Source organism: Hippopotamus amphibius, chromosome 8, assembly GCF_030028045.1.
Source record: "Hippopotamus amphibius kiboko isolate mHipAmp2 chromosome 8, mHipAmp2.hap2, whole genome shotgun sequence".
Classification (NCBI taxonomy): Eukaryota; Metazoa; Chordata; class Mammalia; order Artiodactyla; family Hippopotamidae; genus Hippopotamus; species Hippopotamus amphibius.
The window spans coordinates 97,442,633-97,502,974 of NC_080193.1; the positions used below are offsets into that span (position 1 = coordinate 97,442,633).

The window sequence follows — 60,342 nt, forward strand, 5'->3', positions numbered from 1 at the left end:
TCACTGGAGTGGTTAGGGCAGCTGAAGTCTCAAATAAGATTAGTCAAGGAACACTGAGTAAAGAGAGGAGTTTTAAGGGGAATTCCCAAAGTAGAGACGATCAAGTCCGCACAATGAGGTCATCTAGTAGAAGTGTTAAATTAAGAGTTAAAGGGCCTGACCTGGTGTACCCCCCCCCCAAAAAAAAAAAAAAAAGAGTTAAAGGGCCTGAGTCATTATCCTGCCTTTGCTACTTACTAATAGAATACCCCTCAGCCTCAGGTAAACCAGGGTGGTTGCTTACTTCACTTCCTAGTTTATCTCTTTGAGCAAGTCACTTATCCTCTCTGTGCCTAAATTGCCTTATTGAAAACTACAGGTGATAATAAATTTCTGCCTCATGAATTTCCAGTGATGAAAAGATGGGGAAAGACTGTGAAAACACTTTATCTTTAAAATATAACAAATTGTATGTACAAATATAAATGTAAGAAATTAATGTATTCTTAGTTTCCCTAAAATTCAACAGTACAATATAATCATCTTTAGTTTGGACTGCAGTATGAACTTTCATCAAGATTCAATTATGGAAGGCTCAACTATGCAGAGTGAAGTAAGAATATTTGTCATCCTGCATACCTCTGGGATTTCTTTCCACTTTAGTAGAGCTGCTTTCCCAGAATGCTATTTCCTTTTACAAATTTACATAAGCAAAAATAGTGCTCTGTCCCAGTTAAGTTCTTCATAGAAGTTGAGAAGCTGATTTTAAAATGCATATGGAATTGCAAGGGACCCAGAATAGCCAAAACAATCTTGAGAAATAAGAACAAGGTAGGAGTACTCACACTACTCAATTTCAAAACTTACCATGAAGCAACAGTAATCAACAGAGCTGGGTATTCAAAATGGATTAAAGACCTAAACGTAAGGCCAGACACTATAAAACTCTTAGAGGAAAACATAGGAAAAACACTCTTTGACATAAATCACAGCAAGATCTTTTTTGACCCACCTCCTAGAGTAATGGAAATAAAAACAAAAATAAGGAAGTGGGACCTAATGAAAGTCAAAAGCTTTTGCACAGCAAAGGAAACTATAAGCAAGACGAAAAGACAACCCTCAGAATGGGAGAAAATATTTGCAAACCAATCAACAGACAAAGGATTAATCTCCAAAATATATAAACAGTTCATGCAGCTCAATAACAAAAAAGCAAACAACACAATAAAAAAATGGGCAGAAGACCTAAATGGACATTTCTCCGAAGAAGACATACAGATGGCCAAGAGGCACATGAAAAGCTGCTCAACATCACTAATTATTAGAGAAATGCAAATCAAAACTACAATAGAGGGCTTCCCTGGTGGCACAGTGGTTAAGAATCTGCCTGCCAATGCAGAGGACATGGGTTCAAGCCCTGGTCCGGGAAGATCCCACATGCTGTGGAGCAACTGAGCCCATGCACCACAACTGCTGAGCCTGTGCTCTAGAGCCTGCGAGCCACAAATATTGAGCCCACATGCCACAATTACTGAAGCCGATGCACCAAAAGCCCGTGCTCTGCAACAAGAGAAGCCACTGCAATGAGAGGCTTGTGCAGTGCAATGAAGAGTAGCCCCACTCACCACAACTAGAGAAAGCCTGTGCACAGCAATGAAGACCTAACACAGCCAATAAAATACATAAATTAAAAAAAAAAAACTACAATGGATATCACTTCACACCGGTTAGAATGGGCATCATCAGAAAATCTACAAACAGTAAATGCTTGAGAGTGTGTGGAGAAAAGGGAACCCTCTTGCCCTGTTGGTGGGAATGTAAATTGATATAGCTACTATGGAGAACAATATGGAGGTTCCTTGAAAAACTAAAAATAGAATTACCATATGACCCAGCAATCCCACTCCTGGGCATATACCCAGAGAACACCATAATTCAAAAAGACACATGCACTCCAATGTTCATTGCAGCACTATTTACAATAGCCAGGTCATGGAAGCAACCTCAATGTCCATCAACAGATGAATGGATAAAGAAGATGTGGTACATATATACAATGGAATATTAGCCGTAAAAAGGAACGAAATTGGGACATTTGTAGAGACATGGATGGACCTAGAGACTGTCATACAGAGTGAAGTGAGTCAGAAAGAGAAAAACAAATATCGTATATTAACACATATATGCAGAATATAGAAAAATGGTACAGATGAACTGGTTTGCAAGGCAGAAATAGAGACACAGATGTGGAGAACAAACATATGGACACCAAGTGGGGAAAGCAGAGGCGGTTGGCGTGGGATGAACTGGGAGATTGGGATTGCCACATATACATTACTAATAAGAAAAAAAATATCAAATTGTACACTTTAAATATATGCAGTTTATTTTATGTCAATTATATCTCAATAAAAGTTCTTAAAAAGAGATAGCAGGGTATTGGCACAGGGTAGACACAGAGATGAATGGAATAGACTTGAGAGTCCAGAAATAAACCCATGTGTCTATGTTCAATTGATTTTTGACAAGGGTGCTAAGACAATTCAATGGGGAAAGAATAGCTTTTCAACAAATGGTGCTGGAACTACTGGATATCCAAATGCAAAAGAATAAAGTTAGACCCCTCATGTCATACCACATACAAAAATTAACTCAAAATAAATCAAAGAACTCAAACTATAAAGCTCTTAGAAGAAAACAGAGACATACATCTTTGTGATCTTTTATTAGGCAATGACATCTTAAATATGACACCAAAAGCACAAGCAACAACAATAGAAATAATAAACTGAACTTCATCAAAATTAAAACCTTTTATGAATCAAAGGATACTATCAAGAAAGTGAAAAGACAGCCCACTGAATGGGAGAAAATATTTACAAACTTTTTATCTGATAAGAGTCTAGTATCGAGAATATATAAAAACTCTTAAACCAACAACAAAAAGATAAACAATACAATTTAAAAATGGGCAAAGGACTTGAATATACATCTTGATGAAGAAGATATACAAATGGCCAAGAAGCTACTGAAAAGATGCTCAGTATTATTAGTCATTAGGGAAATTCAAATCAAACCACAGTGGGATAGCACTTAATACCCACTAGGATGGTTATAATCATTCTAGGGGAGAAAAAAAAACAGAAAATAGCAAATGTTGGTGATGCTGTGGAGAGATTGGAGCTCTCATAAATCACTGGTAGGAATGGAAAATGATGCAACACTGCAGAAAACAGTTTGGTATTTCCTCAATTTGAGAGTTATATGAGAGTTAAATAGAGTTATATGACTCAGCAATTCCACTCTGACAAATACACTCTAAAGAATTGGAAAGGAGTGTTCAAACCAAAATGTATACATGAATGCTCACAGCAGCACTACTCACGATAGCCAAGAGGTGAAAACAACCCAAAAGTCTATCAGTGAGTGATTGGATAAGTGAAATGTGATATATCCAAACAACGGAATATTATTTGGCCATTAAAAGGAATGAGGTACTGACACATGCTACAACATGGATGAACCTTGAAAGCATTATGCTAAGTGAAAAAAGCCAGTCACATAAGACCACATATTATAGGATTCATTTATATGAAACAACAAGAATAGGCAAATCTAGAGACAGTAAATAGATTCATGGTTGCTCGGGGGTGGGAGATGGGTGGAAAAAGGAATGATAACTAAAGAGTACGGGGCTTCTCACTGTGGGATGAGCATGTTCTAAAACTGACTGTGGCACATAATGGTGAATATACTAAAACCACTGAATTATACACTTTAAATGGGTAAACTATATGGTATGTCAATTATATCTCAATGAAGCTGTTTAAAAATAATAATGCCGGGACTTCCTAGGTGGTGCAGTGGTTGGGAATCTGCCTGCCAATGCAGGGGACACGGGTTTGAGCCCTGTTCTGGGAAGATCCCACATGCCGCGGAGCAACTAAGCCTGTGCACCACAACTATTGAGCTTGCGTTCTAGAGCCCATGAGCCACAACTATTGAGCCCATGTGCTGCAACGACTGAAGCCCACGCACCTAGAGCCCGTGCTCTACAGCAAGAGAAGCCACAGCAATGCGAAGCCCACGCACCACAATGAAGAGTAGCCCCTGCTCACAACTAGAGAAAGCCAAAAGCTTGTGCACAGCAACGAAGAACCCCAACACAGCTAATAACAAATTAAGTAAATAAATAAATAAATAAATAATGCACAGAACCTTAAGTAATGAACAATCTTTTAGAGTAAGATTCCTTCTTGGTGAAGGAACATATGGTATAAATTATAAATACGAAGATACACATATTATGAAACTGCTGTGGCTCTTACCAATACCAAAGATGCAGAAAGATTTGTGGTTTTGCTGCTGGCTTAGTTAAACCATAGTGTGTTGTCCTCTGTTGGGTGACTAATGAAATATGAGCTCTGTTTTCTTTTTAAAAAGTAAAACCCAAGTGACATGTCTCACTGAAAATAATTTTAACCTGAGGTTTTGTTTTGTTTTAATCTGGTGAACTCAAGGGTTTAGAAAACAGCATTCTATCTAAAAAAACTTCGATATGCCACAAGTTTTCTTCTCTATAAAATAAGGGGTGTGGACAAGAGGAGCTCCTTGTTTCCTTCCAGCTCTGATTCTTTAAGACTTCAATAGATTTCAAGGTGGAGCATCTCAATGGTTACCAATGCAGGCCTTGCGGTCCATGGACATGGTTTCTGGCTTGACCACGTAATGGCTGTGTGACCTTGAGTGAGTTACCTATCCTCCCTAAGGCTCAGTTTTCCCACTCACATGTTCTTATGAGGAATAAATGAGATGCCTCCTGCAAAGAAGCTCAATAAATAGTAGTCATCATGCCATCAGTTTTACCTTGTACTGTATACATGGACTTCATTTAAAAAACAGGGGGCGGGGGTGGGCAAAGTAAATTAGCTATTTTCTTAAAAAAAATTCTCTAATTCAAGGAAATATGAACATCCTCAACGTCCTTTTAATAGCCACCCATTACTGCTGTCTTAGAAGGCTAGACACATATCAAAGGAGCCCTTTGCAGTCAGTTAATGCTGAGATCGTAGAGCCAGGCTGAAGAAATCAGCCTGGCAGCAATCAGTCAATTGAAGAATCCTGTTAAAGCCAAAGAGTCTCAAGGTTGGTAGGGATAAAACAGGCTACTCTGGTGCTAGGCCCTTTACAAACAAACAAACAAATGGAAAAAAAGGGATGACATTGAACTTACTTACTGTGAGAAGCGTATAATTTAGGGAAAATATGAGATATACACATCTAGAAAGAGAGCCTCTAAAACAAGTCATTGTTATAGGCAGAAACAATTAGTCTAGGCCTTCAAGGCTGACAGACCTGAGTTCAATTCCCAGTTCCTCTACTTACTAGCTATGTGTACCTTTTTGGATTTTTTGTTTCTCATGGTGATCCGTATGTGATTAGACTTGGTCAAGAGGGGACCCCAGCCTGGAATGGGTGTTCAGAGAGCCTCCTCTGGCCTCCTCCAGCTGCAGTCTTCCCCACAGGACAGGAATGAGTGGAACAACAGGGACATGTCCACACTCCTTCTAGACCGCACTCCTTATACCTGGAGCTCCAGAATTCCCTCCGTTTACACCCTTGCTTCCAAAATCTAAGAGTCTTCACTCACCCACCCAAAGACACTGGTACTCAAAGGGCAGCTGTTTAGGGGGTGCGGTTGGGGGTGGGGGGTGGAGCAGGCAGATGGAGCTTGGACAGGGGAGGAAGTGAGAAGGGAGGAGGGCAGTCCATGGACTGGTGGGGGAGGGGGGGTCTCTATTTATGCTTTTGCTCTGGATCTCCCACATATTTAGGGAAGTCCTGATAATAATTGTGCTGTGTGAGCTACAAGAAGCATTCCTGGTACAATATCTGGAACACGCTAAACACTCTTCATACAGTAGGTTTTCCTTATTGACCGTTAGTTTCAGCATCATGAGCCAGACGAGTGCTGTAAAGTTTGCTGCAGGTTCAACTCTACCTGCTGAAGGGAGAAAGATGTGGCTTCCTTCAGCAGGGTCATGTCAGTGATGTGCCGATGAACTCGAGAGGTTTCACCTGGGAGACACACACGTGGTTACCAGAGGAAGAAGTTCTGCAAGTGCTTCAAGAAAACCCAGCTGACAAACTAAAACATTCGTATGGGGGAAGGGAGGCAGGGAGGGTAATGAAGCCCCGGAGGCTTCTAAGAGGCATCAGGTAACTTTAGTGGCTCTTAAATGAACTATTTTGTTTTTGGAGGAAACCAAGGTTATATGAGATCCATGCAAATATTTTGATATGCAAGTCTATGTATTTTGATATACGAGTTTGTTTAACCATGAGTTCCTAAAGAACTTTAAATGGTTTTGTAATTTTTTTTTCTGATTTAAATAAGACCTGCCTTTTTTTAAAACAAGATTTGCAGTTCTTTTTAAAGGAAAAACAAAAAAATTGTATATAACTTTAAACTCGATATTCAAATATTTGTGCGAAAAGGCTCATTGGCTCAGTCCCTTAATCTCCCGCATATTTTAGACTGGGGTGTTGGCTGATATTACAAAGATATAACAAAGCATGTTTTGCAGCATCCAGGACCCAGTGTCTCATTCCACTGACCCATCCATCTTCTAAAATGAAAGGAAGTGCCTGGGAATCTCATTACTTTTCCTCACAAAAATGTTGCTTATCATCTTTTCTTTCATTTTTGGCCTCTTTTTCAGGCCATTTCTCCTGTCTCGCTCCTTTAGCCGTTAAAGGTAAGTTCTGAGACCTTAGTGGGAGAGCTCTGGTGGTGCTCTAATACCTCCTCTCCACCCAGGAAGGCTTCCCTGCTGCCGGCCTACACCAGCCTGCCCAATTTCTGAGCCATTTTTACCTCCCTTAAAGTTTTCCCAGGTCACCAAGGACCAGACAGGAGTGGAAGCTATCAGAACCAGGGGACATGGTAGAGGACTGAGTGGGAGAGAATGATGTCTGTGTCTCCAAACATCCACATAGGTGACCTTATGTAAAGAGTCATTGTTTTCCAAAATAAAATCGCAATCATTTGCAATAAAGTCAGAATCACTTGCTTAACTGTTTTTCATGTTTCCAGGGCTTTATTTATCCATATAATTAATTAGTAAGTAATTTGGGGGATAGAGAAGCGTGACATGGCCCTTACCCTTAAGCTTATAACTTTATTGAAGACACTAAACCAGGAAAAGAAGACATTATATGAGAAAGGCAATGTTTAAGTGCTAAGCTGGGTGGTAATGAAATGGTTGTAGATGTTCAGAGAAGGGAGAGACAAGTAAAAGCTGGTTGTAAGAGGAGATATCCTGCGAAGAGTGACATGAAGATTGGATGGAATTTGATAAGCTTCCAAGAAGGGAAGGTTTCCAGTATTAGGAACAGCTTCCTTCCATAGGCCCAGATCTTCAGACATCTTGAATTTAGAGGCAAGACAGGAAAAAAATAAAATCTCCTTTCTGCACTGCCAAGATTTAAAACACATTTCAGTGTGAATTGTGTCTATGCTTACTGTTTCTCTACTTAACCATAAGAGGGTTCAATAAAATAATGTGAGGACCCTTCTTCTGACTTGTTCTTTTTTTTTTTTAGTAAATTTATTTATTTATTTATTGGCTGTGTTGGTTCTTTGTTGCACATGGGCTTTCTCTAGTTGTGATGAGCAGGGGCTACTCTTCATTGTGGTGCACGGACTCCTCATTGTGGTGGCTTCTCTTGTTGCAGAGCACAGGTTCTAGGTGCGTGGGCTTCGGTAGTTGTGGCACATGGGCTCAACAGTTGTGGCTCATGGGCTCTAGAGTGCAGGCTCAATAGTTGTGGCACATGGGCTTAGTTGCTCCGTGACATGTGGTATCTTCCTGGGGCGAGGGCTCAAACCCGTGTCCCCTGCATTGGCAAGCGGATTCTTAACCAGTGTGCCACCTAGGAAGTCCCTGACTTGTTCTTTATATATCGACTTTCCCTTTCCATACTACTACCAAAGTACTTTAAGAGAAAGGATATAGTTATAATGCAATGAAGGCTAAGCGTTAAACACAAAAAATCCTCACTGGTGATACAGAAATGAGAAAAGGGGGGAAATTCTGCTGTTAGCCAAATTAGGCCTAAATCACTTGCTAGATCTGAAATGTATACACATACATACACCCCAGCACATATACCCCCAAGCCTCTGTTACAGATAATGACACCCCTGGCTTCTGCACCCGCAGTCCACCAACCACAGTGAAGTGGGTTTACAACGGGGGCTGGTCGATGAATTCATGATAAGGTGTTCTGAAGAGGATTTCCCTCACTGTCGGCATGTCCCACTGCAGATTCCTTCCTGTGAGTGCAGCAGCCATCACTTCTACCTGCAGTCCTGCTTCAGCCACAGCAATTTAGTGCATGCAGGTGGGCAACAAGAGCTGGCTGCTCTGGGCTGGTTCGTCCCCCACCAGCGGTGGTGGGCTTCAACAACCCCATCTGCTCTGACTGCACAATCGTCACATATGCTAAGTCCTCCTCTTAGCATCTTGCTTCAGATCACACATAAATGACAGTCATCATTTAACTGTGAAATCAAAATTTTCAAAGGATCTTTGCTAAATTTGACCAGTGTTCCAATGTATGAAATCATCAATTGATCACCCTTAGTCTGCATACCATAAGCAAAAGCAAAGACTGTGACATCGAAGCCCAGAAACACATTTATTATTTTTGATTAATGTACCAAGGAATGTTATTATCAACTTTAGCGTTTTTTTAATTGCAAGCACTGATTATTAACTTCTTTTTTGTGTTTGGGTTTTTTTCCCAGTTTCATTGACATATGATTGACATACAGCACTGTCTAAGTTTAAGGTGTAAAACATAATGATTCGACTTGCAGACATCATGAAATGACATCCACAATAGGGTCAGTGGACACTCTTCATCTCATACAGACACAACATTAAAGAAACAGAAAAAAAAAAAAAAAGAAACAGAAAAATAATATTTTTATTTGTGATGAGAACTCAGGATTTACTCAGTAAATTTCGTATGTAATTACAGCGGTGTTAATTATTTATTTGTACATCCCTAGTACTTATTTATTTTATAACTGGAAGTTTGTACCATTTGACTGCCTCCACCAACCCCCACTTCCCCCCTCTGGCAATCATAAATCGCATCTCTTTTTTTCTGTGAGTTTGTTTTTGAAGTATAATTGACCTATAGCACTATGTTTGTTCCTGTACACAGTATAGCGATTCAATGTTTCTATACATTTCAGAATGATCACCAAGATAAGCCTAGGTGTCATCTGTCACCATACAAAGATATTATATAATTATATTCCCCACACTGTACATTTCATCATACCTAAGACGCATTTATTTTGTGACCAAAAATTTATACCTCCTAATCTCCCTCAACTATTTCTCTGGCCCTGGACTTTTATTTGTTGGGAGTTTTAAAAAAGTATTGATTCAATTTCATTGCTGGTAATTGGTCTGTTCATATTTTCTGTTTCTTCCCGATTCAGCCTTGGGCATCTTTAGCATTTATTAAAATATGAATGATGTAATATTTTTTAACCACTGGTATTACTTTGCAATTTACCACGTGCTTTCAAGTCCGTTATCTCCTTTGATAGTCACTGTCATTCCAATTTTACAAATGGGGAAACTGGGGCTTGGGGAAGGTAAGTGGCTTTCCAAAGATTACACAAGCAGTAACTGCTGGAGGATGGATGGGTGGATGCAGCCACTGGTTCCCTGAGTGTGTTTTCCAGAAATAGTGCCTATTCAAGAATTTCACAGTGCTTGTATGTACGGTGGGGTAAAAAACGAACAAACAAAAAGCTTTAGAAGAGGCGGTGGGAATGCACGGTGTGGGCTAGACAGGCAGGCGGTCACAGGCAGAGTTGTTTGCAAGCGCTTGCTCCTCCACCAGGCAATGATGCAGGCCCCGAAAGCACCGCTCACCTCCCTGCCTGACCCGGTCCAGGTCCCTGATACTCTAACATCAGAAGCTGACGATGCAGCTGAAAAGGCTTGCGTGTAGGCCTCTGACTCAATCTTTCCTGTGACTTTGGAGTCAGCAGATAAGGCTAACTCTCTTACCAACCCCTTGAGCCAGTACAGTTGGCCCTCTGTGTCCATGAGTTCTGCATCTATGGATTCAACCAACCACAGATCTAAAGTGTTTGAAAAAATATTCCAGAAATTTTCAAAAAACAAAACTTGAATTTGCCACTCACTAGAAACCATTTGCATATCATTTACATTGTATTTACAACTATCGACACAGCATTTACATTGTAGGAGATATTATAAGTAATCTAGAGATGATTTAAAGTATATGGGAGGATTGCATAGGTTATATGCACATACTGCACCATATTATATAAGGGACGTGAGCATCTACAGATTTTGGTATCCATGGGGGTTTTGAAACCAATCCTCCACGGATACTGAGGGACGCCTGTGCTTTATTTCTAGGTATTTTATTTGATTCCTAAAATGTGTTAATATAATTGTTTGCCTCAAGGCTCTGTTAGTGCTGCCATCAGTTTTGCAAGAAGTCAGGATGAATTCTACAATGTCATATGACACAGGCTACACAGTAGACTGGAGCCAGCCTATAACCACCTGTACTCTTCATCATCCCGTGGAAGGTCACGCCAGGGCCTGGGTATCTGCTGGATACTGTGTTGATTCTGTTCTAATAGAGGGACCCCTACTCACTGTGGGTTTCTCTTTTTATAGGAAGAGCCTTAGGTAGTAAACCTATAACATGATAACATAGATAATATATTTTATGAATAATAACCACAACTTCCGAAGCAAAAACAAGACTGGAATTGCTTTACATATAAGAGTGAAAAGGGCAAATAACATCTTGGTATTGTTATGAAAACTGTTCTGACCATATGAACCCCTTGAAAGTGTCTTGGGGACTTTAGGGGTCCCCATATAACACTGTGAAATCCATACTATCGAGATGCTCTGTTGTCTGGCCTGGTATCAAGATGCTCCATCGTCTGGACTGGATGCTGCCTAGCATCTCAAAAGTGTGAGGAAGTAGGGGATGTGGTACCTTGAGGGTTTCTACGTTAATCCTGACTAACTCAAATCACCCTTATCAGGTGAGCAAGAGTTTATCATGGTGAAGAGGAGAGAGAGATCTTAGGACATTTGAAAGAGGTCAGGGACCCCAAAGAGTGAGCAAGTCTCTGGGCAGCTACCAGCAGAAGGAAGGATGTAGGCTCCCAGGCAGAGGTGAGAAAGGGAGGAAGGCTACAACCATCTGCTTTCTTTCAGGTCCAGGTGAAGGACTGAAGACCTACAATGTGCCCAGCCTCTGCTCTAGGGCTCAGGGGCAGAAAGGAACAAGAGATAATTCCTGGCTTCAGGGAGCCCACCCATTTCCAGTCAAGTATCAATTTTACTCAAGATAGGCCCCCAAACAACAACACTGATGATCACAGAATCTTGAATTTGAACTAAGCTTTATGCTTTTCAAAGCATTTTCACAGATTACTTGATTCCCTCTTCCTTAAGATTGCTTATTATTTAAATTCTGGTTTTCAAGAAGTATTTTTGTTTTGTTTTGTTTTGTTTTGTTTTTAAACACCAGACCCTGATCTAAACACACTATTTAGTTTAATTACCTTTAAGGAGTCAATTAAGCAGAGTAGGCTGTAAAATAAAAGCATGGGGATAGAATTTCACTCATCCTTCTAAAGAGTAAAGACTCTTTTCATTTTGGTGGCAACAACAGCTTTTGTGAATTAGAACAACTCGAACCTACCAGAAAGAATGAGAGTAAACATTCAGCTAACTCCAATGACCAGGGGGAGGGGGAGCGGAGAGCTTGCAAATCCCCTTACTCACCGAAATGGGCCCCTTTTGTGTGAGTTCCTGCGGAGGCAGCAGTCAGGGCTGCTATATATACAGCGGCCCTCCCCCTAGTCCCACACAGCACCCAGCGAACACCTCCTGCTCCCTCTCTCCAAAATGGGAAAGGTAAGTGCTGGGTAGGTGATGCTCAACCTTTGCTCCATCGCGGCATCTTCAGCGGGGGTGCAAATCGCTTCATGTTCCCACATCTTCCATTTTACAGATCACTTTCTACGAGGACCGGGGCTTCCAGGGCCGCTGCTACGAGTGCAGCAGCGACTGCCCCAACCTGCAGCCCTACTTCAGCCGCTGCAACTCCATCCGGGTGGACAGCGGCTGCTGGATGCTGTACGAGCGCCCCAACTACCAGGGCCACCAGTACTTCCTGCGGCGCGGCGACTACCCCGACTACCAGCAGTGGATGGGCTTCAACGACTCCATCCGCTCCTGCCGCCTCATCCCCCAAGTAAGCGGGGCTCTTTCTCTTCCGTCTCTTTGGAAATCAAAGCCCTTAAAAAAATGGCATTCTTCATGCAGATGCAGAGAATGGACTGGAGGACACGGGGTTGGGGGGGGGGGGGCGGGGGGCGAAGGGAAAGCTGGGACGAAGTGAGAGAGCAGCATAGACGTATATACACTACCAACTGTAAAATAGATAGCCAGTGGGAAGTTGCTGTATAACAAAGGGAGATCAACTCGATGATGGGTGATGCCTTAGAGGGCCAGGACAGGGAGAGCAGGGAGGGAGTCGCCAGAGGGATATGGGGATATATGTATAAATACAGCTGATTCACTTTGGTGTACCTCAAAAGCTGGTACAAGAGTGTAAAGCAATTATATTCCAACAACGAGCTTAAAAAAAATGTCATCCTTCAATCAAATCGTTCCAACTAGAGAACAGAAAGGGGGAGTGAGCCCAGTGCCCATGCAGTCTGGTCTAGAAGGGTGTCTGATGAGAAACCATTCTTCATGAACTCTGCGGCAGTTTTTTTTAAATCACATATCTATTCAAGATATAATTTCTTTTTTTATTGAAGTATAGTTGGTTTATAATGTTGTGTTAATTTCTGCTGTACAGCAAAGTGATTCAGTTACACATATATACATTCTTGTTTTTCATATTCTTTTCCATTATGGTTTATCACAGGATATTGAATATAGTTCCCTGTGCTCTACAGTAGGACCTTGTTCATCCATCCTATATATAATAGTTTGCATCTGCTAACCCCAAACTCCCACTCCAAGATATAATTTCTTAAAGTGGTCATTCCAAGCCATATCAACTCAGAACTCTAGTATATCACAACTTATAAATACAATCTGGGTCTGTTTAATTGATAAAAATACTTTGGCTTGCTTTGCCTTACTTTTCTATTTGATTATTTTCCTAGAGAAGACAGGCCCCCTGGTTTCTATTCTGATTTTGTAGTCAGTACCTATCAGCTCACCTAGAGGTAGAAATTAGAGGAAAGGCCACATCCAAAACTAATGTTTGAGATTCAGTATTTCCTAGAGAGTGATGGCAGAATTCTTAGAAGAATGTGTGGGAGTGCGGAGCCTGGAATATGGTGTAACCCAAACAGAGCTGCGTGAAGATGATTCCTGCTGCTGAGGGAATGAGGAAGTGGAGGGCAGGAGGCCACAAGGGAAGCTTAGTTGTCACATAGGTTGAAATTTGAACTTGAAAATGAGGTTATGAGAACAGAGGTAGAGAAAACGTACCATCTTATTTTTTTACAAGAGCTTAATAATCCTTTGTTCCGTAGTGTACATGAAAACCAAAACATTAGTCTTACAGAAAATAGCTAAATGTTGGTTCCTTTTTAACAAGGGTAACATATCAAATGGGGCTTTACTTTCCAATGACTCTCACTTTTCTCCTTTGAGAAGGACTTTCTCTAATAACAAGCACTAAAGTGATGAGTTTTATTTTAGACAAACCTTAATTCCCAAGGACAGAGGATGGTGGATGGCAGTTGAAGGGCTGCTGGGTTCTGTTCCTAGCTTAGCCTACAAATTATTAGATTCATAGGTGGGTAGTGGGGGCCTGGAAGGCGCCTTAACTCTGCAACAGGGTTGTTGTGAAAGCAGACTCAGACTAAGAGAACTCCTGGGCAGGTGTGGCCAGGTGCAGGGGTGAGAACTTTAATATCTCTCTATTTGTATTTATTTACTTTTTCTTTTCTGTCCTCCACTCCAGCACTCCGGCACTTACAGAATGAGAATCTACGAGAGAGATGACTTCAGAGGACAAATGTCAGAGATCACAGACGATTGTCCCTCTCTTCAGGACCGCTTCCACCTCAATGAAATCCACTCCATCAATGTGCTGGAGGGCTCCTGGGTCCTTTATGAGATGCCCAGCTACCGGGGAAGGCAGTACCTGCTGAGGCCGGGAGAGTACAGGAGATATCTTGACTGGGGGGCGACGCATGCCAAAGTTGGTTCTTTAAGACGGGTGATGGATTTTTACTGAAGTATTTACATTCTCTGCTTTTCTCCTTTAGAATCTAATAAAAGATTTAGCGTGTGTTTCTGGCACTAATAGAGTCCTGCCTTTCTTTTAATCTATTAGGTCTTCATAAGCAATAATGGCACTTGGGCAGACATGATGACATATGTTTTCAAGATAGGGAACAATCTCTTCTAAGGCGAATTAAATAGAGTATATCATTGCCAGCATTCTTTTAAAGACTAAACCATGTAGGCTCAAAGTTCAGTTCAGCTGGGCTCAACCCATCTGTGGTTAGTCTTACGAGGATATATTTACAGTTACAATAATAAATAAGTACTTATTGAAACACCTCAAGTTATCCCTCCAGGTTATCCTCACCATCTTCCCCATATAGTCCAAGTCTTAACTGATGAGGAAAGTCATCCTCAGCATCTAGACTCTTACTTTAGCTCCATAAACAAACAAATAAACTGCTCCTCTCACCTACTGCACTCCATCCCTTTTCTCCCAATTCCATTTCCAATACCTCATACCTCCATGAGATTTCCAAATAGAATTCACTGTCTCTTTGCTGTATGTGCTTTGTAGGAAAATTTCAGGATTTTTGCCAAAACCACATGCACATAGGAAAACTCTGCCTCCTGCTTTTTTTTTCTTTTTTTCTTTTTTCTTTTGGCATGCCGCATGCGGTATCTTAGTTCCCCAACCAAGGATCGAACTCACACCCCTTGCAGTGGAAGCACAGAGTCTTAACCACTGGACTGCCAGGGAAGTCCCCACCTCCTATCATTTTAATAGGAGTAAAGTACTATGACCGTATATGAAAAATAATACTAAATCAAAAATAGTGCATTGAAATTTTCTGGAGAAGTTTGATTGATTTGCTTTCTTTATTTTAAAAAATGGATTAAGGTCACTAATAAAAAAATTACAACATAATAAATTAAAGAAATTAAAAACAGGTGAATGAGGAAATTGGGTCAGAAATAAAACAAGAGTGAGAAAGGGAGAGAAATGGAGCCCGGAATGAAGTTTGAGCCCAGACTGGATGGTATAAGGCACTTTGGGGGCTGAAGACAGAGCCAGATTTGGATCCAGTAGCCAAGACACGGAAGGAAACAAGATCAGTTTCATGACTGACAGAGTCTATAAGACAAATAAATTAATTATTCAAGACTTTTCCAGTACAGAAACCTAAAAGAAAATTTTCTTGTAGGTCCTAATAAAGAAGATACTGAGTAAACAACGTCCTCAGTAACATCCTGCAAATAATTAAATACAGTTCTTAGAGCTGTTTCTTATAAAGTTCCCCAAGGAAGCTGACAGCTTCAGGTCAAAATTCATCTGAAGTACACCATCCTTTGAGATTCTAATAAATGGCTCAAATCCCATCTCACAGGGCGTGGGTGATTTATGTACCTACTTCTTCCAACACACATATGTTTCTCGGAATTCTGGACAGGGAACAAGTTGTTTACGTTTTTCCCAGTCACCCGCCACTTTGAACTCCTGCCTCATCATTGAGAGGATCCACACTGACCCAAATGGAAGACATAGGGCCTTTTCCTGTAACTCCTGAACCATTTCTCACATAAAGCATTACTGTGTGCAGCCAGCTTTGTTATAGAACTTATGAGGGGGGCGGGGAGAGATGCAAGTTTAGATCCTAAGAGCACAACAACATCATGTTTAATATTAGATGGCCTTGCTCTAGTCTGCAAGCTCCAACCTGGTGGCTTGGTCTTTCCCTTCCTTGCTCCTCTCCTCTCTGGTCTTAGATGTACCCACATGGTTGTTCATTCTTTGTAGAGTCTCCTTCCATCTCTCGCCCTCAAGGGCTCCATACCCACCACCCAAGTGGCTTATTACCAGGGCAAGCATGTAATTTGTTGCTTAACCTGAGTCATTTTTGAGAGTGAGAGTGTGTTCTATTAAGGATTACACTGGGCCAAGAGGGATGAACCAGGACTGTTCCAGGCAAACTGGGGCACATGATCAGCCTCTTTATACAGTTTCCTTCCCTGGAAAATAGATTCTTGTATTATCTGATATTAATTGTTTCTAAATCCCAGTTCTTTAACCTTTAAACTCCTGACACTAGTGTTGGCTTCCTGGAGACATTATCCAGGGTCCTCTGTTTGTCAATAATAATACAACAAACATGAATGAGAAAGCCAAGAGCTTCTTGGAGTGCTGAATTTTACATTATTTACCTGGTAGACATCACAGACATCAGACATGGAAATTATCCTGAAACACCTGAAGTGAAAGCATATAAAATTAGAGACCCTGGATCTCACTGATCAAGTCTGCAAGTTGCTTCCCTTCCCGGGACACAGGCAAAGAAAAGGCTATCCACTCTCTAATCCCAGCATAAAAGGTCAACAGTGGGGAGTGCCCAGAATAAGACATTATGCCCAAACTAACTCCTAATCTACCCTTCCTCCTCCTCTCTGTTCTCTCTCTAAACACTGGGACCTTGAAGACATGAAGGTCTGAGGTAAAAGCAGAGAAGGGAAACTCTACAGGATCCCACTAACCTTCTCCCCACGAAGACAAACCAACAATTCGAGATAACCCTGGTAGCAGCCTACATACCCTACACACACCAGTATTTCCTATATATCCTAGTTTGTCATAAGTCCAGATTTTAAATCTTTTTCTTCCTTTTTTTCTCTTTTCTCCCTTTGAATCCACAGTGTCTTTTGGCCTGACTAACCTTACAAAAGTTCCACCAAACAAAAAAACTGAAGTAGCAGCTCTTCCATAAAAGTGTCAAGACCCATTCTATTGAGCTACACCCTCAAAACATTCTCCTAACTCTGGGTTCCCTCTTCAGTTTTCCTACCCTGCTGTCAAGGGGTCGGTCCTGATGTTAGTAGGTGTCTTATTCCCTCGCCTCTGGACTTTTGGAATTCAAGGTTTCTTCTCTGTGGGTTTGTTAAAGCAAAACTCACAATCACAACCACCTGTTGCTTAAACAAGAAGATGTACTGCTTTTGTCGATGAAAAATTAATCAGTTGATTTAAGAAATAATTGGACAATTTTATTTGAGCCAAACTTGAGGATTATAACCTGGGAAGAGCATCTCAGGAAGCTCTGAGAACTGTTCCACCTGTTAGAAGTCGACATAGTTTATACAAGTTTTTTGAGACAGAGGGCTGTACATTAAATGATGTATTACTGACAGTTTACATAATCCAGATTTAAGGGCCAATGTGGTGGGTCATGTGACCCTTTAAAAGATCAAGAAGGAATGTTATCTTTTAAGCAGTTGCCTTGTTGGTGCTGGGAGAATGCTGCTGTTTATGGTTGAGCAAGTATTCCTGCTGATGGGGGAGCGCTGGCTGACGCATAATGCAGATACACCGTGCCGGGGAAGCGGGGAGGCCAAAGGACAGACAAGGGTTTGTATGTTTCAATTTTTCTTGCCTTGCCGTAAAATAAGAATTTCATTTCACATTTTCAACATGAAGTCCGTTTATTCCAAGACAAATGCCATAGGTGGGTCAATGATTGTTTCCTGTCTTCTTGTCAGTTACTAAATGGTCATCAAAGATGAGCTGAGAAAGAGAACCAGAGGCTGGTGCTACGATGGTGATCTCTGGGCCTTTAGCCAGTCTCATTGTTTGGGAGAGTTTGATCTACATGGCTGCCAACCAAATGACTCTTCTCATTTAACCAAGCACATATATGATACAAATATTACGTTAATTACTAGGAAGCAAGCTGGTGGGTGGTAAGGTCCATGGTTGACTGGACCTCAGACGCTAGCAAAACTCTGAATTGGCCACTGCTGTTATAATATTAATTTGGCATCTCAGGAGACATAAAAATTAGAATTACGAAGGAACAGAAGGCTTAGGGGACAACACAACATTTCTGTTTTCTCTCTTTTGCTTACTCATCTCGCCTATTATAAAGGCCCATTAAATAGATCAAATGCAGGGTGCTTGTGTCATCCTACACATTGAAAGTTGCAAATGCTGAACTTTGATGTGAGTGTGTAGGCCTGTTGTGCTGAGCATTTGAAATAGGTCCCGTGGACTATTACAATGATGGATTTCAGATAAGGAAATAACATTCATATCCCCCAGACATTTATTGAGTAAACTTTATGTGCCAGTTCATTTTGCCAGTTAGTGAGGATACAAAAGTAAAGATGGATTGGTGGTGGCGGGGGTGGGGGGGATAAATTAGGGGCTTGGGATTAACAAATACATATTACTATATATAAAATAGTTAACAACAAGGACCTCATACATAGCACGGGAAACTATACTCAATAACCTATAAGGGAAAAAGCATCTGAAAAAGAATAGATTTAAATATGTGTATAACTGAATCACTACACCTGAAACTAACACAACATGGTAAATCAACTACACACACACACACACACACACACACACACACACACACAAAGAGAAAGAGAAAGAAAAGAAAAGAAAAGAAAAGAAAAGAAAAGAAAAAAGAAAAGGAATAAATCAGAGTAGTGTTTTTCAAAGTTTGATCCAAGAACAATCTGGTGCTGTCAGTTAAAAACACAGATTCCCAGAGTCTTTTCCAGATCTAATGATGCAGAATCTCAGAAGAGGGTAGAGCCTGTTAATTAGCATTTTTAATAAGCACAGGCGATTCTCATGCACACACTGGAGTTTGAAAAGCACTAGATGATTTCTAAAGTTCCTTCCAAATCTACAGTTTTACCACAAAATGGCTTTGTGGTGGAGATATTTTTCAGGCATCTTTGAGAGAACTGAACACCTTTGAAAGAGACAAATGGGCTGAAGTCATCCTTAATAACATCTCACTATTACTACCATTAAACATTTATTCAGTGTTCATTTGTGCCAAGTATGTGCCAAACACATTAAACACACAATCCCATTTATTCATGTCAGTGTCCTTTAGCCAAAGGCCACCAGAAACCCCTGTTGTGGAACAGAGGGTTTGGTACTAGTTGCAGTGATGGAGAGAACATACACCATGGGGAAGCATGGACTGTCTCAGTTAAGAGGGTTAGAAAGAACTATGATAGGATTTGTACTTTGGTTGGGTGATTTGGGAAAGTATCTAAAAAGACAGGAGTTGGACTTCCCTGGTGGTGCAGTGGTTAAGACTGTGAGCTTCCACTGCAGGGGCCATGGGTTTGATCCTTGGTAGGGGAACTAAGATTCCACTTACTGCACACTACGGCCAAAAAAATAAAACAAATAATAAAATAAAAAGCAGGAGTTCACTAAATTGGATGTTGTCAGACAGCAAGGGTAATTTTATGATTGAATATCTTAATAAATCTACTCATGAGGAAAGGAGCAAAGAACAAGGATAAAGCTGCAATTGATAAAGAAGTAGCAGTTAACCGTTTTGTCTGAGAGAGAGGGTGTCTGGTATTTTGTGGGTGGCACATTGGCTTTGTTTTTGCCTATGCTTAGACAAAATGATGAAGTGGCTTTATTTTGTCTCATTTCATCATGGTCTCGGGGTAACCTTGCCTGAAGTTGGTATTTTGTGAGATTATGTCTAGTAGGGAAATATGGCCTAGCTCTGAGGGCCAGGCCAGCTTCCAAATATTAGAGGCTGCCTGCTCTTTCTGTCTTTTCCTTCCTTCCTTCCTTCCTTCCTTCCTTCCTTCCTTCCTTCCTTCCTTCCTTCCTTCCTTCCTTTCTCTCTCATTCAACATACTACACCCCATGAGACAAGTATTACAAAATAACTCCTGCTCTGAGAGGTGTAGCTTGCCAAGTTCATGTGGCTACTAAGTGGACATTCTGAGTCCAAGAGGCTTTCCCCTGGCAAAGGAAAAGCGATATATAAAGCAATATACTTCTCAGTCTTGAACCCAATGGTCATAAAAACCTTTCTTTTGGTTCTTATCACAAGTTGGCTACGAGGGGCTGGTCTCCAGTTATATGAAGTATACTCACCAAAGAGGAAGTTTATAGCTATGTCTTGAGTCATTAGGTCAGCACGGTCGAAACTAGCAAAAATCAGAATCCAGATGTGTGTCCCCTACTGGATTGACAAGTCCTGTGAAGAAAGAAGCTTTGAGACAGAGTGGTCTCTGTTGTCCAGGAAAATTAGCGCCTGGGGCATTCTTCTTCACCCACAGCCTCTCTGGAATTCTGGGGCACTTCCATAAAGACACAGATTTTTTTCCCCCAAAATACACGTGGCGTAATTGAATCATATGCATAGAGACGTGAGTTTCAGGTCAAAAGTTCAAAATGACTTGCTGATGAATTTATAAAACACTAAGTATTCAAATAAAAGCAACTCTAGAGACTCATCCAGAACTCGTACAGGACAGCTGTAGAATGCACCAGAGGATGAGGGCAGACTCGATAGGCATTTCCACTGAATGCAGCGTGTAAAAGGGATCCATAAAATCCCCTTTTCACCCCTGGGGGCCCCTTTTGTGTTGTTCCTGCCAACGCAGCAGCCGTCCTGCTATATAGACGCGCCGCGCTGCCGGGGCCCCATCACACTGAACTCGCATCAACCAGCCATGGGGAAGGTGAACGGAATACAAGTGACATAAAATGGAGGGGGAAGATACTTCCATACAAGATCTATTATGGGGAGCAAATGATTTAATCCTGAATTATTCTTCCTTTACAGATCACCTTCTACGAGGACCGGGGCTTCCAGGGCCGCTGCTACGAGTGCAGCAGCGACTGCCCCAACCTGCAGCCCTACTTCAGCCGCTGCAACTCCATCCGGGTGGACAGCGGCTGCTGGATGCTGTACGAGCGCCCCGACTACCAGGGCCACCAGTACTTCCTGCGGCGCGGCGACTACCCCGACTACCAGCAGTGGATGGGCTTCAACGACTCCATCCGCTCCTGCCGCCTCATCCCCCAAGTGAGTTCGGTTTCATTCCAATCACACCGCCTGAGTGTCCTCACTCTCTTACTGAGGGGTGTTAGGGTGAGGGAGGTTTTCCTTTAAATACATCTAAGCGTTAAGTGGGCTTTAGGTAGCTGCTGAAGCCCAGGTAGATCCAGGCTTCAGAAACGGCAGAGAATATAAGGAAGAATTCACCTAGGGAAAGAGTCAGTTTTGTTTTTAATTTTTGCTGCCATCAGGACGATCAAAGCTTGTCTGTAACAAATGTAATATTACAGTGGGATATAAAACAAAACTTGCAAGTGGGAAGCTGGTTGGGCATACAAAGACAGTATTTCTAACAAATTAATTTTTACCTGTAGTAAAGGAATTGATAATGAACGAATTAGATAGTTTCCACTGCAAACTAGTAAAAATGGAAAACTCTGTTGTTAATATAGGCTGTTCCAAGGTTTCGTCCAATTTTGGAAAAGGTAATTTTTCTTAATTTGGAAAATCAGTTGAATTCTGGTTTCAGACTATTTAAACAAAATTTCCACCAAAGGATGTGACTTTTTAAAATCCTATTTCAGTGGTAAATTTATGTGTATATGTACATAAATTTGGGAGATAATTACTCACATTAAAGTATAGGCAAAATACCTTACATTTTCCCCCAAAATATAGGTTTACGTTATCACCTAGGAATCAAGAAATTAGGGGATTAAGAATTAGGGATCACAAAAAAAAAAAAAGAATTAGGGATCAAGATATTTGAGTTCTTGAAGGATTCTAACCCAGATTTTGAAACTCTTAAAAATTCCATCTCCCACATAAGAAATAGAAAACAAGCATGCAAATATTTGTCAAATACTAGTAGAACACAGATCCGTATGCACCATTCACAGCAATTTCAGAGTCTCAGTTTTATTTATTTTTATTTTTGGCTGCGTTGGGTCTTAGTTGCAGCACATGGGATTTTTCTTTGCAGTGTGCGGATTTCTCTCTCCAGTTGTGGCTTGCATGCTCAGTAGTGGTGATGCGAGGGCTTAGTTGCCCCACAGCATGTGGGATTTTACTTCCCCGACCAGGGATCAAACCCACGTCCCCTGCATTGAAAGGCAGATTCTCAACCACTGGACCACCAGGGAAATCCCCAGAGTCTCAGTTTTGACATTGACAATCTCATGCCCCAACCTGCCAAGTTCATCTCTTGTTTGGTTGCTTTTTCTGCTCTTTCTCTTTGTGGACCGAGCAGACAAGCTCCCACAGGCTGAGGCTGTATGAGAGAGAGGATCACAAAGGCCTCATGGTGGAGCTGAGCGAGGACTGCGCCTGCATCCAGGACCGCTTCCGCCTGAGTGAGGTCCGCTCCCTCCATGTCCTGGAGGGCTATTGGGTCCTCTATGAGATGCCCAACTACTGCGGCCGGCAGTACCTGCTGCGGCCCCAAGAGTACAGGCGCTACCACGACTGGGGGGCCACGGATGCTAAGGCCGGCTCTTTGCGGAGGGTGGTGGATTTATACTAAAATAGGTTCACACTACTGTTTTCTCATTTTGGAACCTAATAAAATATTTAGTCTGTATTGCTGGCAATTATTGGCTTCTGCTTTTCTTTCATTGTGTGCCAATTAATTCACCTGTAAATGTTCCCTGGTAAAGGTTGCGGCGTGGAATAAGAGGGGGAGGGGTCTGTTCTAGAAGAGCACCAAGGTAGAATGCGTTTTGAACAAGGCTCAGAAGTGTGGGTGGAGAAAGGAGGGAGCCTATCTGAGAAATAAAGGCAGATCAAAGGAGAGAAATGGGAGAGGGTGACTGGGTAGAAGGGAGGCATTCAGCTGAGGGACTAAGGAACAGCATTCTGGAAGTTTCCTTCTGACCCAAGGAGTAGTTGTAAGCCGCAGAGAGTCACGGATGAGTGGTGAAGGGCAGCCTATTTGCAAAAAGCCTGATTAGACTATATAAGGAATTGTAGTTTTGATTTCTTTCAAGCACAGATTATAAAACTAATGCCAGGGCTGCCATCAGCCATTGCCATGCTTTTGGACTCAGTTGAAGACCTTCCTTATTCTAAAACAGTTCCTGACTAGGGTGCACCTCTTGGCCAGTACAGCTGCTGCACCAAACACTGAATGAATTTCAGAAACTGCACAGTTGTACACAGTGCCCAGCTAATGCAAATAAATTAATGAGATACACATTAATATTTTAAATAGATTTGCATGATATAGTGTACCACAAACAATAAACAGTTCTTTACTACAAAAAAGCAGGCTTAAATTTAAAGGCACATTGAAGAAAGCCATAATTTCTAGAGCCTTTTGAAGTAAAATCTGCTGTTCACAAGCAGAGCCCTGCATATTTTTTAATTGAAAATTCTTTCATCAGAGAAAATTATTTTTAACTTGAAATTTCCCTCCAAAGTTAAAGTCTCCCATAATCTTACTACTTTACACATCCTGTAAAGAAAGAAGTGGAGGGCTCCTTCTGATCCCACTCTCCACTGCTAGCCCTTCTGTACATTCGGTGGGTACCCTTCTTGAATTTTCCCCTCCGTTTATATAGCTATCTCAGGAAACTTTACAAAAATGAAATCACGCTGTACATATTAGTCTGCAACTTGCTTTTAAAATGTAATGTGATATGGACATCTATCTAGGTCAGTACCTTATTCTGTTAATGGCTGCACTGTGGTCCATTGTTGGAGGTCCCATGGATTATTTAACCATTTATCCACTGGTGATTGGCCTTTTCCAAAACAAACAAGGCTGCAATGAATACTGTTGCATATATACCGGTATCTACACACGCCATAATTTCTGGAGGATAGCGACCTGGAAGTGAGACTGTCCATTAATAGTGCAAGTTATTTTTTCTTTTAATGGACTGCCCTATTATTAGCCACGAGGGGGCCTAACTTCTTTGAGTTAGGAGTGCCACCATTTACTGAGCACCTACCACAGGCCTGCTTTGTGCAGCACTTGGGATGAAAAAACAAACAAAACAAACAGAAGACATGGTTCCTACCACCATAGAACACTACACAGAAATAATACGAAATACTAACACTAAATAATAAATACACAATGACCTTTTTCGGTTAAGAACTTCTCAAGTACTAAATAATACACACGTAATCACTTTAACAAGTACTATTACTAAGTAGTTTTAAGGCATCCCAGGACACATTTCTAGGGGAAAAAAATAGAGCAATATTTATTTACATATTTCTCATGATACATGTTTTTATTCCTTATTATTTGGGGAGGGAAACTGTTTTCCTGGCATGACATACACATTTAGAACTTCCTTACATAGCTTACCTTTCTGCAACACTTTTTTTTTTCTGCTTTGGAACAACATCTCCAATGAAACCAGTTTCCTGTGAATAGGAAAAAATCTGTTTTTGACACAGTAGACAAAAGGTTGCATCACAGGAGTAGCCAGTTCCAGCCTTTGGCCCTTTGGCTGGCAAATGGGAGACCAGGAAGGCACAGGTCACTGTTTCTCTACCACGACCTCCTACAGCTGATCTCCTTTTTTCTCATCCCTCCTCCCACCCCACCCCCTAATTTTCTGCCCCTTTATTCCTTTCGTTAGCCCACTGGTCTTGAGGTGCAAGCCTCCACTGGAATCCACCAATGTCCCTCCTGTCCTTCAGGAGAAATTTGAACAATCCAGAACTACAAAATCTGCCTGTTTCTTGTGCTAAACATGCTATAAACATATAGCAATTCTAATAACAATCCAAATATTTTATAAATGACTTATTTTCCCGTTTTTTTTCCTCTCACACAAAATCACAGGGAGCTTACAACCCAACAAGAAGTGAACATTTTCTTCTTTAGAATTCCAAAAGAGAAATGTAGAGGAACCAGGTTCCAAACACTTGTACAGTCGGTTTTGTGCCTTTACTGGTGAATCATACATACATTTAGTAAAGGATTCTGAGAAGAATAAAGATTCATTATCGTTAATGATAGTGGAAGCAGACAGGGATGGAGATGCTTAATTCCACTTTACTTAAAATGAAAATGTCATATGACACAAGAAGAGTATGATAGTTTTCTAGTATAAGCTGTGTTTGATGAACATAATCTTGAAGGTGAAAAAAAATTAGCTTAATCACATAAAAATCTTATATATTTGACAAATTAAGCCTTTTACTTACAACACCTATGAAAAGTCTGGGGCTAAATTAAACTTAACACATCTGGGGGGTGGGATGAATTGGGAGATTGGGATTGACATATATACACTGTTGATACTATGTATAAAACAGATAACTAATGAGAATCTACTGTATAGCTCAGGGAACTCTATGCAATGTTCTGTGGTGACCTAAATGGGAAGTAAATCCAAAAAAGAGGGCATATATATATATATACGTATAGCTGATTCACTTTGCTGTATAGTAGAAACTAACACAACATTGTAAAGCAAATATACTTCAATAAAAATTAATTAAAAAAAAAACCAAAACACATCCAACATCCCACAGTAAGAGGTAAGTATGGGACGTAGCTCAGGTTGGTCTAATGTACTTTACTGGTATGCTTATCCTAATGTGGGGAGTTTGATGGAGGGATAATTTATTTCTTCCTTTCTTCCTTTCTTTCTTTCAGTTCTGTGAGAAGTATAGGGGGGTTTCCCTATTTCGTCCCCCAGGCTGAAATAAAGCCTTCCCTCTTCCCAGTTAATGAAAAAAACCAAGCCCAAAGTGCCTTGTTTTGGTCCTCCAGTTGTATTCTAAATTTCAGTTGTAGCTGCATGGCAGCTGAGGTGGTGGTCCCCACCGACATCCCCATCCTGCTCCTCTAGATGCTCTCTGGGATTCTGCATTCTGGTTGCTTCTCATATTTTACTGTTTTCATCTATCAACACTCTCCCCACAGAAAAACTCTGAGAGAAATGATGATTTTTTAAATTTATTACTATTTTTCATTCTTAGTTTTAAAATTTTTAATTAAAATGATTTTTATTCTTTTGATTCTGGCTGCATATATTCCTCTAGGCTAACATAAGGACAAGCCTTTACATAATGGATAACAAGAACTGAAACATCATATTGTGCATAGTTGGTGTCTAATTCATAAATATTGACTTACAAAGATTTACGACCTAAAGTGAAGACAAAGTATTTCAATGAGTCAACATGGGACTGTGACTAATTCTTTGGACATCAAAGAGGCTAATCGCATAGGTCATCTTCCACTTCAGTGCTCTTTCCAGTCCATCAAACTATCCTCTTCCAGGCTGGTAAATACTTTCTAAAGTCTTCCTAGAGTCCCAGCTTCTAGATATTTATTCCTCCCTCTCCCTACACCATTCCAGCTATAGCTCCTTATTGTGTTTGTGCAATTAATTTCCTCTAAGTCAAAAGCTTTGTGCACTCTTGTTCCCCATAGAACAAAGGCATATCTAGATCCTACCAGAAGTGTGTTTCTTAGGAGTTTGGTTTTCTTTTAAAATAACCTAAGAGGTAATCTGGTTTTGTGTTTTAAAATTATTACTTTTTCTTATTTCCTTAAACTTTTAGAAATTTCCCTTTTAGTTCTTCTTTCTGAGATTAAGCATCTTAAAACTATTCCCCTTTTTGAATTACAAGTACCCAAGATAAAACATCCAATCATTTGTCTACTTCCATATGTGACTGCAACAAAATCAGACCAAAAACTAAAGATCTATGTTTGCTGTGTTTTTGGTTTTGGTTTTGTTTTTACCATACTGAAAGTCTGAAATTTTGTGAACCCTGTTGGTAAACCATTCTAATTTCTTACACCTTTTAACGAGGAAGCTCTCTTAAAGAACTAATTTGAAATTTTCAACATTCAGTACAGGTCATTTCCTCTTATTAACAATTAGAATTCAATAGTATGGCACGTACTCCCTACAGATTAACTTATATTCGCCATATTAAGACTCTGCCTTTTCTGCTCCCACACTTATATATATTTTTTGTTTTTCCCCAACTCATACAAATAAAAGAGTGGACTATATATGAAATGGCTGAAGCTCTACTTCTATTATTAAATAGACAATGTCCCAAATTACCTTTTTTTTTCCCCACACTGTCTCAACAGCATCAGCTAGCGATAGAAACTCCAGAGAGAATGGGACCAAAACCCACAATGAGCCCCATGGACTCTGACAGCGAAGAGTAAAAAGAGAACAAGAAAATCCCTTCCTCACCCGGGGCCCCTTTTGTGTTGTTCCTGCCAACGCAGCAGCCCTCCTGCTATATAGAGGCGCGCGCAGGCCCCACCGCACTGAACTCGTATCCCCGCGTCCAGCCGCCATGGGGAAGGTGAGCCCCGCGCCGGCCGGGAGGGGCCCGCAGCCGCGTTGCAGGCCAGGCCTCTGAGCCCTGTCCTTCCCTTCCTTGCAGATCACCTTCTACGAGGACCGGGGCTTCCAGGGCCGCCACTACGAGTGCAGCAGCGACCACTCCAACCTGCAGCCCTACTTCAGCCGATGCAACTCCATCCGAGTGGACAGCGGCTGCTGGATGATCTATGAGCAGCCCAACTACCTGGGCTGCCAGTACTTCCTGCGGCGCGGCGACTACCCGGACTACCAGCAGTGGATGGGCCTCAGCGACTCGGTCCGCTCCTGCCGCCTCATCCCCCACGTGAGTCCCGTTCCATATTAGATCAGGGCCCTTTGGACCCAGAATGGATAGTTTCAAGCAAAGGTTAAATGTTTGGAGTAGTGATCATTCAGAATAATTGAGCGTTTGGGGAAAAGGTAAACTGTGGTGTATTAGTTCAACATAATTTGCCACAGGACAAAAGTAGTGTTGCCCGGTTACCAATTAATCAACAAATATTTATTGAGTAAGAATGTATCAGATGCCCTGGGCATGTATAAGATAGAGGTCCTGACCTGGAATCATGTACAATGGAGTTGTAGGAAAACCACTAATATCTAATAGAGGTTGAAAAGAAAACTTTTACAAGGGTTAATTTTTTGTGCGCCTCTTTCCCCGTTGTGCTCCCCACTTGTATTTTTTGGTTTTCCCCACCTGTACAAATAAAAGTACTTTTTCTCATTGGAGAGCAATGCAGAGATTTTACACACGGGCTACATATGGTTTATATGTGTTTTTTTGTTTGTTTTTTGTTTGTTTGTTTTAATGTGTTTTAAAACACTAATTTTTGAAAAATTAGTCCCTGGGCTTACTGGTTTTTCTCTCCCATTTTTCCTCATTCTATTCATAAATTATTAAATGAAAATCAAGTATTTAACTGAGAGACTTCAGATGTTTCCTTGCTTTCCACAGAAACCAGAAGTATCTAAGTCCTTAGTGATTTTTCCAAGATTTATTTTAAACTCAATGTACGGTCATTCATTTCATAAAATGACTTCACTGTTCAAAGACACATGCTTGCAAAATTAAAATAATTCTTCAAAATGGCAAAAAAGTAATAATAAGTTGTTAAAGATTTGGGTTTCTCTATGGTACAGTGTCCTAAGCATGGTTAACAGTTCCTCCTGGGAAATATTTGAATATATAAAAGAATGAGATGTCCTTCTTAATTTTTAGTCACACTTTACAATCTTGAAAAGGTACTGAATCTCTACCTTTGAAAGTGAGGAGTATATAAAATTCAGAAATAATTCATCTTTACCATATATTTGAAAATGGCTTGACCTGGTCGTCACCAAACTTAGTGGCATGAATGTGTTGGAATCTTTTCATGGTTTGCTTTTCTCCTCTTTCCACCTCTGGATGGGCCAGGCTGGCTCTCACAGGATCAGACTTTATGAGAGGGAAGATTACAGAGGCCAGATGATAGAGATCACTGAGGACTGCTCCTCTCTTCAGGACCGCTTCCACTTCAATGAGATTTACTCTCTCAATGTGCTGGAGGGCTCCTGGGTCCTCTATGAGTTGCCCAACTACCGGGGGAGGCAGTATCTGCTGAGGCCGGGGGACTACAGGCGCTGCCATGACTGGGGGGCCATGAATGCCAAAGTGGGCTCCTTGAGGAGAGTCATAGATTTGTACTGAAATAAGTGCATCATTTCTCAATCTGGAAACTAATAAAATATTTTCTGTTTTCCTGGCACTGGTTTGCTTGTGTTTTTCCTTTTGTCATACTTTTATTTTATTATTTTATTTATACACTCACACACACACACACATACACACACACAAGATGCAAGTGGAAGTCAAGGTGTATGATCTATGGGTAACAGAAAATTCTCACAATAGAACTATGCCTTCATATGAAGCAGAGCTTTACAGTTTGCAAAACACTTTCATAATACATTTTCTTATTTGATTCTCTGGCCTTTAAACACATTGCTGCTTCAAACCAGATAGTTAGAAATCTCTTCACTTTTTCTTTGAGGAGTGAGGATCTGAAAGATGAGGTTCAGAAACAGTGTGTTCCACTTCTTAAATCAGGGATTCTGAAGCTGAGTACAGTGGGCTTCAGAAGATTATTGAATTCCCTAGACTGTATGCGAAATTTGAGTTCACAATCTCTGGCAGGGAGACTCTCTCTCTCTCTCTCTCTCTCTCTTTTATTAGTGTTTGATTTTGATGCTGAGCTGGTCTCATGACTCTCTCTGGACATTGAAACATAAGTAGAGGAATGCTGATGGGGAGAGAGAGGAGATGGTTCTAGAAAAATTTTTGCCTTCCTGATGAAAGCGAGTAGCTGCCCCTGGTGCCAAAATTTCCTCTTATTTCAGACATTTTACACTCAAAAGGTGACAAGTATGAGGGAAATGCCACAGTTTCAGAAATGCCGGCCTTGATGTGGTCAAGCCCCTGAACCAATGTTTATTAGTCAAGGCTCTCCAGAGAAACAGAACCAATAGGATCTGTATGGACATAGATGAGGAGATTTATTATAGGAATTGGCTTGTGTAATTACAGAAGCTGAGAAGTCCCGTTATGTGCAAGCTGGAGAATCAGGAAAGCTGGTAGAATAATTCAGTCTGAGCCAGAGGCCTGAGAACTAGGAGCGCTGATGTCTAAAGGCAAAAGGGAGAGGGAGTTTGTCCTTCCTCTGCCTTTTTGTTCTATCCAGGCCCTCAGCAGATTGGATTAGGCCTTGGTAAGGGTGATCTTCTCTTCTGAGTCTACTGATTCAAATCCTACTCTCTCCTGGAAATATCCTCACAGACACACCCAAAAATGATGTTTTACCAGCTATCTGGGCATCTCTTAGCCTGGTCAGGTTGACATAAAATTAACTATCACCCAATGCCAGCAACTCTTCCCTGAGACTTCTTGTAATGGGAGTAAAATAAACCCACATTTGTTTAAGCCACTGTCATTGGGTGTTCTGTTATTTGTAGTTCAACACACATTTCTAGCTGATACAGAGTATATGTGACTTTTTCCAAGGTGACTGTTTAGAACTTTATTCAGAGTCTCAAAGAAATTCCTAATGGAAAATCGCCACCACTGCCCCCCCCCCTCCGCCCCGCCACAAAGCCCCAAAAAGAAGAAGAAAAGGAGGGAGGGAAGCAAATCACTATAGAACAATGAAGTAATGTGATGTTTAACATATTTCAGACCTGGAGATCATCTAACCTAGATCACTCATTTTATGCAAGGCAAACTAAGGTCCAGTTCTAATTTCTGACAGTTAATAATAGAAGTGGCATCAGAATTTAGAATTCGTAGCTCAGAAAATCAGTGATTTTCCATCGTGGAATCAGGAAGATTCTTTTCAAAATAATGGCAGCACAAGCTTACAGATTCTTACCATGAGGTCATTGCAAACAACCAACCAGGAACTGAATTAAATACACAGGATAATCCAAAGCTGCATTCTCTGTCTGGATACATGCACGCATGCTACACACACAGTTATATTTATTGAAATAGCTGTATACATATACTCTGCATATGTGTGTATACGTGTGTGTTAGCATATTGCCTGTATAAGGTTACAGGGACGTATAACACTATATTCACTTCTGTTGGTTCTTCTCCTGCTGCTTGCTGCCTTATTTGCACTCTCTTTGCTAGAATCTTAGATAGGAGGGGTGGTGACCACGTTTGTACTCACAGACTGATCTGATCAAGTCATTTCCTTGATTAAAAACCTTTGATATTGCTCCACTGCCCACAGGGAAAAATTTTACCTTTTTCAAGATGCTGGCCCCAGACAATCTATTTCCTTTCCTATTACCTGACCCCAGTGGTCCTGTACTCCATCTCACCCAAGTCATCCAAACACTTTAAACATTTTCACATCTCTTTGAGTTTGCTCACATCCTTTCTTCACCCTAATACTCTTCCCCATCTTCTCCCCAGTGAGCTACTCATCCTCCAAAACTTGATCAGAATTCACCCTGATCCTTTGGCCAAATATGGGTCTGAATCAGTTAGGATATATGAGGCTGAAAGTAGTAGCAACACCATGCCAAATGGATAAGCAATATGGAAATCTATTAGCTCACATGATAGGAAGTCTTAGGGTAGCACAGGATTTAAGGATGGTGGATTTAGCAGCTCAGCAACAATGTCGGAGCCCCAGGTTTTGTCCATCTCCCACCATATTGAGCACCTGCATCATCCTGAAACTTATGTACCTGGTAACCATAGCTGCTAGCTGCAAGTGGGGCAATATACAAGAAAGACTGAGTGAAGGGAAGCACCCAGCAAGTTTTGCCTACAGCACAACTGTGCCCAGAGCACTAATTCCAGGGTTAAAGAGGACCTTGAAATATTATCAATTTATGAACGTAAACTTTGGTGGTGTAAGATAGTCAGAATGGAATGAATAAAGAGAGAAAGAGAAAGAAAGCCCATGAAGGGAAAGGTACTAATAAAAAAAATGTTAGACATTAATTATATTAATTATTCCCTTCTTATTATAAAGTAAGAAGACTATAAGTTAAAATAAAGTCTATTTTAAAGGCTTTTTAATTCCCTTTCAATCACTAGGATTTTTCCCATTTTAACATTTTCTAACAACCACAGTAGAATATCTTTGTCTTTTTCTTTTTTCTTTTTTTTTTGCTGTGTTGTGCAGCTTGTGGAATCTTAGTTCCCTGACTAGGCATTGAACCTGGGTCCTCAACAGTGAGAGCGTGGAGTCCTAATCCACAGTAGAATTATTGAAATCAAGAAATTAATATTGAAAAATTTAATATTGATTTCCTTTTTTTCTTGTTGCTCATGGAAGATGTTTTAAATTGTGGTAAAATATACACCACATAAAGTTTACCATTGTAACTATTTTAAGTGTACAGTTCAGTGGCATAAAGCACATTCACATCATTGTGCAGCCCCAGCATCATTCATCTTCAGAACGTTTTTATCATCCCAAACTGAAACTCTGTACTTATTAAACAATAACTCCCTATTCCCATCTTCCCTCAACCCCTGGTAACCACCCTTCCACATTCTTTCTTTATAAATCTGACTATTCCTGGTATCTCAAATACACTGAATCATAAAATATTTGTCCTGTGTCTGGCTCATTTCACTTAACATAATGTTGTGGCATTTATCAAGATTGTGGTAAAAAACACATAATATAAAATTTACCATATTAACCATTTTTAAGCAGTTCAGTAATGTTAAGAATATTCACATTGTTGTGAAACAGATCTCCAAAATTTTCCATCTTGCCAACCTGAAAATATGTTCTCAATAAACAACAACTGTCAATTTCCCTCTCCCCAGCCCCTGGTAACCACCATTCTACCTTCTGTTTCCATAAATTTGACTACTTTACAATACCTCATGTAAGAAGAATCATATAGTATTTGTCTTTTTGTAACTGGCTTATTTCATTTAGCATAATGATCTCAAGGTTCACGCACATTGATCTCAAGGTTCACGCACATTGTAGCAAAAATTTCATTCCCTTTTAATGTTGAATAATATTGCATTCTATACATATAACACATTTTGTGTATCCAACCATGCCTCAAGGGGCATTTGAGTTGTTTCCTCCTTTTGGCCATAATAAAGAATGCTGCTATGATCATTGGGGTAAAAATAGCTGTTCAAGTTCCTGCTTTCAATTCTTTGGGGGATACCTAGAAGTGGAATTGCTGAATCGTGTGGCATCTAGATGTTTAATTTTTGAGGAACTACCATACAGTCTTCCACAGTAGCTGCACCATTTTACATTCCCACTAACAATGCACAAGGTTTCCAGTTTCTCCATATCCTTACTAACACTTGCTGTTTGCTGTTCTGTTTTTGTTTTTTATAATAGCCATCCTAATGGATGTGAAGTAGTATCTCATTGTAGTTTTGATTGCATATCCCTAATGATTAGTGATGTTGAGCATCTTTCCATGTGCTAATTGGCCATTCTATTATCTTCTTTGGACAAGGGGCTATTCAAGCCTTTTTTTTTTAATTTTTTTTTTATTTTGGGGGGGTCTTGTTGCTGAGTTGTAGCAGTTCTTTATAAATTTCAAATATCAATCCTTTATCATATATATGATTTGCAAATACTTTCTCACATTTCATTGGTGGCCTCTTCACTCTTGATAGTCTTCTTTGATGCACAAAAGCTTGTATTTTGATGAACTCCAATTTATCTATTGCCTATGCTTTGGTGTTATATCCGAGAAATCATTGCCAAGTTTAATCTCATGAAGATTTTCTTCTATGTTTTCTTTTAAGAGTTTTATAGTTTTAGTTCTTATATTTAGGTTTTAACCCATTTTGAATTAGTTTTTGTATATGGTGTAAACTAAAGGTCCAACTTCATTCTTTTGCATGTGGATATCCAGTTTTCCCAGCACCATTGTTAAAAAGAATGTCTTTTCTCCATTGGATGGTCTTGGCAACCTTGTCAAAAATCATTTGACCATATATGTAACGGTTTGTGTCTGTGTTCTCTATTCTTTTCCATTTGTCTATGTCTATCTTTTTTATATATATAAATTTATTTATTTATTTTATTGGCTGTGTTGGGTCTTTGTTGCTGCACACGGGCTTTCTCTAGTTGCAGCGAGTAGGGGCTACTCTTCATTGTGGAGTGCGGGCTTCTCATTGCGGTGGCCTCTTTTGTTGCAGAGCACAGGCTCTAGGTGCATGGGCTTCAGTAGTTGCGGCACATGGGCTCAATAGTTGTGGCTCATGGGCTTAGTTGCTCCGTGGCATGTGGTATCTTCCTGGGGCAGGGATCGAACCCACGTCCCCTGCGTTGGCAGGTGGATTCTTACCCACTGCGCCACCAGGGAAGTCCTCTATGTCTATCTTTATGCCAGTACCACACTGTTTTGAGTACTGTAAATTTTGTAGTAAGTTTTGAAATCAGGAAGTGTGAGTTCTCCAGCTTTGTTCTTCTTTTTCAAGATTGTTTTGGGTATTTGGAATCCCTTGAGATTCTCTATAAATTTTTGGATGGGTTTTTCTACTGCTGCAGAAAACATCATTAGAAATTTATAGTGATTGCATTGTATCTATAGATCTCTTTGGGAAGTATTCATATCTGAACAATATTAAGTCTTTCAATCTATGAACACAAGATGTTTTTCCATTTTATTTTTCCATTTATCACAGCAATATATTTTCAGTGTATAATATGCTCACTGTAAAATTTTAACACACAGTGAGCATTTTTCCATATCCTTAAATAAATCCTTTGAGAACATGATTTTTGGTAGCTGTGTAGCATCTCATCAAACAGATATTCTATAATTTATTTAATTAATGGCCTATTTTGGACATTTCATTTGTATTTAATTTTTTATATTCTATACAGCCTGATAAAATGCCACTCTGCATAATGTTTTCATGTACTTTAGCTATTTCCTTTGGACAAATTCTTAGAGATGGAAGTATTAGATCAAAGAAGTGAAATTTAAGAGGGTTTTTTTCTTGTTTTTTTTTTGTTGTTGTTTGTTTTTTTTGTAGAGGTGAGGGATGAAATGACTTTTTTATTGTGGTAAAAAACACATAAGATGAAATTTACCATCTTAATTATTTTTAAACCACATAGTACAGTAGTGCTAAGTATACGGATGTTGTACAACAGATCTCTAGAACTTTTTCATCTTGCCAGAGGTTTTTAAATATTCATCCACAGTGATTTTTAAAATACAGTACTATGGTTTTCATTTTTCCTCCTTTCTACTTCACCATAGTTTCCAGATTTTCTATAAAATTACAATTTTTAAAAGAAAGAATGTGAATAAGGCTTATTAAACTTACGTGTTTCAAATAAAATTGTTCAGGGCAAACAACTTTTTTAGCATTAGACTTAGGTAGCAAGAATCCAAACTAAGGAATGAGAGAGGGGTATCACAGTTATATCTATTTGAGGACAAGCTCCTGCTAAAGCAGTGGTTTGCAACCACGGTTGGTTTTGCTCCCCCAGGGGACATTTGGCAATGTCTGGAGATATTTTTGATTGTTACAACCTTGAGAGCAATGCAAATAGTATCTAGAGGGTTGAGACCAGGGATGTTGCTTAACATCCTCAAATACACAGGACAGACCCCCACAATTTTTTGACCCAAAATATCAAAATAGTATGAAGTTGAGAATACCTGTTCTGAAGAGTAGAGCACCGGAAGCTGCTGGGGAGATGGGGGTGGGGACAGGAAGGAAGGAAGTCTCCAGTGCTTGGAACCAGAGCATTAACTAGATAGCAACCAGGCTTGCCCAGGGCTGGGGAAGGTAGAGAAGACAGAATCTTTACAAGACTGTAGGATTTTAAACGTTACATTTGCATGTTAACTTGAATTTGTCAGCAGCTAGAACTAAGCTTAGCACCTAGTTTGCAAAATTACTGGTTAAATAAAAAGTTACAGTGTGAGTAATAACCAGCCGTGAGTCACCTCATGAACTCCAAAGTTGAGGGCTTCCTGCCTGTGGAGCGGGAGGCACCGGCTGCATCTGGAGGTGGCCCTGGTCCAGTCTCCAGGGAGCAGATGCAAGCCAGGTGCCTAAACAAGGGTCCAACCCCCATCACCTTTCCTCCCTCTGATGTAATGTCTGCTGCACCCAGTCATCAGCAGGGAGGATGGTAGGAGATTCTCTTAGAGGAGAAGCCCATCCTCCTTCAAACGTCCTGTGGAGAAGGCAGGTGCATCCCACGTCCCACATCCTCACACCAAGGAAATGCTCTCTCCTCTAAACACCTCCTGCTGCAGTCCATTCTGACCTCTGACTTGGTCACTACCCGCTGTTGTTCCCCCAAAAGAGATCATTTTGAGATGTAAAAAGGTTAAAAAATATATCATTACAAGTATTAACATGGTTAAGCGCTTTTGCTCGGTTCCAATCTCCTGAATAGGCTTCATTTAAAGGCCCCAGAGGCACCAAGTGACAGTTTTACGCGGGTCATCAGTTCGAAAGCTCTGGAGAGTCTAAGAGAAAACATGCAATAAGTCCCCCACCCCACCCCCGCCGTCATTATATAGAAAAGAGAGAGAGAGAGAGGAAATCCTCCTCACCCGGGGGCCCCTTTTGTGTTGTTCCTGCCAACGCAGCAGCCCTCCTGCTATATAGAGGCGCGCGCAGGCCCCACCGCACTGAACTCGCATCTCTGCGTCCAGCCGCCATGGGGAAGGTGAGCCCCGCGCCGGCCGGGAGGGGCCCGCAGCCGCGCTGCAGGCCAGGCCTCTGAGCCCTGTCCTTCCCTTCCTTGCAGATCACCTTCTACGAGGACCGGGGCTTCCAGGGCCGCCACTACGAGTGCAGCAGCGACCACTCCAACCTGCAGCCCTACTTCAGCCGATGCAACTCCATCCGAGTGGACAGCGGCTGCTGGATGATCTATGAGCAGCCCAACTACCTGGGCTGCCAGTACTTCCTGCGGCGCGGCGACTACCCGGACTACCAGCAGTGGATGGGCCTCAGCGACTCGGTCCGCTCCTGCCGCCTCATCCCCCACGTAAGTCCCGTTCCTCTGGGCCTGCTGTGTCCTCGAGCCACACCCATGCCCCAGGCGCAGTGGTCAGACTGCAGGGCGGTGGCCTTCTTTGGCTGGCTTTACCCGGGTTCCCTTTCCCTTTATTAATATCTCTAAGGTTTCTTTCCACTGAAAAATTAAATGATGCAATGCTCTTAATTGAAAATGTATTTTCCTTTGCTAAAATTAAACTCATCTCCACTGGGAAAAAGTGGTGCAGGGTGTTTGTTCAGAGTGTCTATGCCACAAGTGATGAATAAGCAACAGATGAACTCCTCACACTCAGGTGGCCTTAGGCTAGTTACTGGGCTATTTCTCTCCTTCCTCATCTGTAAAACAGGGCTACTAAGGGCAGCTGACTCAGAGAGCTGAGATGAGATCGAAAGGAGATTACCTGGCACCTGGCAAGCCACCCTCTGCTCCAAATAATAACCATTTTGAACATCAAGCGTCTCTCAAGTTCTGCTTTTTGATTAGGCAAAGCGAATAACCAATAATGTGATTCCAGTAGCTCCAGCAAAGCCCACTGCTACCCAAGTAAAGCCCGAGCAGCCTGGAATTCCACAGTTAGGGATGCTTTGACTATGACAGAGTCCTGTGGAAAATGTACCACTTTGTATAGGTTTGAAACCCCCTCAGAGGGTTTAAATCCTTGATAGGACCCAGACTGGCATTTGGAGTCTAGAAATCTGGGCTTCCACTTTCCAGTCCTGACTCTTCTGATTACAGCCTGAAAGCTCTAGTCATTAGTTTCTCGTAAAAGAAGAAAAGACTTTGAATGGTTGCTCTACGTGTGTCAGGGTGTTGTGAACATCAAATTAGATAACGGACATGTGGGTCCTTTGCAAACCATGGAAGATCCCTTATTAGCAGTGTTTTATACCTCAGGATGAATTGCTTATGAGAACCTTTCCTAACAAGAATTTAATGATGGAAGAAGGAAGACATTGAATGGGTACCTGCTGGGAAGGAACAAGCAGATAAAAGAACAAGTGCTCAAGAAGAGACAGACAAGATTTGCCCAGGACTGGAAGCCTGCCCTTCCATTTTTCTAAAGGTTTTATAATCTGTTGATCTAGACAGGCCTCCTTCATGATCTCGAGCTTCCATTTTTATTAATTACCTAAAAGTGTTTTGCCAGATCATATATTAGAGCTGAGACCTGAAACCTAATTGTTACAATGGGTCTTGTTTTTCAGGATTTTAGAATAGCGAAACTCAAAGCAGAAAGGAATGGATTAAGGATTTGCCTGGGCTGGACAACCACCAATCTGTACCCCACTTTGGAGAGAGCAATTAGACGTCCTCTCTCCCCAGCCTCTTCTAATGCTATTGAGATCCAAAATAATGCCTTTTGCCAAGGATATGTCTTTTTATTTTAATATCTAATTATTTTTATATCCTCCAAGGAGTGCTCCGGACCACCGTAAGTCTATAAAGGAGAGAGTGAAAATTTTATATAAAAATTGTTACTTAAGAATGGTACTGAGTAGGTACTAAATGTGGTTCACGTAAGTTGTGGTCCTAGAAAACTCTATGAAGCACCATGCATATCTTGATCTATGTGAATCATACCTCCTTCAGTTTTGCAATGTGAGATCTACCCAACTGTACACAGTGGCTATGGTATTGGCTATCTTTTTAATTTGTCATCTTTGATATAGAAAAGATTTTAAAAATGCCCATTCCTCCAGGGGTGTGAGTGATGGGTTGCTAAAGCTAGGTTTTCTGACTTTTCCCGTTTGCTGATCGCTGAACCCACAGACCAGCTCCCACCACCTGAGGATCTACGAGCGAGAGGACTACCGAGGCCAGATGGCGGAGATCACGGAGGACTGCTCCTCGCTCCATGACCGCTTCCACTTCAGTGAAATCCACTCCTTCAATGTGCTGGAGGGCTGGTGGGTCCTCTACGAGATGCCCAACTACCGGGGGCGGCAGTACCTGCTGAGGCCGGGGGACTACAGGCGCCACCACGACTGGGGGGCTCTGGATGCCAGAGTGGGCTCCTTGAGGAGAGCCGTGGATTTCTATTGAAATATTTTTACTCTACTATTTTCTCCACCTGGAAGCTAATAAAATATTTCCTGTGTGTTTCCTGCAGTTATGTAGACTTCTTTTCCTTTCAGATTCCTTGGAAGGGCTCAGCAAAAACAGGGCTCAGCAAAAATAAAGCTGGGAATAATGTGGATTTTCTTACAAGTTTCAGTGGAAAGGGTGGTGTGGGGTAGCAGTTAAGAGGACAGGCTCTGGAGCCAGAATGGCTGGGTCCACATCCACTAACTGGCTATCAGCAATGGAGCAAGACAGTACTTTTAGCATTTTTGTGTCTCAGTTTTCTAATTTGTTAAAAGCGGGTAATAATACTTTTCACTTCATAGGAATTAAATGTGGCTTAATTAAGTTAATAGTCATAATTCTCTTACAACGATGCCAGGCACGAACCAACTGCTATATAATGAGTACTTACAACGTAAGTGTTCCTTAATTATTTCTGAGTATCTGGACCTTGTACGTGAGTGTTTTCAAAGTATCAATAATGGGTTGAGGATCACCTACAACAGAATCACCTGGGACACCTGTTAAAAGGCAGATGCCTAGACCCACCCCACAGGTGATTCGTATGCAAATGAAATTTAAGAGTCGCAGTTCTAAATCTAGTTTCTTGTACTACAGAATTACATGCAAAAAGATTGAACACCTCCATTTTTAGACACTGGGCTCTGTACTAGGAAACAAGAAAGAGAGTCGAACTGGGTCCTTGGCCCCAAGAACTCACAGTCTAGTGGGGCAGCAGAACATCCAACAGAATTTTTAAAATAATCATCCCAGCAGCATAGTGGATGCATGTATGTCTACACAGCTGTGTAGCGTTGAGACAGATGCCCAAGACATGTCAGAGTATTTGAGATGCTTCTGCTGCAACTTCATCCATCACAAGCAAGGACTTTGAATTGCCACCACCACACTGAGGATTGCGAGCAAGTATCAAAGATCCTGCTCCAAAATTCTTCCAGTAAAATTTCTAACAGAACGCCAGGAAAAAGAGACTGAAACAGAATCATCACAATGACATGACAGGCAATATAACAAAGAGATTATAATTCCAAAATATGACTGCAGTTAGACTGCTTGGGTTTGAATCTCAACTGTGTCTTGTATGAGTCAGGCAAGAGTCTCAGATCGGGTTCCCCCAGACACAGATCATGAACCAAGGGTTCAGGAAAAGTGACGTGTGAGGAAGTGCTCCCATGAGGAAAGGGGAGGGAGTTAGGCAAGCAAGATGGGGGAAAAAAAGCCAACTCAGCTGGGTCCCTTGGAGAGCCCCGGAGCACAGATCATACCACCGAGTTTCTGCTGCCTGGAGGCAAAGGGTCTGGGGCTGGTTATCCCCCACCAGCCCCCGTTGCCATGGGTCAAGGGGCGAGGAAGACACAGAACTCCCAGAGCCTTTGGATTCTCCTCACTGGCTGGTGAGGGGCGATCTTCAGAAATTTGCAGGGTAAGCATTAGCAGCAAAGCCTGCAGAAGTTGGGGGGTGAGCACACGGAGCGAGAAAGAGGGCCTGAGGGGATCTGAGCAGAGTGTACCTAGTCAGTATAATAGGGATAGTGAAAGTCTCTCCCTTGTGTGGTGTGAGGTTAAAATGATACAACGCCTATAAACACTTAGTTCAGTGCCTGGCACTTAGTAAGTTCTCACCACGTGTCTACAGTTAGTATTGCTATTATTATTATTATTATTATTAGCAGCAGCAGCAGCAGTAGTAGTAAGTTCTATGGATTTGGGAGAAATGGGTATAAATATTGTGGAAATGCCATGAACTAATTTTGTCCCACAGGAAGAAAGCATGGCGTGTACACGGGGAACAATGAGTAGCTGGAGTTGACTGAAGTGTGAAGGGCCCAGAGAAGTAAGAGAGAAGGTGGTCTGATGGTTAAGACCAGATCTGGGAGGGAAACAGTGTTACTCATCAGACTATGGTGAAGACAGAAGTGATGTTGTCAGAAGGCTCAGGACTAGCATTTAGAACCTGAGCTCCAGAGCTAAAAGGATTTAAAAAAATAAAAGGAGAGCAATGGAACAAGCAGAATTATTTCAAATCCACATAAGCAAAAACCAGTAAAGGAGAAGCATTAGTACAAAACACTAACACTGCTGCTTCCTCTACAAGCAACGTGACCCCGTTCTCCTCCAGGGGGCGGCAGCTGGCTACTCAGACCTGTGACTTGGAAAAGGTGGTTGTGTAATAATCAACACAAGCTATTTAAAACCTTTACATTTTTACTGCCACTCCTTCTCACATTACCTTTCATCAAAACAGTTTCAATAACCTCTTAACTGTTACTTTCTCCTCAGCCCTTCCAGCTCTCTTTAAAAACTTTTTTTTCTAAGAACAAAACTAGAATATTGAATACATTATTTTGGATATGGGTTGCTTCTGTTAGGATTAATTGCTAAGGTTATTTGAAGAAACTTGAAAATAAAAACAAAAAGGAAGGGGAGAGGAGGAAAACAGAGAGACGCCAGTGATGAGAGGATGGTGACAGGGTGTAGCATTTATGGAGGTGAGAAGCAGTGAGATTCTGAACAAATTCTGAAGACAGAGCCAGCAAAAACTCTTGCTGGATTCAATGTGAAGGTGAGAGAGAGCGTTGGTCCGAGCAACTGGAAGGATGGAATTGCCTTAAACCCAAACAGGGACAACTACAGGGCAGCAGGTTTGTTGAGGAAAACCAGGCTGTCCCATTTTGGACAAGATGAGTTTGAGGTGTATGTGAACATCTAAGTGGAATCGTTAACCAGGAAACTGGTTATACTAGCCTAGAGTTCAGGAGAGAGGCTGGGCTGGAGATCTACATTTGTCAGTCATTGGTGGATAGATGTATTGAAAGTCATAAGTCTGAACAGGATGCCCAAGGGAGTGTGTGTAGGTGGAGAAGGCTGGGGTGCACTCCAGCTTTAAGAGCACAAGGCAAAGAAGAATATACGCATCAGGGAAAGCTAACTGCTGTAACAAACAGCACCAACAGTTCAGTGACTTACACAATAAAAGTTTTATCTTTCATTTAAAAAAATAATAAAATAAAAATTCAAACAATAAACAGACGGTTTTTTTTTAACATGACTTTTAAGCTAGTTCTTCAACCAGATACAACCAGAAACATTGAAGTCAGCAGAAACAATGCCAACATAATTAGAGAAGTAAAATCCAACTGTTTTAACTTTTTGCCCATTATACTGACAAGCACTACCTACAGATTCATCAAGGAAACTTGGAAAATTGTAATGAGAACTTAAAAATGCCAGGATGCCCTGTATACTGCTATAAAATCTCCTTATGTTCAAATTGTTTGAACATAAATGTGATTGCGAATAAAGTGGTTATAAACAAACAAAAAACACCAGGGTGCCTATGCACCCACACATAGAATTACTAAGAGAGCGAGATTAAGGATTTTGAAGCTGTAGTTAAGTAGAGTGACAGACGGCTGGTGCACAGCTGCCTACGTCCTCTAGGTGAGAGCACCACCCAGTGCTCACCAGAAGGAAGGCAGGTATGGTTTAAAAGCCTTTCGCAACATCATTACTGGTAAGCAATTATTTTGCTCCTTTTAAATATACTCTGTTACACTGTGTAGGCAAGGTAAACTTATAACTTAGCTGGAGAGCTTATTAAGTAAGCGTAAATTGTACTCAAATAGCCGTGTGTGAGAGCTTTGTGACACAGCATAAGCATTTCCTAAGAGGAGGTGAAGAAAGGCATGACGGCTGGTCTGTTATCACTGGAGCAGTGGTGGCCCTTCTGAGAGGGGAATCCAGCATTTGTTCATGGGTTCACAGAGTCCATGTCTTCTCCTCCATCTCTCAGCTTCGGACAGATCCACTTCTGATTTATGAAAATTTGAGTTCTTGAGTGAGATAGATCCCATACCTTTGTTCAAATACTTCCTTCACTTCTCCTTCAGGCTCCACACCTATTTACTTATGATTTCTCAACCAACTGTTTTTTTACATCCTTTACACTTTTTCTTACCATTGTATATGAGTGGTCTTTTATGGGATTATTGATTAATCTATTTTAGAAAAAAGGGACAGGTATGCCAATTGGCTGACTTCCTCTGTTCCTCTATCCCTCTCACAGTGTCTATAGACATATACGGTTATTCTTAACCCACTGTTTTTTTTGTTTTATAAATTTATTTATTTATTTATTTTATTGGCTGTGTTTGTTGCTGCACACAGGCTTTCTCTAGTTGCGGCGAGCAGGGGCTACTTTTCATTGTGATGTGCGGGCTCCTCATTGTGGTGGCCTCTCTTGTTGTGGCGCATGGGCTCTAGGCACGTGGGCTTCAGTAGTTGTGGTACGAGGGCTCAATAGTTGTGGCTCGTGGGCTTAGCTGCTCTGCGGCATGTGGGATCTTCCTGGGGCAGGGATCGAACCTGTGTTCCCTGCATTGGCAGGTGGATTCCCAACCATTGCACCACCTAGGAAGTCCCATCCCACTGGTTTTTAAAAGTCTCAGATCAATCTAGGTGTATTCAGAGATAATGAACAGTGCGTAGTGCAGCTGCTCTACCCATCCTTGCGTTTGAAAGCCACCACCTTGGCTCTTTAGAATAACACCAAACTGTTCATCTTGAGGCTGCTTTAAGCAGTATCCTCCAAACAATGTTTGTCTTTCTGACTGAATCCTCTCACTGCCAGCTTATGCTGGTCTCAAAAGTGGGAATTGGGAACTATTGATAGAGCTCACAGAGATAGTTCCTGTTCTCATACCCTTTGGGCTTTGTTAAGAGATCCAGAAAACCTCCACCACACGTACCACACGGAAGGGGACTGTTGCAAATCAGCCCAGATCCCAGCGCCCTACCAGGGTCTACCACACTCCCGCTTGGAAATGTCCCTGCTCCTACTCATTCAGATTTTGTGGCCACCTGCCTCACCCTCTCAGCGTCCTGGCTTGGAAAATAAAATAAACTCTGTATTTACCTCATCATCTTTTTTTTCCCTGAAATCAGACTAGTCCATTCTAAGCTAAGTATTACCAGATTCTTCACCATTGTTTCTGTGTCCTACAGCTTACTTCTTCCACGTCTTTTGTTCTTGAAAACTCTCCATCTTTGATGTTTATTTAATCAGACTTTATTTAAAATGTTTCTTTCCCCCCTTCACCCTACGTTATAAATCTCCATTCAAGGATTCATGGTACTCAGTTTTGTATTTAAGAAACAGCAGCACTAGGAGAAAAAAAAAATCTGCAGCAACAGCAAATTTAAACTCTACAAATTTAAATTAACTAATAATCATTACAACTTTTAAAATGCTTCAGCTTTCACAGTTACAGTTTACCATAACCCTCTAGCTGGTTTTCAATTGGAAGCATTGCTCCTGAATTCTCAAGAGCTAATTTTGGGAATTCAAACTTAGATACTAATGTTACCATAGACTAGTTGTGAGAGATCAGGGAAGCACTTAACCGCTCAGCTGCAGTTTTTACAGCTGCCTAATGGGGCTAAACATGGAAGTCATCTCATGGGGGTTTGTAAGATGTAAATAATAATGCTATAAAATGCCGGACATATAGTAACTCATTAAATGTTAGCTATTATTGTTACATTTTATTTATCTTTTTATTGTCCTGAGTATTGTATTTTATACTTGTTGTGGACTTAGAAAAATTATCAAGAAGCCCAAAGTTTGGCTAAAAATAATGTAATTATAAGTGTATGTAAGGGAGCTAGAGTATCTCGAATAATGGGAAATAAAAGATCTACCGTTCTCCAAACTAGTCAAATAAATTTCTCATTTCTCGGCGATGCATTGTAAAGGTGTCGTTGCTAACACATCCCGTTTTCTAAAGAGGAGACAGGAATTGTGAAGAGTCTAAAAGCCATATCCTAAGAGTAAAGAAACGGGGACTATTGAAACCGGAGAAGAAAAAGTAAATATTTTCAGATATTTAAAAGAATCCCATGTGAAAAAGAGCCCACACTAATCTTCTGAGTTGAGTACAGAAGCAACACCAGTGGGTGTAACACGGGGAGGCTGCTATCAGCTCAACATAAAGAAGACTTGAAAGTAGCTAGAAGATCTGCAGTGTAATGGGCACACAGTAGTGGCCATCCTGTTCCCTGAGGGGCTCAGGCATTCACTGAATAATAGAGAGTTTCTGTGTAGGTGGGAATTGAACTGAACTCTGAGCCTCCCTTGTTACTCATGGGATTTGTTTATCTGATTCTAGGGAGGTGGCTCCCATGCCTTGTTGCAAGTGATAGATTCTCAACTCCACAGTTTCAACTGAAACAAGATTAGAACAAGGAAGTCACGGCTGTTGTCCTGCAGAGATGGATTCAAGGGTGCAAGCAATGATATCCTTTCCTCCGTGTGGTCTTCATCCTTACACAGGCCTTCCCTGTGAGATAGTCCACAGAAATCCAGGATTACCAGATTGCTAGTGTTCAAAATTCCCCATCTCTTTCCCTGAACATCTACATCAGGTCTTTCAAAAGGACTCCTGTTGGTCTTGCTGGGGTGAGATGCCACCCCTGAACCATGAGTGCTTCCTAGAGGATGGCATGCTCTAACTGGCCAGGCTTGGTCACACGACCACCGTGTGCTGGGGAGATAGGACCTTGGGATTGCTAGCTCTCCCTGTGGAGGAGCAGTTCTCAAAGAGAAGCGATGTTGAGCTGACGAAAGGTAACAGATATCTGCTACAAGGGGAGTCAAATAGGTAGATGGGAACAATTGTGCCTCCAGTCTGGATGACCCCAAGAAACCCTTTTCTTCTGTAAGGTTTTCTCCGTTATTTACAGATGTAACATATAGACAAAACCTTATTTTTCCTTTTATAAACGTTTTCTTTATAGGTCCATATTTTTGTTCTCTAAGAGGTTTATAAGAATAGATAATTATAATGACCAAAGCCATCTAGAAATTCTTTCTAGGAATGATTTGTGGAAAGTAGGAGTCAGTTGGGTTCAATTTCGTGCAAATGAATCCCAGATGGAAATAGTTTACACAGACTTAATTTGACCTCTCCTTTACAAATTCAGATTAGTGAAGAAAGAAAAGCATTTGTAAGAATTCTTTGAATTGTAACTATCGTGAATTTGGTTTGATCCTTTGCTTCCTAGGAACGGATATTGCTTTCCTGTCTCATTTTGTATCCTGGGAACTTAGGTGACTTTTGGAAAGCCCCTAATGATGAGGGCTGGTAGCCAGGGGGACCAACCTGTAATAAGAAGTTTGGAACATCCAGCCCCACTGCCACCCACCTCTGGGAAAGGGAAAGGGGCTAGAGACTGAGTTCTATCACTAATGACCAATAAGTTAACCAACCACGTCTATGTAGTGAAGCCTGCTTAACACCCAAAAAGACGAGGTTTGGAGAGTTTCCAGGTTGGTGGAGGTGCTGGGAGAGTTACACACCAGGCAAGGACATGGATGCTCTGAGCCCCTTTCCCCATACCTTGCCCTATGCAACTCTTCCATCTGGCTGTTCTGCCCAAGATTTTTAAGTGACATCAAATGACATATGTATAACTATAGACTCTTTAGAATACTAAGACTGCCCTAAGAAATTTGCAGAAACACTGAAAAGAGTAGCCACTTTCTGTGAAAGAAACGAGTTTAACAGCCATGGTCTTATTGTCAGCTATTTTTGGCAAAAGTCTTTTCTTTAAACCACTACTTATACTCCTTTAACAAATTAAAATTAAAACTTCTTAAAAGCACTTTTATTAAAGAATATCCTTTCGTAATAAACCTGTAATCTAGAAAATAAACTGTTTCTCTGAGTTCTCTGAGCCGCTCTCGCGAATTAATCAAATTCAAAGAGGAGGTTGTGGGAAGCTCCGATTTATAGCCAGTCGGTCAGAAGCACAGTAGATAACCTGGGTGCGATTGGCATCTGAAGAGGATGGAGGCGGTCTCATAAGACTGCGCCTTAATCCACAGGATCTGATACTACCTCTGGGTAAATAGTGTCAAAATTGAGTTATATGGTACAACACCCAGTTGGTGTTGCAGAATTGCTTGATGCGGGGGTGGGGGGAGGGGGGAACCTCCACACATTTGGGGACCAGAGTACCGAGCACTTGGGGCATTGAGTGTGGTGTAAGGGAAATCAGGAGTGTGTTTTGTCTTTACATCTAAGCACCTTCTCCAATAAAAGGAACCAGGGCTCCTAGGAGAAGTGATTAATTCCAAAGCAAGAGTAGAGAAAATAAATGAGTATGGAACATTGTGTGGTATCAGAAAATAAGAAAATACTAAATAAATAAAAGGGAGGGACACAGGAGCCAACCCAATGGTGATCCTAATGACAAAAGCTGGAACCATTTAAACCGCTATGTCTCCGCTTGTCTTGGGCTAGTGAGGATTCATTGTAACTGCTGCCCTACAGGGAGCTTTTTAACATGGCAACACGGTGGGCAGCAGCCTCTTCCCTACCCACTTCCTCATTGGACCTATCAGTTTAACATCTCAGAAGCAAACAAAAAAATTCCCCATGAGGTATAAGATACATTATTATCATTTTAGAGATAAGACCTAATTGGCACTCTTCATAGGGTTCTCCACTGATGCTTTATGACACAGAAAAATATTGAAATTCTTTACACATCTGGAATTTATATCCAGACGTGGAAAGCTGACTTGCTGGCACCATGTAATATAACTCCCACATCAGTGAACAAGGATCAAGCAGCTGCTGAAAGAGCAACACCGTTGGAAGTCTGCCCTGCTGCTTTGACAATGTTTCCTTCTGCCATGTAGCCAATCATAATTGACAACATTTATAGTGTTTCCAGTGTGGTGGGCACAGTGCCAATCGCTTCACATCCATTTGCTTTTTCCAATCTTTTCACAACAACCATGTGAGTTAGGTACTGGCAGTACCTGCATTTAACAAGGATACAAGTTCAGAACAGTTAAATGATTAATCCAGCACTGTATACAGATAGAAGAAGCAGAGCCAGGATCTGAAGCCAGGTTTTTCTGACTCCAGCATCCTCGCAGTTCACCATTAGGTTATACTGCCTCCATGCAGGATAAGGACACACTTTGACCAAGGAGGACTGGGGGAGGTGGTCAGAAACATGTGCAGTCGACCCTCAGTATCAGCGGGAAAGGGTTGCCGGAGCCCAGGGATACTAAGGTGCCCAGATGCTCAAGTCTCTTCTATAGAATGGCTGGTACAGTTGGCCGATCACATCCTCAGGTTTGGCGTCTGCAGATTCAACCAAGTGCAGGTTGAAATCCGCTGCCCTGGATGTGGAACTGGTGGATGTAGATGGCCAACTGTAATGTTTAGCCCCCCCCCCCCCCCCGCCCCACAAAAATCAACCTAGAATTGGACTCAAGCTGTCCAAACCTGTGTCGGTCAAGGGGCAACTGTATACTATTTCCTGGACATGCCATTTCTAGCAATAATTCACTCGAAGGTTGTAATCTCATCCAAAATGAGAAGAAAAGAGGCAGAGGGACAGGCAGGAAAAGCACCCCTCCTGGAGGACTGGAAACGGAGGAAAAAGGGGTCTTTGAAACTCAAAAGTGAGAGCTGTTTGGGGACATTTCAGGCCTGTTACACTCATGAAACCAGACTGGATGTTGTAGCTTCCATCATTTTAGACCAGGTTACCAGCAAGACCATGAAGGAGGGTGTGACTATGGGGTCCTTGCTGCCAAGAGACATTCTTGCAACAAGTTTGCAGGCCTCATAGTGAAATGGAATGGAAGCCTATGGTCCTTGCCCCCGTGTCCTCAGCATGCCTTTTGTCTGCGGGAAAACTTTAGCCAAAGAATAAGTCTAATCAGAGAAATGAAAAAATACATAAAGGAAAACAGTCCAACAAGACTGAATAATAATAGTTTAAATAGTAAACAATGTCAAGGACCTTTAGTGCCTCCTCAAGGGCTACAGATAATATTCTGAGCCATATCCTGTGAGCATGTGAGCTGTCTTATAGATACTAAAACCCCCACCAGGTGGAAGAAGTTAACTACATGATGACCAGACTGTAGCCATGGCATAAACTGCCACAATTCTGATAATTAACCTCAAGAAAATGAGAACCAACCAACCCTGGGACTGCAGATTAACGGCGCTTAAAACAATTAAGATGATGGTGGTCAGACCACAGCATTTCCAATGTCAAGATGACTGTCAGAGCTGACTCTGCTCTTTCCGCATGTCGCCACCTCTCTCGGTCTGTAAAAGTTCTTGCCCACTGATTTTTGGGGGTGGGGGTGGGGGAGGGATTCGGCCTTTGGACAAGAGTCCACCCTTACACCCACCCCGCAGTTGCCAGTATCCAAAATAAAGCAAATTTTCCTTTCCACCAACCTTGCCTCTTCACTGGCTTTTGAGCAGCGAACAGCCTGACCCCCGCTCTCGGTTACAATAGAGGTTTGCCCTCCATGACAATCCTGCCTTCATCTGGGGAGGAATGGATTTGATAAACCACCACAGATCTAGGGCACGATACTAAAAGTCACTGGCAGGCTCTTCTCAAAAAGATGGTTTGTACAAGTTAAACAAGGGAGGAGAATGAAAACATGGAAAGTGCTGCAAGATGCCAGTAATCGGCTCCCCATCAGGAAACATAAGGATGCTCTCCAAGAGGGAGATCAAGATGGTGGAATAGAAGAATGTGTAGCTCACCTCCTCCCACAAATACATCAAAAATACAACTCTATGTGAAACAATTCTCATAGAACATCTAAGAATGCTTTCCAGTGTTCCTGTTAGCAGAGGAAACCTGTCTCTTTGGGTTGCTGATCAGAAGAGAAAAGTTAGTGTGGGATGGCACCTCGGTCAAGCATCCTGTGAGTAAGGAGGGACTTGAGTTACTTTACCCCTTCAGAAGAAGAGGCGAGACTAGCTCATATCTGTGAGAGTGGCCATAGACCCCTTCTGTGATATGGAGATTTAGAGATGGAGGTGGTCTCCCTGTTGAATTTAAAAAAAAAAAAAAAGAAAAAGGAAAGATATTTCATCAGACTAGGACTGAAAATCCGTATGGGTAACATATGATTATTATACACTCCCTTGAGTTGAAAATAGGGGAGACCTTTTTGTTTTTTGGTTTTCCCTACAGACGGGCAAGTTTACCTAGCTAGTTGTATGAAGGACTAGGAAATCCAAGATCAATCCTTAGTAGACAGAGAACAGAAGAGAAAAGATCAACTTGGCAGTAGAGGCTGAGAAGACCCAGGGAGAGAGCTGACGTCACTCTGGAAGGCAGACTGAGAGCTCCGGCTGCCGCGGGTAGCCTGGAGCTGGCCACAGGCATGAGGACAGGAGCAGGGAAGGGCTCCCCACTCCAAGGGAGAGTTTGCTGCATATGCCACCAGGTTCCAGCGAGAAACACAAATGCTAGTGAGTTTTCATCGGTGTTCAAGGAGACCAGAGAAGACGTGAGGCAGAACGTTCCTAGCAGTGCCTGATGCTGAATCAATAGATATGATGGGAGCTGAGAAGATGGACGCTGAGAACTCGGCCAGGTGCCAGGAACCCACAGCTCAGGGACTGCTCCTCCAACCTGGGCTCCTGTCCTGGTAGGAAACTCAGACAAGAAGGGAGGTCAGTCAAGTCCCACTTCCCACTAGAGGGACAGGCAGGCTGGTGGGCAGAAGTAGCCTGAGGCCAGGTGAAATCTGGGATTTTGTTTACCACTATTGCTTCTGAAACTACAGGCCATAACACACATTGGCTCCTGAGTCGTCAAGCTTCCTAATGTCTCAGCTTGCCAACTTCCTCATTGGCTTAATGATTAGAATTGCAGAGCCTGCAGGTAACAGGTATTGCTGGCAGCTGGGAAAATTAACTAAGAAAGATACTGAGAAGGCTAAGGTCAATATGAGTTCAGACGCAGGTTGACAACTGCTGTACCAGACACATTCAATGGATGGTTCAAAACAGGTTAATTGAGCATTTTATGTCCTGGGTCCCAGTGCTGCTGCATTAAGCAGAGAAATTTCAGAGATGGTAAGACAGTCACAGCCATTAAGGAGATGGGGGAAGGAGCTAAGATTGCTGGAGTCCTCACTCCGTGCCAATTGCTGAATCAGGTTCTGCGAATGCAGAGCAGTAAGACAGGGCCTTTCCCCTTAAGGCGCTCAGAGTCTAGCAGGGGAACCAGACCTACAATTAATTCAGCGAGGTAAAGTGTGGTTAACTGGGTAAGAGCTGAAGGTGTGAAGGGCTCCAGAGGCACAGAAGGAGAAATACATGAGTTCTTCCCGGGTAAGTAAGGAGAATTCCGGAGGAGGATTCTCTGTCTCTGAGGACATGGATTTTAAATTATGAGTACAGCTTAACCATTGAGAAAGAGCAGACACTCATGGATAGCACCAGAACAGCACGAGAAAGCCGTGAACACACAGAGGCGTGACAGGGCATGGCATGTTGGGTAGACAGTGAGGAGCCCAGCATGGCCAGAGGACATAATATAAGAAGTGGGTGGAGCTGAGACCTATAATCATCTAAAGTTCTTGAAAGGGAAAAAAGATGGCGGCGAAGTAGAGAGACGTGGAGTGCATCCCTCCCCACAGATGCATTGGGAATGCACGGAAGGACGCAGTAATTCTCACAGAGAACCAGCTGAACACCAGCAGACGGCCTCGGACACCGGATGGGACTGCGGGGAGCCCGACATAGCCGGTAGGGAGGCATCTACGAGGGCTCAAAGAGGGTGAAGCGGCGGAGCTGTGGCAGACGGGAGGGAGTGAGAAACATTCGGAGGGTCCGCAGCGCAGCTCAGCGTTCCCGGACCAAGACATCGATCTGCGGCTGAACGGAGGGTCCAGGAGCGGGAGTGTGGGAGCAGGAGAGCTGGTTCAGGGGGAGAAACATTGTTGCCGGTAGGGTGACGGACCGAGAGGACAGGAGGGAGGAGGCCCGCGGAGAGGAGTGCCCGTTCCTGAGAGCTGCCCGGCCATGATGGCGGCTGGAGGCTGCAGGCTCACTGGCGGCTGGGAGGAGCCACGCGCATAGCCTCTCTCTCTCTTTCTGCGCCTCTGCAACAGGCAGTGGAGAGACGCCCTGCGGGCCACCTAAGGCGCTCAGGGATAACAAGTACCCTCAGGCACTCGGGTGGGGCTAGATTAAAACCCCTTGCAACTCCAGCAGCAGGGAGGCTGCCCAGAGAAAAAAAAAAAAAAGAAAAGAAAAGAAAAAAACCCCCGAGAGAGGCCCAACTCTAAGACTTTCTGTTTACGCCTGAGCCACCGGCGCCCTCTGCAACAGGCACCTCCAAGCCTGACTGAGACATCAGTGCGCCACTGCTCACTCCCTCCCAGGAGAAGGAGCCACTGTTGTACCCTCTCCCTCCCCACACACCGACGCTTACACACGAACAATAAAGGAACCTCTGCTAGTCACAGAATAACGCAAAAAAACCCAAGGACAAGCAACCCCAAAAGTTTGGACAACCATGAGGAAACAAAGAAACACCATGCAGGCAAAGGAGCAGGAAAAAAACCCACAAGACCAAATAAATGAGGAGGAAATAGGAAAAATGCCTGAAAAGGAATTTAGAGTAATGATAGTAAAAATGATACAAAATCTCGATAACAAAATAGAGAAAGTACAAGAAACAGTTCATAAGAACTCAGAAAAACAAACAGCAATGGATAACAAAATAACTGAAATTAAAAATACTCTAGATGCTATAACCAGCAGAATGACTGAGGCAGAAGAACGAATAAGTGAGTGTATAACAAAGGGAGTCCAACTCGAGGATGGAAGATGCCTTTGAGGACTGGGGCGGGGAGGGTGGGGGGGGGCTTGGGGGGGGGGAGTCAAGGAATGGAGGGAAGATGGGGATATGTGTATAAAAACGGATGATTGAAAAAAAAAAATACCTTATGATTTCACTCAGATATGGAATATAACAAAAGAAAACAAACTAAGAAAATAAAACAAAAATAATTTAATATATACAGATAACACGTTAGTGGTTACCAGAGGGGAAAGAGGTTGAGGCATGGGCGAAATGGGTGACAAAGGTCAACTGTATGATGATGAATATGGTAGTGATCACTGGGTAGTGTATGCAGATGTTGAAACAATGTTATAAATCTCAAACACCTAAAACTTACTAAAAACAAAAAGATTGGTTGAAATAAAAAATATTTTCTTGATGAAAAAAAAAAAAAAAAAAAAAAAAAGAAGTGGGTGGAGACAAAGGCCAGAGAAGACACTAGAAAGGTGGGGTGGAGCAGGGTATGACGTGCTTTCAGGTAACAGGAGACGTGGAAGGCATTCAGCAGGCTTCAGGCAACTGGACCTGCGTTTCCTTAAAGACAAAGGACAGGCAATTGGGAGAAGGGACGGAAGCAGGAAAGCCAGGGAGCCGCAAGACCGTTTACGGAGAACTGGGCCAGCTCTCAGCGGATCTGCCCCAATAACAGGGGCAGCCAGACATAACCGCTGCCTCCCTCCTGGGGACAGGGGGCCCGGTTAGCCAGATCGTCCAACTTTTCTTAACAATCTAAAATCCAAAGCTCTACATTCTGATGTTAACCATCCACCCACCACCCTGGTTTGTAATACTGGCTTAAACTTTTAAAAATCATGACAATCAGGCAAGCAAGACACCCCCAGTTAAATGTATGCACCTTTAAGAACAAAGAAAGGAATGGAAATCCACATAGTACAGTTTGGTAATTAAGCCCTGCAGTCAGACAGCCCTGGTTTGAATTCAGGTTTTCCCACTAAGAAACCATGAGGCCAGGGGTAAGTGACTTAGCTTCTCTGAGCCTCATTAAATGAGATGGTTGATGGGGTTGTTGTGAGGGATAAATTAAACAATGCATTTTAAGCATTTGACACAGGACCGGGTGTGTAATAAGTGCTCAATATATGTAAGCTTCTGTTGCTGTTATGTCTATTGTATCATTATTGTGCATTGCATTATTGTCTGGTTAATGTGTTATTCTTGTTTTCATAAGTTGAGTTTCTTTAAGATTCAAAGCACCACAAATAAACATTACAGTCTTTAAGAAAAATTAACTCATATTTCCCTAGTTTTGGTACCCATAATATCAAAAAGAAAAGAAAAAATTAACTGGCATTATTTATCCTCAAACCAGAAAATATGGACCTGAAATTCATCAAGTCTTTCTCCCAAGAATAGAAGGCTCATTTTCTTAATGAGCCACATCTTCCTCTCCCTTCTTTTAAAGTCTTGCAAATACATTTTGAACTTACATTTTCAGCAATGGAGTCGTGTAGACATTTTTAAAACCTAACCTAAACTTAAAATTAGAGGCAAAGTTGACTGTTTAAAGAAGCCTGTTAGAACAAATATCTGATTTGCTAAAGATAAGTGTTCAATGATTTACACTTAATCCCCCAAATGTCCTGGATCCAACTTTGCTCAGAGAGCATTCAGTAGAAGATTAGCAGCAGCTGTTATGTCTGACAGATACTTGGGTTACATTTCTGTCTTCTAGCAAAATAGGAAAGGAAAGATCAGCCTACATGGGGCCAGAATGCAGATAATTCTGAACTGAGATCACTTGTATTGCATGGGGCAGGACTATTCCAGTTGCAAGTGACTGCAAACTAACCCGCACAAGCTTTAACAGAAACGATGTATGGGCGCACATTATCTATAAGCCTCGGGCATGGCTGGATGCAAGGGTTCGAGTGAGGTCATCGGGAGTCATCCTTTTTAGCCCTCTGTCTTCCTCAGCTCTGTTTTAGTCTGTGTCGGCTTTGCTCTCAACAGGCTCTTTCCATGTGGTGGACCTGCACAGCTCCAGGTGTACAGCATCCCACAGCTCAGAATCCCAATCGGGAGTTCTTACGAAGTCTTGGTATTGAGTCTCACTGGCCAAGTTTGAGTTAATTTCCCTCTTCCTGAGCTGGTCACTGTGGCCAGTAGAATAGAATATTCTGAGTGGCCGAAATGAAGCCCAGGCTTATCCCTGAAGTTAGGGACAGAATGAGAGAGACCTAAGCCACGTGGCTTGAGAATGAGGAAGTGTTCACCCAAGGAAAGAGGGATACTGAAAAATGGAATGGATTCCAAGAAGGAAAAAAAACTCAGATGCCTGCCCTCCACCCCCCAAACCAGGTGCCAGTGCCGCCACCCACTACAACATCCAAAGAACACTGGTAACCTGATTTGTGGCACAGCATGTAGCAAACAGCCCTGTTAACAAATGGGCAAACTAGCTACCAGCTCCATCATTACTAGCAAGACAAACTGAGAGTGGAGTCTTGCTAGCACCTCTGCGTTCTCAGGTCAGCATGGTCAACTTTGACATTGTGAAGCAAAACATGATTTTTTTCTTCCTTGGAATTTAGAATGCTGTTATTGTTGTTGTTGTTTTAACTTGCTATTGGGAGGATTTAGAATTAGGTACAAACTACCCTGTTGATAAAAGTGAGTAGACCTTGGAATGGAATTACTGGGTAAAGTTAAGATTGTTGTACCATGAACTGTCTAAAAAATAGGACGAATGAACTTGCTGATCTCCTAAGGGCAAGTCTTAGAGTGAGCTGCAAATAATCTCATTCCTTTGAATGGCCAAGCCTCCCCACAACCATAATACCTAATATGGTCCTTTAGTCTATTATCTCATTTTAAAAGCCAGACTTTGAACATCTATAAATTTTTTAAACCAACGCTTTATAAAGCTCCCACTTGTAACAGTAGGATAGTGCAGCAAGAAGAGGTCAAAAGCTCCAAATTCAAATCTCCAGTGTCCTTCTTTTTGGTCTATGTGCTTTATTTTAGTTTTTATTGAGATACAATTGACATAGAACATTATGTTAGTTTCAGGTGCACAGTGTAATGATTTGATGTTTGTATAGATCGTGAAATATACAAGCCTAGTTAACATCTATCACTACACATAGTTATAAAATTTTTTCATTGTAGTGAAAAGCTTTAAGGTCTATTCTCTCAACACCTTTCAAATACACAACACGGTATTATTATCTGTAGTTACCGTGCTGTCCATCACCTCCCCATCCAGTGTGCCTCTTGTTAGTTGCATGGCTTTATGCTCTGTGAAACTGTTTCCTTTTCTCTCAAATACCTGTAAGAATTCCTGCCCTATCTACCTCGCCAGACTTTTGTGAGAAGCAAATATGATCATGTTCAGGAAGCCAATATTTAAACGATCAAGTGTTCTACTTTATCGTAAGGCAGACACATGGAGTTATTCTATAATAAAACTGCTGCTGACAGAGCCACTCAACTTCAAACACATTCCTAGACTCTCCCCCAAGTGGGCAGCTATGCATATTTGAATATTTTCATAAATGTGGGTAGAAGTTCGTTGAAGGCCTTCCTTTGAGAGAAATGAAATCTTATTTTCTCCTTTAATACAATAGTTATGGCTTATTTAGTGGATTTTTATTCCTTTGTAATTAATCCATTTTTCCTTCAGATTATGGAAGTAATTCTTGAGACAGTATTTGTTTCATCTCTATGTTGTTTCTGGTGCCAGTTTTTCCATCTTGGCTCCCTTTCACTTCTTTTCTTTATGTCCAACACTCAGCTTCACCGTTCCCACCTCCCACCCACCGTCAGGCAGGACATGGGACACACACACACACACACATACACACACACAGGAAGAAGTGTACAGGTCGAAAAACAGAAAGAAAAAAAAAAAAAGAAAGAGGAAAAAGACAAAATTCAGGGGACTCAGAAAAGGGTGTGGACATTAGCCTAAGCATTCGGACTAAGAGAAACATTGCCATAAAAGTTGGAATAAAATGAAGTGAGGGGAGGAACAGAGAGATCTGAGTCATTGCTTAAAAAGCCTGCATCTCATTTTTACAGCTTGTTTCTTTGGCTGACCAAGTGTTTGGGGGACGGTGCTCAGCTTAAGAGACATGGCTGTGTCACTTAGGGTTATTTAAGCAGTCTTTTGTAGTTTTTCTGGAAGGGTCCCTTTTTATCTCTGGAATATACTTTCAAAAAGTAACATGGATGAAACTCACAAAATGGTGCAAAAGAAGCCAGATTCAAAAGGTCCGTACTGTGTGATTCCATTTTTATAAACTAGGAAAACCGGCAAAATGGTTTGATGATGTTAAATGTTGGGGGTAGGTGACAAGACGAGGCACAGATGGGTCGCTGGGTTTCTGGTAACGTTCTGCTTCTTGACCTAGGTACTAGTTACTAGTTACATGATCAGTTTGTGAAAAATCATTGAACTGTACGCTTACAATATGTGCATTTTTTGGTATATATGTTATACATTAATTTAAAAAAAAACTTAAATAGCATCAGTTGCTTTAGATAAATGTCCAGCACAAAACTTACATTTTGAACTTACATTTTCTCCTAATTACTGCAGTCGGCTGGAGTGAAGAAGTACGAAAGGCTTTTGACATTCAAGCCCTTTACTGCTCAGTTATTCATTCATTTAACACATATTGATTGAAGAGTGGGGTCAGGCACTAAATGGAAAGAGGTTCCTGCCCTCACACAGAGTACAGTCTAGTAGAGGGGGAGGAGATGGATTCAATCAGGTAACCACACAAATCAATTTATAAGAGACAGTGAGGAGGGAGGGCGAACGCTGGGAAAGGCTTCTCTGAGACGGAAAGGGTGAGGTAGATGAGGATGTTAGAAGAGACTGGTTGTTATGTGGTGTTTAAATGTTAGGCTAAACCGGGCCACTAGAGGGCAACCACAGACAGGCATTTGAGGCAATTCCTAAACCAGTTGAGGACGGAGGCTGAACGTTCTTACAGCTTTTGCTCAACTTTACCACTATGGTGTTACAGGAGCTCAAAATATTTAACAGAAACTAATAATGAAGTGTCAAGTTACATGTGTAAATGTCTCTGTATAGTCTTGCCTGACAGTATAACGCAGGCAAATGCCTAATGACCTTAAAAAGAAAAAAGATAAAAAGTTGAAAAGGAATGGTTAAAAGAATCTTTCTCAGCTTTTACACATCCTGAAAGAGCTGCACAGATATGCTATTACTATTGCTTATTCATTAGTACCTTCCACACCCAAGTCCCTCACATCTGCTGCACCCTGGGCCGCTACAGAAAGTACTCCACTGTGGACCTGCTGTATATTATTGCCTGTTTCTCACTGAGGCAGCTAGTGAGCAAATAGAAGTTTAGGTGTTGCTTCAGATACACAAAGGCAGAATATGCAATAATTTGCCACAACCTATTACGTGATCAAGGATGAAATCAGGATTAAAACCAAGACATTTCTAGCATATTAATGAGTAGATTTCTTGAGCACCCAAGCACTCCAGTAAGCATTTAAGGCATGGCATTCCCTTCCTTTAAAACTAATTTACAGGGCAATTAAAAATCTTTTTAATTTTTTAAAAATGAAAGCAGGGACTTCCCTGGTGGTCCAGTGGTTAACAATCCATCTTGCAATGCAGGGGACGCCAGTTCGAACCCTGGTCTGGGAACTCAGATCCCACATGCTGTGGGGCAACTAAGCCCATGTGCTGCAACTACAGAGCCCGTGTGCTACAACTAGAGAAAAGCCTGGGCACCACAGTGAAAGATCCCACGTGCCTCAACGAAGATCCTGCCTGCTGCAACTAAGACCTGGCACAGCCAAATAGTGGATAAATAAATTAATTAACATTTAAAAGATGAAAGCAAATCTCTCCTGGTGACAGGTGAAGGCCTATACAGTCCAGCCATTGCCCGTCTCTGGGACTTCTCCTCCCCTGTCCTTCTTTCCATACTGCTCTCCAGTCTCACTCTACTTGTTTCCATGAAGTCATCAAACATTTTGCATTTCCTATCATTTCACTTTTGCATTTACTGTTTCCCTTGCCTGAGATGTTCTGCTTCCGTCATCTAACAAGAGGCTTTTTGTCCTTCAAGTTCCAGGTGAATCGGCCCTTCCTAGGAAGACTTCCTAAACCATGCACTCCTGGCTGTCCTTCCCCGCAGCATCCCGACTTTTAGCTGGGCGCTTTGATGCCCAGTGTACTGGTCCATGTTTCCTAGCTGTGCTAGTAACTAGATGTGGCCACATGTCTGGTTAATGGGATGTAAGTGGAAATGTTGAGTGAGACTTCCTAGAAGCCTCCCTAAGGGGAAGCAGAGAAGCACTTTTTCTTATTTTCTTCTCTCCTACTATCTGGAATGCAGATGTAATAACTGCAGTTTTTGGAAGCCTCTTGGACCCTGAGATGGCAGTGAGGGTGGGAAGCAGGGCAGATAGGAGCCTGGGAAGCTAATGATGTTAAGGCGGTGGGGGTAGGGTGTGCAGTGTCAGCCTCTAGGTATCCTTTATGTGAGAGAGAAATAAACTTATTTATGCCTCTGCTCTCTGTAGCTTTACTACGACATGGTGCCACACCTCAATTCTAACACACCACCCCCACCCCCAGACACACCACCCTATTGTCTTCAGTGCCCTTTTACTACCTGCATATCTCATTCATTTGTGTTTACATGAGAGCAGGGACCTGGTCTGACTTGTTCACTGCAGTAACCCCAGCACCTGCTGCTGTGTTGTGTTTCTGTTCTTTCCAGAAATTCCTGGAACACTGATATTTTTCTGCATTCTGAGAAAAAGCAGTTGAGAAATCAGGGGGAAATATTATAATTCTTTCTACCAGAAATAAAGTTTAACAATCTGCATGGAGATGTTACTGGTTTGAAGGAATCCACCAATGTCAACAACTAGTGATGGCGTGGCAGTAATGGAAAAATCTGGAAAGTTTCCAGCAGTTGTGCTACTTCACTTTGCTGTAACAAAAGTGTTTTACTCAAAGCCTTAAAAGGTGAAAGCATCAAAAACAACTTAGCAGAGGAAGCCTGCACAGGGCAGACTCTGAACATGAGAAAGATGAAAACAATTAGCTCAGATCCAGATGATGTAGCTGGAGCCAATCAGTATGATCTGCAAGATGATGTCTTCTGACAGTTTTTTTAGATTAAGAAAAATTATAATGTTTACATTTTCTCCAGTGACAAATTCTCTTTTGCAACAAGAAAGAGAAAAAAAGGCCATTTTGGACTACTAAACACTCTGGAACACACACACAAAATAATAATCAAGAAATTTTTAAAGACCTTGAGTCAGAAAGTGATTTTATGCCCACCGAAGCTAGGACACTTACTTGCAAAGAGGAATGTTATGAAGTTGCCAGAGGGATATTAAATTGCTTGAAACTGGCTTGAGTAGCAGTTGAAGCATCAAGTAACCATGATGCAACTCTTCTAAGCAAAAGCAGAATTCTGCTTTGAGCAGTATGCTTTAAAAAAAATTAGAATTGAATTGCTTAATGCAGAAAAAAAGATCTAATATCCCTCATTAAACATTTAAGCAATGCTAGTAGTTTATATGAGGTGGGCAGCTTT

General features: G+C 41.8%; 4 protein-coding genes across 4 annotated transcripts; all 4 read left to right on the forward strand.

The window, feature by feature from the left end:
- Positions 1-11,974: 11,974 nt before the first annotated feature.
- On the forward strand, positions 11,975-14,333 carry LOC130858937 (gamma-crystallin B). The gene is made up of 3 exons (XM_057746103.1): positions 11,975-11,983; positions 12,081-12,323; positions 14,058-14,333. Exons 1-3 carry the CDS (start codon positions 11,975-11,977, stop codon positions 14,331-14,333), a joined length of 528 nt encoding a protein of 175 aa, XP_057602086.1.
- Positions 14,334-20,820: 6,487 nt separating this feature from the next.
- On the forward strand, positions 20,821-22,743 carry LOC130858664 (gamma-crystallin C). Its single transcript, XM_057745507.1, has 3 exons — positions 20,821-20,833; positions 20,938-21,180; positions 22,403-22,743. The coding sequence occupies exons 1-3, from the start codon at positions 20,825-20,827 to the stop codon at positions 22,673-22,675; spliced, it is 525 nt and encodes a 174-aa protein (XP_057601490.1). The 5' UTR covers positions 20,821-20,824; the 3' UTR covers positions 22,676-22,743.
- Positions 22,744-27,424: 4,681 nt separating this feature from the next.
- Positions 27,425-29,218, forward strand: LOC130858665 (gamma-crystallin D). The gene is made up of 3 exons (XM_057745508.1): positions 27,425-27,453; positions 27,535-27,777; positions 28,888-29,218. The coding sequence occupies exons 1-3, from the start codon at positions 27,445-27,447 to the stop codon at positions 29,158-29,160; spliced, it is 525 nt and encodes a 174-aa protein (XP_057601491.1). The 5' UTR covers positions 27,425-27,444; the 3' UTR covers positions 29,161-29,218.
- A 7,345-nt stretch (positions 29,219-36,563) lies between these two features.
- On the forward strand, positions 36,564-39,106 carry LOC130858936 (gamma-crystallin F). The gene is made up of 3 exons (XM_057746102.1): positions 36,564-36,661; positions 36,743-36,985; positions 38,768-39,106. The coding sequence occupies exons 1-3, from the start codon at positions 36,653-36,655 to the stop codon at positions 39,038-39,040; spliced, it is 525 nt and encodes a 174-aa protein (XP_057602085.1). The 5' UTR covers positions 36,564-36,652; the 3' UTR covers positions 39,041-39,106.
- The last annotated feature ends 21,236 nt before the right edge of the window (positions 39,107-60,342 follow it).

Excerpts from the sequence above, each read along its gene's own strand:
- LOC130858936 (XM_057746102.1), top strand. Across the intron at positions 36,986-38,767 it reads CCTGCCGCCTCATCCCCCAC|ACCAGCTCCCACCACCTGAG; the intron begins GTAAGTCCCGTT and ends CTGAACCCACAG.
- LOC130858664 (XM_057745507.1), top strand. Across the intron at positions 21,181-22,402 it reads CCTGCCGCCTCATCCCCCAA|ACAAGCTCCCACAGGCTGAG; the intron begins GTGAGTTCGGTT and ends TGGACCGAGCAG.
- LOC130858665 (XM_057745508.1), top strand. Across the intron at positions 27,778-28,887 it reads CCTGCCGCCTCATCCCCCAC|GCTGGCTCTCACAGGATCAG; the intron begins GTGAGTCCCGTT and ends TGGATGGGCCAG.
- LOC130858937 (XM_057746103.1), top strand. Across the intron at positions 12,324-14,057 it reads CCTGCCGCCTCATCCCCCAA|CACTCCGGCACTTACAGAAT; the intron begins GTAAGCGGGGCT and ends CCTCCACTCCAG.